Below are 72089 nucleotides of genomic sequence, written 5' to 3' on the forward strand. Positions count from 1 at the left end.
GGAATGTAACCCCGACATTAAGCGAGGCCTTACTGTATTGATAGACAATGCACCAAGCACCCAGAAAGTTTACAGTTTAGCCATCCAGGTGTAGAGGTGGTGTTCCTACCCCCTAACACCACTGCTCCTATCCAGCCTCTCGATCAGGGTGTAATACATACCTTCAAGGAATATTATACATGCCACTCTTTTGGTCATATCCTTAGTGCCATGGATGAAGACCCTGACCTTGATGTTAGCAAGTGTCGGAAGGAGTACAGCATTGTGGACTGCATTACCAACATCAGTGAAGCATTCAATGAACTCAAACCAGAGACAGTGAATGCTTGTTAGCGCACCGTACGGCCTGAGTGTGTGAATAACTACAAGGAAATGTTTAAAGACCTCAATGCTAAGAGAAAACAACTACCATTCACCATGTTTTTTCAAGAAAGAACCAGCTACTACCGCTGCCACTCCACCCCGGTCCGGCTAATTACCCAAATGTACCCAAATGTAGCCGCAATGAAGTCAAATAATGGTCCTACATGAATAAATCGGACTGCTAATCACTTCTCAACTAGTATTTGGTGTCAGAAAGTCACAAAAAATTGGAAAACTTACTTTAATCTGAGTTAATAGATCGCGTGCATGTACCGAGGGAGCGAGGAATTACCCAAATGTAGCCAAATGTAGCCGTAATGAATTCAAATGATGGTCGTACAAGCGTAATTCAGGCTGTGAATCACTTCTCGATTATTATTTGGTGTCATAAAGTCAAAAAAAAATTGGTAAACTTAATCTAATCTGAGTTGTGTTAGGTTAGGTTAGGTTAGGTACATGCACTTGATCTATTAACTCGGATTAAATTAAGTTTACCAATTTTTTGTGACTTCGTGACACCAAATACTAGTCGAGGTTAGGTTAGGTTAGGTTAGGTTAGGTACATGCACTCGATCTATTAACTCGGATTAAATTAAGTTTACCAATTTTTTGTGACTTCGTGACACCAAATACTAGTCGAGGTTAGGTTAGGTTAGGTTAGGTTACGCCCCGGGGACCCCCGGCATATTGAACAGAAAGTACTTATTTTGATATCTGGCACCAATGAAAACAACTTTGTTGAAGCTTCAGTGTAAATTTACATTTTTTGTAGACGTGAGAGTACACTCGGACCGAGCGAAAACAAACAGCAGACAACAACACAAGCAGGCAACATAGAATTTTTTTTAGGAATACAGTAGAACAGTAATGGCAAATATTAATTTCTTCGCGTATAAAGCACGTAGATGTCATTTTACTGTCACATGATCAGTTTTTCAAGAGTTTTACCCTGCAATTTTCTTCTTCATTCATACCCTACCCACTACAGGTGATTTATGATCATAGAGAAAAACAAAAAATAAAGAAGTAAATACAGCTCCTCCCTGACTTACGACCTACTCGACTTACGACCACCCGCACTTACGACCTGCCTCAGTCATACCAAAATTTTGTCAAATTACGTATTTTTTAGTTCCAATGTCAGAGTCAGTACACAGACAAAATTTTCATTTGAAATTCACTTTAAAATGGCTGGCAAACTTAAAAGTGAGTTTTGTGGTGTTGAGAAGAAAAAGAGACACCCATTTTAGATTTTCTAAGTATTATTTAAGCATTTTCGACTTACGACCTGGATTTGGGTCCCTAACCCCGTCGTAAGTCGAGGAGGAGCTGTACTTACAAAAAAAATAAATAAATAAATAACTTTTATTACTTACTATCATCCAAAGAGCATCTGTGGAAAACATGAATGAAATCAAACAACTCCTCCTGGTGTTAGCCATATGCTCCAGTGGTGTATTACCAAATATACAACTGAACTACAAGTACTACTGTAAAAGGTAGCTGTATCTGATTCTAACAGGAATGAACCACTGAGTGATGTACAATATATCACTCTTACTAAAATGAGACCTTGTTCATCATCATCATCAATGTTTTACTTTTACTTTTTATCCTCTTCACCACTGATAGGCTAGTCAGCTGCTTGGGCGATCGGTCACGTCTCTGTTATGCCCTGTTGGCAAATACTGGGCATGCACTGGCTCCTGAATGTCACTGAACCTGCTCCAGTGCTTATCAAGTCTGGTCTTGAAAGACCTCACACTCAGTGCCGTCACAACACTCTCTGACAGATTATTCCAAGAGTTCACAACTCTCACTCCAAAAAAGTTACCCCTCACAGTTTTCTGGGCTTGCGGCTTCTTCAACTTTGAGCTATGACCTCTTTGAGATGTTTATACACCTCAATTACGTCCCCCCTTGCCCGCCTGTAGTATAAGCTAGGCAATTTCAGGTGCTCTAATCTCTCAGGGTAACTGAGGTGCCGAAGTACAAGCACCGGTCTGGTGGCCCTCCTTTGGACATTTTCCATACCTGTGCAGGTTAATCAATATTGCATGATGGCAGCTGTTGGGTAAAATCAGAATGTGATGTCCCCCAACCATGCTCACCACCACAAACCCAGGGCACCAGTCCAGAAAATGGACCAGAAACTAAGAGATGACTATAGCTCTGGTGACCCACTTGTCACATGCACAGAGGACATGATTTGCATGAAGCTTCCTAACTTCAGTGTCTATGAATCCATGCATCCAATTGTTTGTTGCATTTACGAATTGTGCTCTGGCTGCATCACAAAATTACACATGTGAATCCAATGTTTGATTTTGATGAGATAAAATGTCATTTCTGTCTAATTCCTGCATAAAATTTTGAAGGTAAAATTCTTATGAAATATGGGATATACTATAAAAGATAAGTCTTAAACTCAATTAATAAAATAATTTTTAAAAGAACATATCATAGCTCAAGTCATATTATTTTTACAGGAATAGAACCAAAAAATGGTGACATTAAATGATACTTCCTAAACTTTATTTAAAAACTGACATTATAATACTTCTTCCATTTTTTTTAACCAGATTCATTGTAATCATATAATAAAAACTGATATATATATAATAAAAATTCAGATACAGTATACAGTGATGAGGAACATAACTTATCACTAATTCTTGAGAACCCTAAAGTAAGTTGATTACCCAAAGCCTATCTTTTCTAGCTTTAATGAAACTGGGACTTCTCTCCTACTCTTAGATAGAGAAATAACTCAGCAGAACTAATTATGAAGTTTCAGGCTGAAACTTTCAGCTCCAAAACACCAAAATAAAGTTAAAATTTTTAGCGTATGTCACTTTTACACACAGTTATAATGATATGCCCTAACGTAATTTATCTAAATTTCATAGGGTTTGCAATTAATTATTCTCTTAGCTTTAGCTTCGAGAAAAATATATATATACAAAAGTTTCAAAGCAGTAGGTGTCAGTACTTGTTTCCTACCACCTGACACCGTTTACATTTATTTCGAATACAATACTTACTACTACGAATGGCCAGGGATTATTTATAGTGCTTAAATCATTACACCAACAGTCAAAGCATTACTGTTAGAGTGTGGCTCTTCTGTCAACAAGTGCTAGGGATATAGGGAGTAATAGCACAGGAAGCACTGTGGTCCTCCAGCAGGGCTCACTATCACTGTTCTCCTCTTGTTTACATCCTCCCTGCACCATAGAAAACCTCTCATGCCTAACCTTAATATTATCAATAGTTTATTTCGTATTTCACTGACGACCTAGTATTTCTTATAATGTATTACTGTACGTTAACCCTCACCGGGCTCGTTCTTATCACGTAAAATATTTAATCTTTGAAAGTCATTATACTATAAGCTGGTTCAAATTTGACGACTGTTTCACAATTACTGTTGGACTAGCAGTTTGCTTCAATTATGTACTTATAATTTTACTTTATCCTCTTCGTCATTGGTCAGATCTCTCGTCAGTTCGATGGTCGAATGGGTAGATCATTTCTGTTTCGCAATGTTGGCATGGGCAAGAGTAACTCACATGAAAGAATGAAGGTTTAATAGCAGTTAGAAGGGAAATTCGAGGGAACGTCCTGGTGTAAATTAGATACTTACTTCATGACTATTGACCGCAAACAGTGTGTGGTAATTAATGGCAAGCAATCGTCATTTATGTCCGTGACGAGTTGGATATCCCAGGGTAGTTTGTGGTGATGAATGGCAAGGAATCGTAAAGTGTACCCGTGGCAAGTGGGGTGCCGCATCTGGCAGGGCAGTACAGTATATATTGGGACCGTTGTTGTTCGTTACTTTATAAATGATATGCCAGACTTCCTCTTTTTACTTTATCTTTTCCGCCACTGATTAGCCTGTAGTGGATTTCTCCCCTACAAACGCTGTTTGTCGCTGAGTAGCCGACCCCACCAATTCCCCAGTGTATGCCTAGTGGTCTAGGTCAACCAGCGCCGCCATACATCACGGAGCGGGGGTCAACTACTAAGCCACGCCTACCCCCCGCTATTTAAAACCTGACCTCGTTGTGACCTGTCTCTTTCTACTTACACCAACCAGCCAGCAACACCTCCTCCTCCTCCGCCTGCCTGGCGGTCCTCGCTCCCGCCGGCGAGCATGGCGACCCACAAGCTGTCCTCCTGTGAGCATCCTCACCAACCAGCTCTCTCTACATCACGCTTGTAACCATGCTGCCTTCCCAGCACCAAGCTGCATTGTGCATCCAATACAACATGTATACAGAGAGCACATTGTGAGTTTCCTTTCTCCATCCCATCCTGAGTGTGAAACAAACAACTTGAACCCCCACAAGCCTGTTATCCGTTTGGCGGTTGGTTACGTCTGTCACTCACTGTTAACAAGTACTGTACAGGTACTATATATACTAGGCATGCACTGGCTCAAGTCTCCAGAATGCATCCAGGACCTTGCTCGCATTTGGTGCCATGACAAAATTCTCTGGCAGTACATTCCAAGATTTCACAATTCTCACTCCAAGAAAAGTTTGTCCTGATATTTTTCTGAACTTGTTGTTTCTTTAATCTGAGGCGGACTGTGAGGAGCTGCAGAAGGATCTCAGTGAGCTCCAAGAATGGTCGAAGAAATGGCTGCTGAGATTCAATGTCACGAAGTGTAAGAGGATGCACCTGGGGTGTACCAACGATAAGGAGGCGTATCATAATCCCGACGGTCCTTCCCTCGTAACGATCTTCAAGAGTGAAGTGCTTCCCCATCTGGAGTACTGTCACCCCGTCTGGCAGATTGTTCCTAGAGTTCTTAGTGGTGTGACAAAACCGAGTGTGAGCCAGTACTGTACTTGCCAACGATGCATACCAGAGACATGACCGAGCACCAAAGCCGCTAACGAGTTGATCAGTGGCGAAAAGGATAAAGGTAAAAAAGTAAAAAGTAAAGTTACAAGGGGTGGACCATCTGAATATCTTAACCTTCTTATAAGACCTACTAGCTGTTTCTTCACTCCGTTGGGACATATGATACACCTCCTTACTGTCGGTACGCACCTAGGTGCATCTTCTTGCACTTGATGACATTGAATCTAAACAGCCATTCTTTTGACCACACCTGAAGCTGACAGAGATCTTGCTATAGGTCTTCACAGTTCGTCTGGTTCTTAATTTCACTGAATAACTTGGCTTCGTCTACGAACTCTTGTACGTACAGATGGGTATGGAGGCTCTGACTGTTAATACAATCTCTATTTGAGGCAGTTGCTCATGTATGTACAGAACGTCTTAGTTGTATTAGTGTTGTTCTTTCCAGTCGAAGTAGTAGGGACTGGGGGCGTCCCGTTAATGTTTCTTGGTCTTGCCATTAAAATTTTGTCGATTGGTAGTAATTTCGTAGGTGTCGTCTGCCTGGCAAGAACTGCTGGTTATCTTCACCTTAGCTTTAGCCATCTGGGCATATGAGACTCCCTGTGTAGGGGCTTGGGTTTCTTCCACAAGTTTTTTTGCCTCCCTATAGCCAAGTCTTCGTAGTGCAACATCTATGCAGATCTCCTACTCCTTCTTACAGACCTCACAGGTCCGGTCAGAAGCAGTATGATCTGCCTTGCAGTTGTTACACTTCAAGGTAGCAGATGTACTTTCTTCCTCGTGCACACTGTTATGGGCGCAATGCACACATACTGCAGGGTTCCTGCAGTACTTTGTGTTGTCCAAACTGCTGGCACTTACAAATCTAATCACAATATCTTTTTCGCTGAAATACTGAAATTCGGGGCTGGTTGCAACCCTTTTGCAGGTAATGAGGAAGTTAGGTACATAGACCTCTATTTCATATGTATGAAAGAATTAAAGTTTCATGACCTCTTTAATCTGACTACAGTTCATCAGCTCGACCTGAAGTTCACCGTTCCTCAGGCTCCGGACTTTCGCCACGTCCCCAATGGCGACCCTCATACATTTATTTATAATAAATCCGTTACTGCCGTCAAAGGAGTCTTGGCCATTCCTCTGGTACCTACGGATTCGGGTGATGTCAGGTCTTACCTGATAGTCTTCCGTTTGTCGATCTGTTAGTGGCCTAGGCAATTTCATGCCTTGTACACCTCTTCGTGATGAGGCACTACCTTGGTCATTTCGGTCCAGGTTTTCCCCTTTCCCATTACGAGGGGAGGGGGGTGGGGTTTTATTACCCCCACATGGGGCTGATCCTAGGGTGGTGAGGACCACCCCCTAATAGTAATTGGACAAGCTAGGGAAAACAGGAGTTGGTGTTCATTTGTGTGTGTGTGTTGTGTGTGAACTTCAGTGCTTTATTCTGTATGACTTGTAATTTTTTTATGTTGGTTGGTGGTGCTAACTGGAGTCCGTTGAATGCGTATGTTAACGGGGCATATTAGTTGATTGTTTGCGTGCCCTTTTATCTCCGTGAAGTGCACTGTGGGAAATGGTCTGCGTTTGGTTCAGCAGCTGTCTGCACACGGTTGGTCCGATAGCTCATCAGAGCGCTAGAATCAAGAACTGGCCTATGGTTAGCTAAATGGTGATGCCTAATCAGCGCATGGACCAGAAAAAAGTGCATGCTCGTGTGATTTTGTAGGATGTCCCCCTACAATTCCATCCCCCCCTCCTTCGCAACTCCAGGATGGTCGCAGGGATCTGAAGCTTTCTGGTGGCTGTCATAGACAAAGGAGGTATAGTGGGCTGGGGTGTGAATCTTGTGGCTGATATGGGTGTCGACGCCCTGAAAGGAAAAGATAATGTGTCCTCAGGACGAGGAGAGGAAATAGTAGGAGGTAACCAGATGTCTTGTGGATGCGGTGAAGTTGATGTTGATGGAGAGAGGCTAGGGAATGAGAGATGTCTGAGAACGGGGGAGGGGGATGATGCTGGGTCCACTTGGGATCTCACTGGGCAAGATGGCTGGCTTATAGCAGTCAATGTTGATGGCGTCATGTCTGCTGAAGCGGTCAATGGTCAGGGATTTTATTGAACAGGATTCAATTGGGAAAGGGCCATTGTAAGGGAGCTGGAGTGGGGTCTAGTGGGTGTCACACCTGACAAGAACTTGTTCAGTGTCTAGGGGAACTGTGGAAATGTTGTTGGGGTGGCAATATGATTGGCAAGGAGGAGTGGCCTTGAATGATGCGACTAACTGCCATAATGCTTGAAGTAAGTCATGGTGGGCAACAGGGGTGATACAGTCAGGCTCCTGAGTGAGCAAAAAAATTCCAGGGAGGCAAAGGGGTTCTTCAAGGGTGAGTTCCGCCGGGCTGCAGTGGAGGTCTTCCTTGCGCATGGCCTGAATGCCGAGGAGTACCAGAGGGAGGTCATCCACCCAGCGGTAAGGATGGGGTTAAGGCTTGATAGAGTCCTTCAGCTGGTGATAAAAGCATTCCACCATACCATTTGATGGGGGTGGCAGACCATGGTGTGATGACGGAAGGCACTAAGGAACTGTAGATCTAGCCAGAAATGCAACTTGAACTGTGCCACGCAATCTGTAATGACGGTTGTCGAGGGTCCAAAACGTGAAACCCAACCAGAAAGGAATGTCAGGGTGGTGGTTTTGGCAGTGATACCAGGCAAAGGGATGGCTTCTGCCCATCTTGTGAAGTGTTCAATGCAGGTGAAGAGGTAGGTCTGTCCTCAGAAGGTGGGAAGGGGGCCAACGATGACCAAATATAACACCTTGAAGCGGCCCCATGGTAGTGGGAATATCTCCACTGGAGCACGATTGTGCTGGTGGATCTTAGAGGATTGACAAGCCAGGCATTGGGCAGCCCATGTTTGGGAGTCTGATTTGATGCCAGGCCAGACGATGTGTTGAATGAGAAGACATTGAGAGGCTTGCATGCGTGTGTGTGTTGAATCCATGAAAGTGGTCGAAAATGGTATGGCAGAGGGAGCACGAGACGAATGATCTGGGCCGACTACAGGAGATGTCTCACCACAACTTGATGTTTGTACCAGGGATGGGCAGTTTCTGGAGGACAAGACCGGTGGGCAATGTCTTGAAGGAGGCGAGGTCTTCATCATCTTGCTGGGTGGCAGAAAAATGATTGTAGTCGAAACACCATGAGAGTGTGTCAGCGATTTCGTTGTGTTACCCCTTGATGTGTCCGACATCACTGGTAAATTCCGGGATGTAAGCCAGGTGCTGGAGGACTCTTGGGGAGTGTGACTTTGAATTCAAGGAGAAGGTGTAGGTGAGTGGCTTGTGGTTAGTGAATATGGCGAACTGGCAGGCCTTCAGGAAGTGCCGGAAATGCTTGACCACGAGGTATGTAGCCAACAGCTCAAGATCAAAGGTACTGTATTTGAGGGGGGATGGTTGGAGTTGTTGTGAGTAGAAGGAGATGCACATGAGGTCTCCACTGACCTCCTCTTATAAGATGGTAGATGAAGCATCTGTAGTGAGGACAGTCTTAGCATCTGGGGCAGGGTGGGAGAGTAGGGTGAGGTTTGCAATGTGGTCTTTTGTGAAGGAGAATGCTGTTGTTGCCTCCAAGGACCAGGTGAGAGGCTGGCAGGATGACTTTGGAACGCCTCTGAGGAGATCATGGGGATGGGCGAGAATATCAGCAACCTGGGTGATGAAGCCGTGGTATTAGTTGACTATTTCCAAGAATTCCCAGTTTCTTTGCAGTCATTTATTTCGGAAAATCTTGTATGGCTGTCAACTTCTGCAGGATTTGTTGTATGCTATCAGACAAGATTCTGTGGCGGAGGAAATAAAGGGATGAATCTTGATGTTGTGCTCCTGAAGGCAGTGATGTAGGTGGCACAGATGGCAGTGGTGTTTGGCGCAGGTACGAGAAGCAATTAGGATGTTTTCTATGTAGATGGTGACGAAATCCATTGTCACATAGGATGTGGTCTATGTATCTCTGGAAGGTTTGAGTGGCATTTCATTGACCAAAAGACATATACTGTACTGTAAGGGAGGGGGGTTGTTGAATTATTTACTTCTCTTTTACTGTCTTTTTAATATATACTGTATATAAAAGGGGTATTATGTAGGTTTTGTTATTATTTCTATTTCTTTCTATCTCATTAATTAATAATTCATATGTGTAAGAGGAGTTATTTTTATCCTTTATATAATTTTATATTTTCCATTTCTTTTTTCCATTATTACATTCCATTACATTCCATTTTCGATCTTGGAACTGGAAAACTTAAAACTTATCTCATGTTCTTACACAAAAGACAATGAAGATGTGCTACAGTATCATAGTTATTTTCACTTTGTTCTACTCAAATTCTTTTACTAAACATTATATTGATAGCTCCTCTATGAAATATATTACTGTAAACTGTGTGTGATAACTCTGCCACAAGGGCCACAAGATGAAATTGTATCAGTTATTTTGATTTTAATACAGTATAAGATCACCATTTATTATTTGATTTATCAAAAAGATTCTTTGCTTTTAACTCTCAAAAAATCAATTTCAGTAAATAACAACTTTATGGTTGTCATGGTTGAAACGATCAGTAGATCTTGATCAACGTTTTGACCTCCCTGGTCTAATGCATTAATATCTTGTTGATATTTAATTTAATTTGTAAGAAAAAGATACATATAAAATGACTGATATATTGGACTGAAGGAAAATATACCCCAAAAGATGAATAAATCTAAGTAATAAGTCATGCAAAGTTCAATTGGATATTCTAATGATGGCGTGGATCGCAATGTTTTAGGTGGATTGTCTTGTACAAAATGATGGTATAAGATATAATGAAAACCATAGTACAGAAAAGCTTTAATAACCACATCTGGTGGCATATGTACAACTGAGACAAGATAATGAAACATGGGATCAATCTCACACATGATGTTGTAGACATAACGTATGTAGCAAAGTCATATGTGGGTGAATTTAAAGTAATACTGTGTTAAGATTTGCTCCATATGCATATCCACCTGGGACATATATATACTTACCAGCATCCTTTCATGAAATAAATGATTAGTCTTGAATAAATTAAAAATGAGAAAGCATTCAACATGTTAAACTCTTTACTTATTAAGATCAATAACAACAATAACATACAGTACTACACTCTTAAGATACAGGTCTTCATAGCCTATGTTCATTTTTGCAAGGCCTATTAGAAAGTCCATCAACATGGCCCGGTCCATGTAGTTCAATAAAAGCTTCCAAATGTCGAGGAACTTGACCCTTATATGAGATTCCATTAATTTTTACCACTTTGGCTGCTAGACATTTGAGACTTAATTTTTTCTGAGTTCTGAGAATTATCTCCGCCACACCTGTGAAAAGAAATAAAATAATAATAAAGTAGAATAAGTAAACTACTATCCAGCCAGATAGGTTGCATACTGGTTATCTACAGGGTATCAGGGTCATCTCTATTTAATGTGTTGCCTATTGTGAAATCTCATTAATTCAAGCCAACAAGGGAAAGGGTAAAATAACATAAAAAATTAAGTGTACAAAACAGGTCAGTGTAAGGATCAGTACCTCACTACAGTAATATAACTTAACCTTTTACAGACAGCAATTGCAACTTTCTATCATAACTGCTGACTGGGTGAATATCAAATATTAAAAGAAAAAAGTAAAAGCATTTGAATTTTATCATTTTGAACAGTGGGAAAAATTAAGAAACTTACTTAATAAATGAGATATGAAGCACTGAAATTGTGCTTCAAAATTATTATTAAAAATGAATGCAGTCTCCAATTTATGAAAATACAGTTCCTGAAAACCCTAAGTTTAAAAAGAAAAGATAAAGAAATATACCCTGTATAGGAAAAATTAGTACTTGTGTATATTCCCTTGATGTGTTTGCCCTCAGGACAATTATGTATTTTACCTGTACAGTATTGTATATATGTGTGTCTACAAACACACATATATTTACAATACAGATAAAGGAAATTACTGTCTCTAGAACAAACGGCTCCCTATCCCAGCCGCAAAAATGCCGGCAACTTTAAAACTACTCAGACATTCTTGGGTACATCCAGAGTGTCAACCATGAATAATAGAGGACTGCGAAATAAAAATCTGCGAGATTTGGGGGGGGGCCCTGTATACTAATATCTCCGTTAGCCGAAGTAAATGTATTATGAGGTGGTCAGCTACTAAGCTTTAAATGCGTCACAGTGTAAACACCCACAACAGTAGCCGCCACACATCTGTGAGTCGGCTGAGCTGGGTGATTGCCTGAACTATATCGTGAGCTGGATGTGTGGGAAGTATGTGTGTGGAAGAACTTATTCTTTGTACATAAAATAATATAAATTGTACCAGTAAATGTGAGGAATAAAAAAAAAAAAAAAAATACTGCATTGCCATCTAGCAGGAGATGGTGAAAGAGCAGAGCAGTGAGTGAAGAAATGCCAGCTGTAGTTCTCTCCCTTCCACCCTCAGCGCTTGCTTCTACACACATAATAATTAATTCCCTTTATGTTTTTGACCTTATGATAATTATTTTATAATTTTTGGGGGCACTTACTGTGTGTGGAGTGCATTTAAACTGAAACAGGCATAGCCAGCCAAGTCGCCAGATGCGCTGTTGACAGGTATATACAGTATTTGAAACAAGTGACGTATTATCAAAACTTCTTCCTGTATTTGTTAGCGACATATATGTGAAGTGACATATATCGTTAAGAAGTATAATGAGCACCCCTGTACTACATCATGAAAAATTTTAATATGAAAGATAACATACCAGTAGTTGCAGAGTCAAAAGGTGTGGCTCCCATCTGGTTGACTGTGTCCATGTGTGCACCATTTTCTATAAGTGCCATAATAATATTGTGCAGTGTTAGGAAGTCACTGAAACGGTAAAATATGTAAATATTAAAAGCAGAGAAAGGGCAAAATCCATAGTACAGTAATTTTGAAAGTATACATTCATACAAATACACAAAGTCTCCTTCAAATTCTTCTGCAAATTAATGTATAATTTCAGTGAAGGAAAAATATACATGTATACAATACTCTTTGGTTTCTCCTTGATATTGAGTCCAAGAACATTTATGAATAAAGAACATAGTCCAATCGCAATATAAAAAGAAATGTAATTCAATACAAAGTAAGGGGTCAGGGACCAGAACACCTAAAAATTTACTAAAGAATGATTAAAAAATTTATATATATAATAACACAAGTAAAATATGTACTGTATTCACGTATAAAAAAAGGGGGGGGGGAGGGAGGGGTTTCACGAAGAATAAAAAAATGTCCTCAAGTTGATTACTGTACAGTATTAACATGCATAGCGTCATCCAGTATTACTGCTGATTCTATAGGTAACTGGGTTAGTCTGTGATGTATTCATACAGTCTTGTGCTACTGTATTCTATTATTTTATTAGTGCTCATTATTTTTCCATAGTGTATCAGAAATAAACCTTTCCAGACTTGTTTGGTGACTTTTGGAGGGCCTCTAGTCACAGCCTCATAATTTATATTGAATTATGTGCGTTTTTATGTAGCAACTAGCAGAAACAGGCCATGGTAGGACGCCACCCTCCGGGAGGCTCCACATTGTCTCACTGTTCAGTCCCCAAAACTTCTTCTTCCATCAATAGTTCATTAACGGTGTATGTTAGTTCCACCATGTTTTTCACTACAACGGTACAGCAAAGAATATTTTTTTTAGCATTAAACTGTTATCATTTTATTGTCTAATCATCACTACATATAACACACCCATCATCACTAAATATAACATCATCCATCATCACTACATATAACACCATCCATCATCACTACATATAACACCATCCATCATCACTACATATAACACCACCCATCATCACTACATATAACACCACTCATCATCACTATATATAACACCATCCATCATCACTACATATAATACCATCCATCATCACTACATATAACACCATCCATCATCACTACATATAACACCATCCATCATCACTACATATAACACCACCCATCTTCACTACCTATAACACCATCCATCACTACATATAACACCATCCATCACTACATATAACACCATCCATCATCACTACATATAACACCATCCATCATCACTACATATAACACCACCCATCATCACTACATATAACACCATCCATCATCACTACAGATCGGTAAAGTAGTTTCCGAGATTCTCGTGCGGACACACAAACAAACAAACAAACACACACAAACAGACATACTTCTTTCTTTTATATAGATAAGATAGATGTATTGTATGTATGTATGTATGTAGTGTGTATCTACAGTATGTATGCATGTGAACATTTTATGACTTTTAGAAGTGATAAGTATCTTATTACTAAGAGTTAAGCCTTACCATGAGTATGAAACTTGAGTAAGTGGGTGTGGTTAACGCTATAGAATTGTGGGGAAGGATTTGTGAACTTAGAGCTCTCTTATAACTTCCACTGAATACCTAACACTTATGCTATCTGTTTAAGTCAGGTTCATTAAGCCTGCAGTGGATGAGTTTGTCATTAACTACTGTATGTTCTAATTGGTACCACCAGGTAAAACACAAATATTTCTCATAGAACGAGTTTGCCATTTCAGAATATCAAGAAACTATTTATTTAAAATCATAATTACAAAGAATAAAGTGAAATCACCTGATGGGTTTCTGGTATGGAACGATGAGATGAAGTGGTGTGTTGCGGTTATTATCCATACTGTTGACATCAGCTCCACACGCTATCAATAACTTGGTTGTTGTTGCACAAGGAAATCTGAAAAATAATATGTAAATTATCAATAATTTTTTTAAACTCTTTTAACTGCTATCATTTTCTTCAGATGATTACACGAAATTGCACCATCATCATCTTAAGACAATTGGCATTTGGTGCCATGAATTTAAAGTTGTGCACCCAAAACCCTATCAAGAATGAAAAGTCGATGATTGGTAGACACTCTACAGTGAGACCCAAGGCTGGTGAAGCCTCAGTATCAACTTGCTGTCATCATCTTTGAATGAATTGGAATTCTTTATGCCTCCTGACCCTCCTTCCCCCTCCTGTCCTCAATGGTCCCTCACCCACACCTATGATGCCATAGCCTGGCTCACAACCTACTTTGCACCAATACAACCATGTTGTTTGTCATCACAACCACCTCTTGCATCACATAAACAACCAGCATTCAGTAGTTGCCAGTTACTCTCCACCTCATTTCACAAACTCATGACTCACCACCCAAGATGAGTATATAGTTTATATGGCCTCTAAATTTTATATTTTCTCTTTCAGTTAAAAATAATATTTTTTGTTAATGTAACTTTCCTATGTCTTTTTTTGGGGTGGTATATGGGATAACATCAATTTCCCAAATGCCGCCGTTGTTGGGGTTAACAAAATTCTTAAAACCAATCAACAATACAAAATAATAATAATAATAATAATAATATCCCAAGGTAAAAAGATCAACACAGATTGTGCCTGGCTCCGACATGATCCACCAGAAAGGTGGTTCAGTGTTCTATAATTCTATAATCCTTTTGAGACATACCATAATGGCCATGGCTAAATAAATTTAGATTGTGTAATGAGTTTAATTGCTGCCTATAGTATGGGGAAGGAGTCTCTCCCCCCACCCCTCTTATCTCTCTTATCAAGAAACTGGACTCCCACTACCCATTCTTGATCAAATTGCATTAAGTTCCAATTAAAAGTAGGACAGAGTTCAAACTCTGCTTAATGACTTTTATGGCATTTATGTTTGGTGAACCTATGTATTTGGCCAACCTACACATTCTGAAATGATTTTGCATTATAGAGATGATCCCTCAATGCCATGAGGAGAGCCTAGAGCAAATGAGAATGTTTATTTGCTGCCTGATCCTTTACCTCTACAGCACCCATATTATACAATCAGTTGCTTATATCCATGAAGCAGCTGACTTCTGTGGAGGTCTTTGAGAAACACTTAGACCTTTCCTTTTTTTAAAGCTTATAATCCTGAGGAGGGTACAGCGATGGATAATCACAGGATTTAGGAAGGTGTTACAACTTAAGGATATACGAATGATAGAAGTTGACTTGCAATTTTTTGTGATTTTTATTTTTTTATTTTTTTATTTCAAGTGCTCGTGAATTCTTTAGAAGAACTGGCCCTTTTGAGAAACAAAAGACCAGCTGTTATTATTATACTATGAGGTTTGAGACAAAGAGCAGTGCATCAGAGGCCTCTGAAGATGTAGAAATGGTGGTAGTGTAGAATGAAGTTTAGTAGATTTTGTACATAAATTGACAGAGGAGGAAGGAGTTACATTAAAGTTTACCAGTGCCTTTGTAAGGCCACTACAGCATTTCATCAACCAAAGTGGTCTACGATCAACAAAGTATGCAAATGTTCGATTCTTCTAACTGGTGTTGTACCGGATGTACCACCCATAACCAATATCTACTTATGTTTATATTACCTTAAAAAATGTGATGAATCAGAACTAAATATTTTCAATCAAAAGAAGAATGTCAAGTTTTAAATGAAAACATCCAAAGCCAGTAACAAATGTTTACCCAAAGTAAGTGGTTACCATTTTTAAATCAATTACGTGCATGAGCAGAAGTTACTGCTATGGTTGTTTCAAGTGGTTTCATGAACCTTCCTCAGGCAACTAAAGATAAATAATCAATCAACTCTGACAAGTATGTAAGATTGTGAGATATAACTTGCTAAATGTTTTGAATAAATATTACTTTAGGTATGGCCACAGACAGAATTATAAATTTTGTATTTTATATAAATAAGTGTCTTACCTGCATATATGATTTGTGTGGAAGTCATCAACAGGAGTTTCTGGGTTGACGGCCAAGTGCAACAGAGTTTGTCCACTACGCGTCCTTGCTTCAACTCTAACAAGGCTAAAAAGAGGGAAATCAAATTTACTATCTCATATAATATTTTGGACTCTTGGCCAAGATATAGTATTGCAGTTATAACTTACACCTTTCTTCAACAAGACATTTAACAATGATGGGGCACTTTGCAGCAGTGTAAGAAAATCCAATCATAATGTACTCATTCCCTGGTCTCTGCTGCATTTCCTGGTGTTATTGAACAACCAAACCCAGAGTAGATCATTTGATTCCCTTATGTCCTACTGATGAACAATAGAAAATAAAATACTATCTCAAAAGGGAATATTATGTCACTTTACTGATCCAAAAATGGGATACTCTGTGTTGCTCCCAAACCACATTCATAACGAATTATCCTAAAGTCCAGAACTGAATTCCAAATGATTATTCACTCAATGGCATATTCATCATTTCAATCCAGAGTGCTTCATATGTTCAACAGTTTGCCTAATGCAGGGTGAGTAAGGTTAGGGAAACAGTAGCACGCACGCACACACACTCTCTACCATTATAAAAAATATTTTTGTTGATCTGGTACTTCATCTTTAGCTCACTTGTATTTAATGTGCAAGAGTTTATGACACCCCTGCTTTCAAAGTCATCTCTGTTGTCATGTCATTGTTGTTGACAAAGGATTAAACTTTTAAATCATTTATGTTTTGACAACCCCTCACCTACTTTATACTGTACTGTATTTGGTGTAAAACATCACTGTGTGCTACAGGTGAATTACTTGCAGTATCTTTAGGCAACTGTTATATAAACTTACTTATATACTGTGTGATGAACTTGGGACTCTTTCTCTACAGACTGATGCAGATGCTGGAGAGATGGTCTCGCTGAATCTCCTTCTCCACCTCGAATTCCAAACCCTACGATTGCAATGCCTCCATTAAGAGCTACAATGCCATTGTTGCCCACAACACCACCATTTCCAACGCCAACAGGCTGAGACGTCGAACGACCCTTTGCTACACACATTGCAATCATAATCAGATATAAAGCAGTGATCATGTTGCTTTCCATTTCATCCTGTTGAGAAAGAGAAAACATAATGCTTGAAAAACTTAAATATTTATACCCACCTCAAAATATTAGTTATTACAGCATGAAATCCAGAAGTAATAATCTTGTTCTCTTTCAACAAGTCTATGTATTCAAGTATCTTTAAGAAGCCAACATCCCAACATATTCAATTTACTTCATCTTAAGAATTTGATTTTCCTCATTTCACAGCATCAATTATATCAATGGTTCTCACAAGAGTAAAATAGAAAGCCCTTTTTTTTCTATGGAGCACATAGCCAAGAGGCTCTCTTAGTTTTGGTCAACTTATATGGGACCTTTGAGACTTGAAACAGGACCCTTCAACATCGATCAAGGTTCATCTGTTAATCCTTTTGGATATACTGTACTGATTACTCTTCCCTTTCCCTGATACAACCCACCAAGAATGAGGCAGTCTACACAATTAGGACTCACAGTGCCAAGGTTACTAGTCTGCCATCTATGAACCTAAGTGAATTCAGGTTGGGCCAACCTTTTCCATTTCAATTCCACCTAATCACGAACCCCAGGGAGGAGGGAGGGTTTCCAAGTCATCTGGTTATGGCTTAAGGGCTCATGATTTGGCCAGTTGACTCCAGTAATACTAAGCCAACTACTGTACACCATGTGAGAAAAGGAGAAAGTACTGTACTGTACTACAAAAGATTAAAAACTGGAAAACCAAACATCCCCAAATGAGAACTGACCAATTATATACTCTTCCCTAGATGTAAAGAAGGATGTAATCCTAAAAAAATTGTTTACAGAGACTTCATTTTGGGTAAACCTAGTTTTTCCATAACAAATGGGAAGTTATACTCCTGACCTCTTTCCCCATACCCAATATTCTTACTAAAGCAAAAAGTAAAATCTTAATTTTAGGAAAACAAAAATATTCTATGCAATATGTGCTTCTACACTTTCTGCACCTTCTCACTGATGATGCAGAGTTTAGTGCTACGGACTCCTGATTCTGGTCCTCCTTCCATACTGCCAAGAAATTTTTTTTAATCTTTTTTGTCAATATGTTTCTCATGCTACTTGTTACCTTCAATAACAGCAAAGCTGACTGAGCCTTTAATTTTGCCAGCATGCCTGAAATGAGTATATGCTATCAAATGAATTGCTTAAGATCATACCATGTGTGTGCCAAGCTGACAAGGCAAACACCACACAGTGTACAATTACAGTGCCCTGAATACTTGTACCACTTCTTCAAAAACACTATTTACCCGACCAATTCAATACCAATTATTGTCCAGAAAAGAAAGTAAATCTGGAAACACTGGCCTAATGATGTACTATAATCCAAAATCACCTAATGATTAATATGGCCTATGTGGTAGTACATATCTTTGTGAAAATTTAAAAAGTCTATGTTCTGGATTTTAAACATATCTTAAGCTTTATATTTCTTACTTATAAAAATAGATGAAACTGTAACTTAACCCTCTTGTGCATGCAATAAAGTCTATTAACTTTAAAACAAAATAACTTTAAATCAAACAACAAAGGTCAAAAACTGAAAATACAAAAATATGGCCTTGGAGTTACATAAATGAGAGACGTAAGATGTTATGCAACATACTGTACAAAGCACTTGTTGGTAACAAAGCGCAATAGCATCATTCATCGCAGTTTACATAAAAAATTTACTGGGTAATTTTATTTCTTACCTTAACTGTCTCTACATCATCCTTAGGTCCAGGACACTGAATCTTTTCTTGATTTCTCTTGAGCTCCAGAACAGTCGCACCTAAAACCTCATGCACAGCATCAAACTCCAGCTGGACCCCAACATGTAACATTTGTGAAAAAACCTGAAACAAAATGTATGGATCTGCATTATATACATAAAAAAAAAAGAGAGGGGAAAGACATACAGTATTCAAACATGGGAAATGTGTTTTATTATTCCATTAACTGAAGTTGAAGTGGAAAAACAAGAAAGATCCCAGAAGCTACAGCAGTTCAAACCTCTTCCATTACAGTAAAAAGAATGATAGCATGATACTGTATATAATGTGTAATGAGGGGAAAAAGAAGGAAGAAATGCTATGGTATGGACACTTTTCTTTTAATCGGGAAAAGGATATGGTTAAAGATAACAACCTGTGTTAATATGTGCAAGATGTCTAAGCACAGTTAAATTCACATTTACATCAACAGCTTTCTGCTAAGTAACAACAAAAAATTTAAGACAAATTTTGCATAGCAGGCATGATATGGCTTAAATTTATTTTGTATATTAATCAGTAATTTCACAAAAGCTGTTGTTTACACTGAACACGGTTTTTAAGTATACATCAGATAAATAGTAGGTACAAGTCACAAAGAAATACGCACAGGTAATGCAATTAAAGCAGGAAACAATATGGTATCCAAATTTTAAGTTTAATTTTCTGATTCTTATCTTTAATATATCACTATCATTTATCAGTTTACTAGCCATTCAGGCGGTTGGTCTGTTCTTTGTTATGACCTTCATTGTCCAGTGTTAATACAGGAAGAACTGGAATACAGCAATCCCTTGCAATTCGTGGGGGGTTAGGTTTTGGAAATGCACACGAATCCTAAAACCGTGAATACCAATAATAAAAGAGAATACAGAATACTGTATATGGGGTCCCAATATATGAGCATACAATACTGTACATATAGTAACCAAAGATGCAAAATCAGGGAGGATAAGTAAAGACAGTCCAAAAGCATTTTAGAATGGAAGACCGTTGACACCAACCCTAAAGTATGAGGATGACACTTTGATTGATTGATTGAATTTTGTACTAGGTACAAGAAATACTGTACCATTCTGACTTGCCCCTAACCCAGTACAGTATTATAATACAGTACAGGTATCCCTCACTATACAAATGGGTTACGTGCCTGAAAAATCATTTGTTAAGTGAATTTCTGTATAGCGAATAAAAGAACATATGGGAAAAATAGGGCCCGGTTCCCAAATGACACGTAAACCACAATATCATACCTCAAAACATGAAATCAGTTCCCAAACAACAACAAAATCTACCTAACTAATGATAAAGAGCACACAATTACTGTAATATACTACCTACTACATTATAACTGTTAATAAAATACTATTCAACGAAAATATGCAGCTAAAACCATTAAGGGAAACAAAGATTAATGCAGCTGCCATTTGCATAGACCCAGGCTGCGTCGTGTGTGGCCACCTTCAAGTCTCACAATAGCAACTCACCCTGGCTGGGGACGTTCCCCCTTCCGACCCCTAGCAACACTCCCCCTCCCACTCTCACACACAAAGAAATGTTTATTCCCTTTATGTTTTTGACTTAAAAGATAGTTATTTCTTTGACTTTTGTGTACATTAAGTATTGTATGTAGGATTGAGTGTCCAAGTAACTGGGAAAAAAAAAGACAAGCTTATAAACCCGAAATCATCCTACTAACTCTCGCTGGCACATGAAGAAATGTTTATTCCCTTTATGTTTGTGACCTTATGATAAAATGTATATACAGTAAATATATACTGTATATGACACCCTGGATGTACCCAAGCATGTCTGCGGGTAAATTTAAAGTTGGCGGCATTTTCACGGCTGGGACAGGGAGCTCGTGAGTTTCATGGAGTCCCGCAAGGTGTCTCTCTTGTCCCAGGTGGCTGGGCCATGTGCGCTCACTCCACCTCAGTCCGGATTAATCATTTGTCCATTTCACGCGTGTGCTACTCTGATCTCTTAACAACTGTGCTCCTCATGCTTGTGATGACTCCCAAAGCCCTCAACCACCTTCTTCCAGCTGCAGGAAGGTGCCCAAACAAGTGAACAGAGAAAAGAAGGTCAGGTATTTCTCCCATATGTATGCCTAGCTACGTCTGGCAATGGGGGTGGGTAAGGGGAGTGAGTGACTGCTAGTTAGCGCATCATCTGCAGTTGTAACTCTCCTCACTCCCTGCCATATTTCATTGGATTTACAATTATTATTAGTGTTTACTGATAGAAGAGTGATTAATCATGTCATTGTAGCTAGGTTAGCCTATAATTGTAACCATCAGGTTACTGGGCCAAGCTGTGGGGTGTTATGGTTTTTTACAACTCGTATTTTTGGGAAGATACACATAATTTTTATTTTTTATTTTTACTGATACATGCACACACCATCCTAAATACATATTGTTAAAAAAGTAAAAGAAATAATTGTCCTAAGGGCAAACACGTAACGGGAGGAAAGCACAGAGTGTAGCTGGTGGGGAGTGTTGCTAGGGAATCAGTGTTCCAGCTGATCTTCGCTATGATGGTGGAGCAGGGAGTGTATGCAAATAGCAACTGTGTTAAACTTTCATTTGGCTTATTATATATATATATATATATATATATATATATATATATATATATATATATATATATATATATATATATATATATATATATATATATATATATATATATATATATATATATATATATATATATATATATATATATATATATATATATATATATATATATATATATATATATACACACAGTAAAACCTTGATTAACAGCCGATCCCGGGCCCCTAATTTTTTTTTTTACGGGGATTAGCCCACCTGGGCACAAGTCACTGACCCACATCGGGGCCTGGGGGGCGATAATGTAATATTAATGATAATAATGATAATGATAATGATGATAATAATAATAATAATAATAATAATAATAATAATAATAATAATAATAATAATAAAGAACCATAAAGAAATGCAAAATTGAAAAAAAAAATCAAGAGTGAGAAACAATATACCTATATGTATGTTGTGTTTTCAATAGTAAGAGAAATAATTGAGACCCTGCAATTGTGTGTAAATGAGGCAGAAAGTCAGTTCAGCAACCTGGGACTTGGTCACAATTTTCATGATGCCATACCTGTATGTTCTTTGACTTTTCCATTTTTTATTCACGGTTTCTGTGCTGGTTCATATTTATTTACTAAAGTGGTTACTGTTTTAAAGCAAATTCTATTGAAATATGAATGGCAAATGAACAAAAATGAATAGAGGAACTTAAATGAGGTAGGTTAAGGATAGGTACTTTGAAAATGTATGTTTTATTTCCGTAGACTTTATTTACTATTAATCGACCTTTCGGATTATCCGTCGGCCCTTTCCCCCCATATGTGGGCGGTTAATCGAGGTTTTACTGTGTATGTATGTGTACACACATATATATATATATATATATATATATATATATATATATATATATATATATATATATATATATATATATATATATATATATATATATATATATATATTATATATATATATATATATACATACACAGTATTACCCCGCCTAACGCGGTTTCACTTAACGCGTTTTATCATATACGCGGTGCCTCGCCAGAGCTGAACTTTCACTTAACACGGATTTTTTCCTCATATACGCGGTGAGTGTCGAGTGTCCGGCTCGAGATGCTATTTTTAGATTTGCCCCACCCTGCCTGACTGCCTGTTTTAGCTCATAAAATTCATACAAATTACCCGGCCAGAATATAATTTACATTGCTGGAATTCTTATAATTTGGTGATCATTTTGAATATAAACATCATATTTTTGCATTAGACATACAAATTTTAGATAAAAATTTTTCTCAAATTAACTATGTTATCTTTTGTGCAAAATATATGACATTTATCTTCAAAATATTCCTGGTCTTACAAGGAATCCAGCAATGTCAATTATATTATCCTAACTTTAGTTTGAGGTATTATTTATTAAAATTTAGTGGTTATCCCACACATCTCCTTGGGACGGTTGGTGGGGGGTGGGGGTGAGGGAGGGACCGACCGACCATCTGTTACCCCGTGAAGAATTATTATTATTTTTTATTAACTGAAGATATTTGTTTTAGCTCATAAAATTCATACAAATTACCCGGTCTGAATATAATTTACATTGCTGGAATTCTTATAATTTGATGATCATTTTGAATATAAACATCATATTTTTGCATTAGACATACAAATTTTAGATAAAAATTTTTCTCAAATTAACTATGTTATCTTTTGTGCAAAATATATGACATTTATATTCAAAATATTCCTGGTCTTACAAGGAATCCAGCAATGTCAATTATATTATCCTAACTTTAATCTGAGGTATTATTTAATACTAAATGTTAAAAACCCTGGAAGGGAGGATTGGTGGGGGGTGGGGGGGAGGGTTGGGACTGACCACGCGGTTGGAAGAGGGGGGGAGGCAAGGTGGGGTACTTTGATTGACAGATAGTGTTGTGAAGATTATTTTTTTTTTTATTAACTGAAGATATTTGTTTTAGCTCATAAAATTCATACAAATTACCCGGTCAGAATATAATTTACATTGCTGGAATTCTTATAATTTGGTGATCATTTTGAATATAAACATCATATATTTTTCATTAAACATACAAATTTTAGATAAAATTTTTTCTCTAGGTAACTATGTTATCTTTTGTGCAAAATATATGACATTTATATTCAAAATATTCCTGGTCTTACAAGGAATCCAGCAATGTCAATTGTATTATCCTAACTTTAGTTTGAGGTATTATTTATTAAAATTTAGTGGTTTTCCCCCAAAAATTTCTCTGAGAGGGAAGAGCCAGCGAGTGTAGTGTGAGAGAGGGAGGGAGTTGAGTCCATTATTTGAATGGACATTAACTTGGCGACTGTATTTCTCTTAAGTATTAATTGTGTGCATGTACCATCATAAAATTAAGATGTTATTTTTACTACAACATAGGTATGTGCCTTCAAAAAGTGGAGTTTGGGGGTCAGGCCGGTTTCTATTGGAATTAATCCCATATGTTCTGTTGTTCACTTAACGCGGATTTCACTTAACACGGGACCCTCTGGGTTCAATTGACCGCGTTAAGTGGGGTACTAACTGTGTGTGTGTATATATATATATATATATATATATATATATATATATATATATATATATATATATATATATATATATATATATATATATATATATATATATATATATATATATATATATATATATATATATATATATATATATATATATATATATATATATATATATATACACACAGTGTTACATGCGTCAACGAAAAAAATGGCAGCGTCAGTGCAAACGGCCGAGAAATTTTATGCTGTCAGCGTCAGCGTAAACGATTTCTTAAATTGGTGCCGTTAGCGTCAGCATCAACGCGTTTTCAGTGACGTACAAATGCAGCCCCAAAACGCATATTCTCCTGTGTATGGGAGTAACATATGCAAAATTCAAAAAATATTAATTAATTTTTAATCATTTATTATGGTTTATATTATATTTTAATTATTCATTTGTTCCCCGCAAGAATACTAGCATCTCAAAATGCTTGTCGCTCATTCTGCTGCGCTTGGGCCTCAAGACTTCCTTGCCCATGGAGAACATGCGCTCCAAGGCAGCACTAGAGGGGATGGGGGTGTTGTATTTGATGAACAACTCCATCATGGCCTTGTCGGTCGTCTTTATAACCCAGATTCATGGTTAAATTCCCCAGCACAGTATTAATAAACAACCACCTAATTCTTTTTTACTATCATATTTAACATTACCAACTCAGACACTTGCATGTGAACATTTACATGGAATAATACCACTGATCTATATTTGCAGTTACCTCTACACTGCTTGTCATAAAGATCATGTATCTGATATAATTACCTGAGCAAATCTTAGAAGGTCCTTCATGACACACACTTTATTAAGTTGTTTTAATCTTAAGGCGTGCATCCACAGCTGTAGACATCTGTCAAAACGGGCATTGTCAGCAAACACAGCTCCTCTAAATATTACAGGATGGGGAACCTGAAATAAATTAAAAAATTACAATCACGGATACAAAATTTATCTAAAAGTAATATCATGCTGGTTCTCAGTTTATGCAGTAAGACCCCTCTAAGTGGATAATCCCCATAAGTCAGACAAGCTCTGGCTTAGGGTTGTCGGGTGGGGTGGCAGTTGGGTGAGGCATTAGTTCCCTCATGGATGTTGTTAGTTGTGACCACTGCTCCACCATCCACTCTATGTTTTGTTCATATTCAGTGCTTCCCTAGTGTATTGTTTTGGCTTCTAAAGTAAGTAATGGCAAAACACACCACTGAGAACCACTGGAAGAAAAGGTATGGTGCTCAGAAGAGAAACTGAATGTGACAGAATCAATGCTGGGGTTTCCATAAACATTATCTGTGAGGAGTTTAGGTTGAAGCAGAGTTCCTTTTGCAACATCAGCTTGATTTAAGTGCATACTAATAATAAATGTACAGTAGTTAAATAGAAAGCGTAATTAAATAAAAGTGTGAATATAAGTACTGTAAGTGTAATACCCCTTATTGTCCTTGACTTCAAGATTTGTCTGCTACAAGTAAATGCAGTGTAAATGTATCCTGTTAACTTTAATTTTGTTTTTTTTTGGAAGGGACTTATTGGCAAAATGATCTTTCAAAAAGCACCTATGGGGGGAGGTTATGCATAAGTTAGAATTCATAATTCTAAATAACTTGGACAGCCTTGAGCCCCATATACAGTAGCTCGACTCAGAGGGGGTCTTATTAATGTGTTCTGAATTAATTGGTCCCCAACTCATGTGAAAGCCTAAATTTTTTCTTAAATGAGAACATCCTCCCAGGGGTGGATCCAGGAATATCAAAGCGGGTGGGGGGGTCCAAGAAGTTGTGGGTGGGGGAACATGGCGAGCATAGCGAGCCCACCCAGATGAGGCGGGGTGCAGTCAGCCCCCCTTACAATTTTTTTTTAACATTATCCAATATCATGGGTATTTTGAAGCCATGTGCACTTGATATTAGGAGATATTCTGAGGTTAATAGTAATTACTTTTTGCTAAACCAAGATGCCTGAATATAATACTGCATTAAAGAAAAAGTATTGAAATTTTCTGAGGAAAATGGGGGATCTAGACACCCCCCCCCACTCCATGTCATCACCAATAGAAGACCTAGCTCCCCTGAAGAGAAATTGTCCATGGACTTTTGAGTTCCTGAGAGTTGGTACTTTTGCATTACTTCCTATTTACTACAATGCTTGGGCATTAGTATGTTTGTTGATAACATGTTGACCACAGACAAGCTTTCCAAGAAATTATTAGATTTGTCAATACAGTAGAATCTCGATAAATTAGACTAATTGGGGGCAGACCCCAGCCCAAAAAAGCGAATATATGAGGGAGGGCAGGGTGTGGAGAGATAACACTGCTTACCTGAACTGTTTAAAGAAAATAAGTTGTTGTTATGTTATTACTGCACTTCAACAACTAAGGTTTTTAAGCGTATAACATGGTTAGTAAAAGAATATTACACCAACAAGAAAACAAAATATGAAACAGAACTCTCTGGGTTGAAAATCAGACATATAAGTCTGATTGTCAGCAATTGTTGTCACCGAGATGATTGTTATTTACTGTAAAGTGCTATATGCAAGTAACCACAGAATTTGACTTAAGAATAAAAAGAAAACTGTATACGTACAGGTAGTCCCTGACTTACGACCGACTCGACTTACGTCCACCCGCACTTACGACCGCCTCAGTCGTACCAAAATGTGGTCAAATTATGTATTTTTGAGTCCCAAAGTCATTACACGGACAAAATTTTCATCTGTAATTCATTTTAAAATGGCTGGCAAGCTTAAAAGTGAGTGTTTTGTGGTGCTGAGAAGAAAACGAGATCCAAATTTTCGATTTTCTATGTGTTATTTAAGCATTTCCGACTTACGACCATTTCGACTTACGACCTGGATGTCGGTCCCTAACCCCGTCGTAAGTCGGAGAGTACCTGTACTGTACAGTACTATAAAGATAAAAATAAGAACAAATAAGTGTAGGAGTATATTGTATGTGGAGGACGAATGTTTATCTGGCAGCAGCTGGCAGAGGGGAAGGGCAAGGCCACCTAGATAGAGAAGGCCTGGATCTCCCTCACAAATCTGATGATGACGTCACAACTGAAGGCCGACAGCGCCAGTCGCCTAAACACTTTGTGAGAGAGTGGAGGAACTTATCGGTCTGCTTTTATTCTTGTCAGTTATCTTTTTCTGGACTGGATTTCATCAAAGGTGTAGTAAGGGTAGAGATGATCTTAGATATGAATTCGTTAATTTAGAGTATAGTTAAATGATGAATATAATTCAGCGCATGTTTTTCGTTTTCTGCTATTGTTAGCTTTTGGTAGTTCGCAAACAGTGATATATTGCATAGATTTATATATATCAAATTCCAAATGTATATAAATGGTTTCAAAGAAATTACACCGGTTTAAGTAAGTACTAGTATTTGTTTTCGTTGAGTATGTCAAGTCAGCCAAAGATGCACCAACCCCACCCTGGGTCTCGTGCTCGCAATTTTACCTGGCAATACTTGGTAAAATAAGGCTGTATGTAAAGGTGATTGGTGGATCTGTTTTTGGCTGTATCATGTCAGGATAATTATTAAACAAACCAAAGGTAGAATTTTTATAAAAATAAATTATTCATTGTTATTTAAAGTCATTTTAACAATTACAGTAAAAGTCCAAAAATCCGGATGCCGGAAATCCGGACCACCCGAGAATCCGGACTTTTCAAAACTTAAACTCTATTTTTTTTTTAGCTGGCTTTTGTGTGTATGTGTGCATGCGTGAGCGCCACAGCTGCACAGCGACAACAAGCGACCACGCGGTCACCACTTTAAAATGAGCAATCAAACTGTGACAACATATGTAATTTTGAGTCCTACTCTTTCCACTTACAGAGTACTGTATAAGCCCATAATAATGGCTCCTAAAGTAGATAAACTTCATTTTGTGAAGAGAAAAAAGAACACGTTGAAATTGAGTGACAAACTTGAAATAATTAAGAAACTAGAACGTGGTGTGAGCAATACTGTTCTAATGGAAACATACGACATTGGAAAGTCTACAATTTATGATATAAAAAAGGCAAAGAATAAAATTTTAGAATTCACAGCTTTATCTTTAAAACTGCTCTTTTAGATAAATGAAGCATGCTATATTTGCTAATGAATAAACTATCAAAATGTACCTGTTCGTCTCTTCTTTATTTCTCCTGAAATTTGAATTTTAAAAGTACTGCCTGAGAATCCAGAAAATCCGAAAATCCGGACCGACCCAATCCCCAAGCAGTCCGGATTTTTGGACTTCTACTGTAGTGTGATACCAAAACAGCTATCACAACCTCATAATTTTTTTTTACATACTGTATTTACAAGCATTTTCCTACAGTTCTCTTGGGTGACCAAAATCAAGTGCAAATATGGACTTCCCTTTATATGCTAACATTTATTCTCTCTAGCTGCTACATCAGCTAAGAATAAATAATTGCCTCAGTTTGGTTGCAAAATCACTAGATTCTAAATAACTTACAGTAGAATACAATCTCGCTCTTGTACTACAATAAAACCTCAGATATACGGAATGCATGGAGAATTAAGAGTGCCTGATAATAATTTTTTCCGGATGCTTGAGAGTTAATCTCATAAACATGTATTTCAAACTCAAGAACATTGCCATAGTAAATATCATAAAAGGACAGTAAATTGTTATAAAAGGAATATAAGGACATAGCAAATATATTATAAGAGGAATAAAAGGACATAGTAAATATATTCTTCCATCAACACATGACAACTGTCGCTCTTTTCCAGTCACTTACATATATCCATCTTCTGCTCTAGAGTAAGCAAAATGAGTTTGCACTTAGCTGTAGCTCCTCTCTTAGGCATGCTGGATGGATAAGACAATGACAGCGGTTACACCGGCATAAACATTCATGTAAGCGGAACTGTAATAGCGGCGCTCAGTGTGTCTGGCCTACATGCAGGACGCACACAGCACCTCTCATGGCTAAAAATGGAACCACGGGCAAAGTGGTGCCAAATTCAAACCGATTTTCTTGATTTTTTAAATGTGATTAAACATTACTTATTGGAAATTGCCCCCACCAAAAATATGTTGGTTGCTTGAGAGTTCTGGATAGTTAAATGCCGAATATCTGAGGTTATACTGTATATCTAGAAAAACTTCTGAACATATAATTACCTCGGGATTATGGGGTCCAAGAATACGCTCTCTGATGGCTAAACTTTCCATGTGAAGAGTTCCAGAAATATGTCTAATGCTTTCTAGTTCTCTTACTGTTCTACATTCAATACGACTCTCGTAGGCAGCCACAAACTCTACTTTGGGTTTATCTGTGAAAAAAAAAGTGCAGGTAAGTCAATGCAGAAAATAAAATGATACACTGAACATCATTTTACTGCTTTTGAACTACAGTATCTTCTAACTGTGGCTCATCATAAAAGGAGGACGATTAACACTGCAAGATGACAAGAAGTCAATTTTCTCTGAATTTTTACAATGGAATATATAGCATGTTGAATTATCATACTGTAAATAATTCATGTATCAAATATTGTTTTCAATTGATAAAACTGGCAGACATAGAGGATTGATCCTGATATCCCTTTTTCTTGCAGAGCCCATAGCCAGATGGCTCTTAACAGGAGCTCTACAAGCCCTATGACTGATTCCCTAGTGTCTACCAGGGTCAATCTATTAATTAGTATCTAACTGATCACTCCTCCTCCCTCTTCTTCTCAACCGGCCTAAAATAAGGGAACATGTGCAAAAGTTACCTTCACATTTCCAGACAGAATGGAGGAAGGAGGCTAAATGTCTGCTCTGAGCTGGTGTCTGATCAATCAGTGACTTCCATATTAGGATACTAGTTCCACCCTCTAATAATCTTTGAGAATCTGAATGCATTCATTGAAACAATAATTTCAGCGGACAAAACATGAACCACAGAGAAGATGGGAGGGCTACCTGAGCTGTCTAGTTACAGCCTCCAACAGAAAAATAAATTTCAAGATTAATCCTCCATTTCTGGCTTAATGCTCTTCAATAGGTGGCCATCTAAAAATCAAGGAATGAGGTGCTACAAAAACTTCAGGACTGGAAATAGACAACCTACTAATACCCCTTGAGAGAGTTGTCCTAACTACTAACATGTCAGTAATGGAGAAAGAAAAATACCAAATGTTCACTATGAAGAACTAAAAAAAAAGAATCCAACCATTCAACTTCCATTACTCCTGTTTGCAGCAAAGTAAAACATTTGTTCTTTATTGTTATTTTTTTTTATATAAAGACAGAAAAAATGAACAACAAAGTTGGGAAATAATTGCACTGGTGTTTTTATTCACCATGACACTGAGCATTGATGTTACATGATACGAAATCACTTGCATCATCTGTCCTGGCTCGAGTCAGCAGTGAGACTGTTACACTGCATTATGTTTTGAACCTCTTGCCTATTTTATTTTGTCACAGGCTTCATTATTTCACTAGACTCATCTTCATTAAACTTGTTTTCAGGGCTGTTTTCCTAATCAATAGACAGAAGAATATTAACAATGTATGAGTCAATAACACATTGGAGCCACTGACCCCTAGGCCAGATGACAAACACCTTATTTTTACAGCTTTACAAGCTTCAATGAAAATGATTGGCTACCATATTGGATTGAAATAAAGTGCAGGTAATTTTAAATTTGAAAGAATATGTTAGGATGTAACCACATGATACCAGAACACATATGGTTAAAAAGAAATGACATAATATAACTGACACCTACAAGTATGCTATAAGCAAATAAACTTACTCAAGTAAATCTGAATCTGTAACTAATATAAATAAAGATTTTACTAGACCAGTGTCTTCAACTGTACCAACTTAATGAAATGTCTACTCTGAGACTTCTTACAAGTTGAATGGCAAAGATGAACCCAGGCAACTTTGTTGGTGGGAAAAAACAAAAATGGTGGAAAACCCTACCTTTAGACAGAGCATTTACTTGAATGACCAAAGTTCAAGCAATGTGCATATTAGCCCCATTTAACAATTAAACCAGAGGTAATTAACTGTCAGAACCCCCAAAATGAATTTCATATGCCCTGCGATCAAGCATAAAGGAGCACAGAATAACACCTAGATTGGGACTAGTACATGCAAATCTGACTTACCCCATGGCAGGATTACAGGTTTAAAATATTAAAATAGAATGTTCCTGACAAAACCTTTCAGAAAACCCTTAAGGGAACATTAAATTTCTCTCAGCAGCCCTAGTCTACACCCTGCATCTGCAAAAATTAAAGCTTGATTGATTGGTTTTATTTGGAATTTATCATGTGTACTGTATTATAATATACACTATGGGTATGAAAAACAAATCCAAGCACTCATCATATAGTTCAGTACTGTACATATAATAGAAAATTGAGGACAACACCAAAAAAATCAAAAGAATTATTTCCACTGTGGTCCTCAATGGAACCCTTTCATAAATCAGAGAATGCCTACATTTAAAATTTTGCTTGTAGTGTACTGTATATTCCTAGGATTGCTTGTATTTTTTTTTCATTATTTTACAGTACAGTACTATGCTGTGCAATTATTATAGATATTGCCTCAGTTTTCACACTGTTCACTTTGTTCCCAATCTCGCCTGGTTTCTCTTAAGTAAAAAATTATTAGTGTACTGTACAGAACTGTACTGTATATATTCATTTATCATGTTTATTTTATTGGCTTAAAATTATTGTGTAGACAAAAAAAAATGTAGCATTTGTTTTTGTGAGAAACTGTACTGTGCATCTTAATGTTGTCAAAGCAGCAGATGATACAACAGCTGACTCCAACACCAACTTTTTCAACACTTCGGCCCATGCTATTTAGCAGATATGAATAGAGAAGATGATGAAATATTACAATAGCATTTTGTTTTCCATTTACAGTACTGTACAACTTCAGAATAAATAAGGAAAATCTGAGTATTTAGAAGACTAGGTGTGCCTGTCATAGCATCATCAGTATTGTTTCCACTGTCTTCAATCCACTGAATGAATGTAACAACAGCAGTTGGTGAATATTTTCAGAGGAAATACTGCACCACAAACTAAAATTATTTCATAAATTACTACTTTCATTATACAGCAATCACATCCTGTACACTACATATTGGTAGCTTCTTAATACTAATACTTCTAATCAGTGGCATATTTAAGTTTCTGGAAACTTATCCATTGGTGTAAACAGAGGGCGAACGCAGCGAGCCCATGCAGCCCATTTTGAAATTTGACCAATTTCAGGGACTTTTTGAGGCCACCTGCAATAAATAATGGACGTATTTTATGGCCAATATTAGTACAGTACAGTACAGTACTACATATTTATGGACTTAAAAATCCCGAGGTACACAGATACAATCATTCCCATCATTCAACAAGAGGAAAATATGCAGGACGTATTATTCCACTTGGCAACTCCTTGACAGGAACAGCACTCTCTCACACACAAACACACACTGATCCAGGACCAGCACACATACTATTCTCTATATTGGCATCTGTGGTTCCAGTGAGGGGAAGCTTAAGTATAATTACCTCTAGCCTTGTGAAGGAAAAAATAAATACACTAATATTATGCAACCTGCACAGTGCAGAAATATTGCTTTGTCAGAAATTTCTGTTCTGCTGGAGGCTTCCCCCCTAAAAAAGTCCAAAATTTATTTTTAAGTACTTACATCCTCGTGTACTGGTTGTGATGGGTTCAACGAGTTGACGGCAGTAGCAAAAGGGGGAGAACCATGGCCATATGGCCCCCCCTTCATATATGCCACTGCTACTACCACTAATAATGCTGTAATAATGTTGCTCTAGAAAGAACTGCACCACCTCCACTATACCGTACTTCCTATTTTGTTCTTATCACCTGGTCTAATAAAATAAAAACAATAATCTTTATATTAAAATATAAAAAAATATATAGGGTACTGCATACAGTATACATGTACAGTACTATACACCACAAAAGAAAAAGCACACCGGAACTTACATAAGGTAATCGCATTACTATTCCCTCCAGTACCGGTACATCCCATTAAAATATTTTTCAATATACGTAGTTTGTAAATAACTATTTTCAATACAAAACCACCGGATACAGTAATAAAATTAAATATAAATCAATACACTATTGGTAATTGGAGCGATATGTTCGTCTTACTCACGAGACCATGTGACCCAGACAGACGTGAGTAAGTCTTACTATTTACTGAAGAACTACAGTACATGTTCTGGATTCACTATACAGTACAAGTATTATTATTATTATTAAGCTACAAATAAGATGTGTACAGTATAATATAGATTTATATTTAAGTACTGTATCTTAATATCTGATGTCTTTTTTATTGAAAAAGTTTTAAAGTGTTCAGATATACGGTAAGGTACTAACCCCTTTACTACTGGACGCCACTTTTAATATATTATTTGACTAACGCCAGACAATTTTATTTGGCACAGAGACCCCTCATACCTTTGGGGTATTCATTGTAGGTAGGTCAATGGTGGAAACTCGCTCCCATTAACAGATTTTTCTGACTTGGTCTGCTAATTATTGAACAAAAAGATGTCGTGTTATTAGGATTTTTTTTTACAGATGTTAAAATCCCAAGCAGCTAAAATATAACACCTTCATGTGGCGTATATAAACCCTGAGGGTACAGTTGTGTCGCAACTTATGCGAGGGGTAGGGAGTGTTACGTTCCGAAGAGGGAGCGTAAAGGCAAAAAAGTGTGTACTTTTGTCAACATTACCCTTGAAAATCCCTTAAATCACAAATAAAGTACAAGGTTATATATATATACCTGTTGTGTAATGTGGCTTAGAAATAAAGAAAATATAATATAATACAGTGATATCCCCGTTAGCTGGAGCAATTGATGCCGAGCACTTCTGGGAATGACAGATTTCCAGGTAACGAGACGACTCTCTCGAAGCCGGAAAAAGATCACCCCATCCCCGGAATTATTCCAGGTAATGGAAAATTTTTCTCTGAATCTCCAGAAATTGTGCCCCTCGGAAAATCGTTCCCAAAGCCGGAATTTTCCGGAAAATTCTGCCTTTGGGTACGATTTCCAAGAAAATTTCAATTCCGGGAATCGGAGAGTTCCGGGTTTGAGGGATTCCAGCTAACGGAGATATTACTGTACTATAAAATAAGAAAAATTAAGAGCATGGGTGTATGGGTGTGTGTGTGTGTGTGTTGGGGGAGAGAAGAGGATCTAGTGGGGAGGTGACGGGGGGAAGGAGAGGACCAGGTGGGGAGATGAGAGTGGAAGGAGAGAACCAGGTAGGGAGGTGAGGGGGAGAGGAGATGAAAGAAAAATGGGAAGAAATCAGGGGAAGAAGGAGTTGGGAAGGAGATGGGGAGAAAAGAGGGGAAATAGAGGAGAGAGGGGGAGGGTGAGGAGAAGGGTAGAGGGGAATGGGGGAGATGGAGAAGTGGGGGGAGATATATGGGAATAAGAGAGAGGTAGAGAGAAGGGACAAAAGGTGGAGGAGGAGGAAGAAGGGAGGTCAAGGGAGTGGAGAGGGATGAGGAGGAAATGGGAAGAGTAGGTGAAAGGGTAGGGGGACGAGGAGGGGGAAGGGGAAGATGAGTAGATAGAGGGGAATGGGGAAGAGAGTGAGAGGTACCCATACAGCGGCAATTTAAATGTCTTTACTGCTCCCCGACCCGCCTTATGGAGTGAGGGAGGGCGAGTGTAATGCAGATTGCCATTGTTACATATGATGAAGCTTAAAGTTGTGGAAAAATCATTTCAATACTCTCAGGTGACTTAGAAATAAGAAAATATAATATGAAACTATAAAATAAGTAGAGCAAGAGCATGGGTATGTATTTTGTGCGGAAAGTGATCATAAGTGTGGAAGCAGTGGGCAGTTTGTTAAGAGTACATCTGGTGACTCAGCTGGTTAGGCCTATTACAGTTTAAATGCGCACCACACAACCACCTCTGCTGTAAGCTTCATTTATCCTCCTTGCCACTGACTGTCAAGTTGATTTCAGCAGAGAACACTTAGAAAAACTAATGAAAGCACAAAAAAATAAATAAAAAAAATTATACAAGAGTGCACACACACACATACATACATGAGCATTCTCTCTCAAACACACATGCACCTACACACAAATACGCCTCCCCACATACACAGATACACAGTCGCTCAGAAAGTACTAATAGTGTGACTACAAGCAAGCAGAAATTGCCTGGCTCAGGTGTTCAAACACAGGGTTGTGTGTGTGTGTGTGTGGTGTTTGACGTTTCTCCCTCGGGGCTCCCTCTCCCACGCCCTCTCACTTTCTCCTATGCTTTCCCACTCTCTCTTCCTCGCCCATACTTTCCCATCCCCTCTCTTGTTTTTTCATGCTCTTTTCCACTTTTTCACCCTCTCCCACTCTCACTCTATCCTACACACTCTTGTCCTCCCTCTTATAAACTCCACTGCTCTCCCTCCCCTCCCCACACTTTCCTATCCTCTCCTCTCCTACACACTGCATCACAGCTCAGCTGGGATGTGCTACCTCTGCCGACCAACCCTTAGCACCAGTAAGGGTTAGTCGGCAGAAGCACACAACACAACCCCCCCCCTCCCCTGCTCAGTACACGTGGCAACTGAGGCTAAGAGGGGCGCGGGTGGAAGTAACTCCCCCAGCCATACGCTCCTACATTCATTGCATCTTTATTTTCCTAAGCCAAGTGCACCTAAGTTAAATGCACATAAGATGCCACATGACTATATTTAGACTAAAAATTACAGTAGGTTTAGTTTTCTGAGGTTACTAGATGGAAATCCCCTACCCACTTGAATTTTCCACCTTGCAATATATACGTACACTACAGATTCCAGCCCAACCCCAATTAGTATGGATTAGAGGGAGTTTTGCTGTAACTTGATTCTTATTTTATCTACTGTGTGAAGATGTAATCCCCAGTTACATATTTCTTGGAATTATTTATCTCTCACCTTTTCATTATTTTAATAACTTCCCATTTTGCCTCCCATAACCAGCAAGATACAGTAATAGAGTGTTATTACAGAGTACACTCCTTTCTCTACCCTTTCTAGTAATCAGTGGTACCGTATGTTTTGAGAGCACAAGTGTAGAGAACCAGCAAACTATTCTGTTGCATGCTTTACTGCTTCCTATTTTGACACGTAATTTATCATCTGCAAATCTTCAGGAAAATAGAACCAGTATTTCATCTCCATCTCTAAGTAAAAATTATAATCTAACTTCTATATCACACTCTAAATATATATATTTTTTTTTTCACAATTTTTTTAAACTGTTATGAAAATTCCTCATTTCACACTACAATACTTATCTGATTTAAAAAATAACATTACATACAAAGGACTGAAGAAATTCAGTACTTACAAACAATGGAATTTGGATCACTGTATCTTTCTTTCATTCCCTTCATCATGTACTTGAAGGCAAGTTCAATGTTATAATTGTCTTTGTCACTAGCAAAGGATGCTCCCAAAAGCTCCAGTGCATCAACTTTTTCTTCTCTTGTCACATCTGGCCTTGATATTAAATATTCTACTACATCACTTCGTGTTCTTTCTGCTGCAGCTATAAGAGGAGTCATTCCATGTTCATTTGTTGTTATTTTTGCTCCGTGAGCCAAAAGTTCTTGCACAATCTTAACATGACCGCACTCTGCTGCAAAGTGAAGGGCTGTTGCTCCGCAGTGAGCTTTTTCATCGGGATATGCACCAAGTTCTAAGAGAAACTGTACAACATCTACATGACCCTTATATGCTGCAATCATAAGGCAAGTATTGTTGTACTTATTTGTTATATGAATATTAGCACTGTGATCAGTCAAGTACTTGACAATATCCAGGCGACCATCAAAACATGCTGCTCGTAGGGGGGTGGAATTAGTCTTTGTCGGGTGATTAACATTTGCTCCAGCACGGACTAGCATTTTCACTACTCCCAAGTGACCTGCTCCTGCAAAGGGTTAAAACCAATTACAATATATACTAAAAAAAGGTATCATTATCTAAATGTTATTCTGTGACAAATATTATCTATAATAGAATGACAAATTGAATTAAGTAGCTAAATACTTCACTTTAAAACTGAAAAGGACCTTAGATATCTAACTGTTGGGGAGTAATAGTAAAATAAGGTGCATATAATGGAGAATATCCAAATGAAGACACCAAAAATTCTGCAGTCAAGGAAAGTTTAGTGAATACGATTAGAACTAAGTACTGTACAGTAAATGGAGTATGTTGTTGCATCATTGAAAAATTCAACAAAGAGTGAATCTACATTCAGTAAATAGTTTTTGTTATCATAATTACTGCAACTAAATTAGGGAGGTAAGGTCCCATGAAATTTTTTTTGTGATTCTTGAAGCAATTAAATACATCTCTAGTGGAATTGAAAATCTTCTCTTGTGATCCTTCACCCTCTTTGGCATTCAAACTGTCAAAATTTTTATGTGGTGAACCACATATAAACTTAGCATGGTCTTAATTTGCCACAGATCAATGAAAATCAAGAAAAGTTGATCAACATTTTTCATAATAGAACTAAAATGTAATGGTGTAACACTATGAGCTATACACTTTATCTTCTCTGCATTCCCACAAATCATCTGCAATGTTGCAGATGTCAGTCCTAGATCAATGCCAATATTCACCACACTTGCCTCAGTATCAAGGAGACATAAAACTTTCAGTTCAGTTCCAAGGATAATTGTTTTCCTTTGCTCCTTAGTGGCAGGCACTTTTTCGTTCATTTGGTGAATGGTTTTAAAACATGATGGTAGAGAAGAAAAACACAAATTACAATCAAGGGTCACGAGTTAAATACACAACAGCACTAACACAATTACTGTACTGTACTGTACCAGGCAAACACTGAGAAAAGGAGCAAGCACTTCAGGTAAGTATCCCTTCTGCTGTGAGCCATCTCACGACTGTACAGTGTGCTTAACAAATGATATTACAGTACATGTACTGTACAGGGATGCACCATTTAGTGATCGTTCAGTTAGCGATAATTCAGTTTAGCAATTAAAACTTCCAACACCCATGGTTATTTAACAATCTGCAACTGTTCGGTTTAGCGATCTTCAACTTACTGGGAAAATTCAAGATTGAAGTTAAAAAAAATGGGGATTCTGTGCTCCAAGTGGGCATCTCTACTGGGAGGGCATTATGGGTGTATAAGGGCAGGGGTGGGCATGATGAGAACATGACGAGCGGTAGCGTAAAGGTAGGGATGGTAGAGAAGGATTCACGACGTAGCGGCGAGACACGGGTGGGAGGGAGGGAGCCCTGTCTGCCTCTACTACCATAACTGTCTTACCCGATAGCATATGTCAAGTGAAGACGCCTAAAAATTGCATCAGTGAATAATATCTACATCGTTGTGTGCAATAAATAGTAAAATAAGTGTAGAATTGTGTAAATGTAAGTTATTTTATACTGTATAAGTGATGTCTGAAACTCACCGTGGCATGTTTGCCGTGTGAGGCCTTAGCTAATTGCATTCCATTTAGAATTGCCACATGTAACTAAATAAAAAAAAGATTGAATTCCATTTTCCGATTCACCGACCAATCCAGTATTATATACTGTACAGTAAATCCTCGATAACTCAAAGTTTTACATAACTCGGCATGGATATGGTCTCGGTATGTATTAGTATAACTCGGGAAATGCCGAGATATGTAAAATTATCTGGGAAAATCTCGGCATATCTGGCCACCTGCATCAGCTACCATGCCTCCGTGTCACCTACCATGTCTCTGTGTCACCTACCATGTCTCTGTGTCACCTACCATACATCTGTGTTTCTTACTATGATGCTTTATTCTCCGCCTGCAGTGCTGGTAAGTGTTACTTTTTTTACACTTAGTAATTACAGTACATGTACACATATACGGGTCGATAATTTTATATTGTTGTATTTTTGTAGGAGAGGGGAAGTGCCTCGATAAGTCAGACTTTGAGATAACTCGGCAAGGCCAGAGCCCCATATGTGCCGAGTTATCGAGGGTTTACTGTAATCACGAGTTTAATATTACAGCAAGGTGGAAATAACAAAATTAAGTGGCGTAAAATAAATGCATTGTGATACTGCATATCTCCCGGCCCACTCAGAGATTGTGACAATGTTGAATTTTCAAGCCCGACCTAAACCACTTGGAAAGGGAGACGCTATATAAGATACTACCTATGAATCAGCCAACCTGAATTTTAGAAATGATTTAAAAAATCATTATGTAGCTTTTGCAGCAAATAACAGGATTTTTTTTTTTGTAACCAGAGGGGGTACATATCTAGGCTTATTATAAAGAAATCACGTATTGTAAGGGTATGCTACCGACACTCCACCTATGAACCCAGGCCGATATTACACTAGTGTTTACCCTGTATATTATCGATCGCTGTGCATCGTTCCTATTGCTGTGCATCGCTGTTATTGTTGTGACTTTGGCGTGTTATTGAATACTGTATGGACTGTTCATTACCCTGTACTGTTGTGATATTGCTCCTCCCTCCCCACTCTGCTCTTGTCAGCTAACAGGTGGACCAGGTAAGAACTGTTTACTGTATTCCCTTTATGTTTTCGACCTTATGATAATTATTATTTTCATTTTTTTGCAAATTCTGTATGAGCGAATGTGTGTAAATGTAACAGAGTACAATAAAATGAAGACAATGACATATATCTATTCCCTGTATAGCAGAACAAGCATGACTTTAAGTGACTTAAAGCGAGTCATGTACATGTATACTATGTATTTTAATAGATTGGTTACATAATTACAGAACAACAAGTTTAAATCAGCATAAAAATGAAAACTTACTGTAACTACATATTACAAATACTGAGGAAAATTCCAACATTTAAAGATGATATACAAATATAAAGATCAGTGAAACTGGCAAAGAAAAAGGGTAACATTGAATCATCAGAAAACATGTTTGGCAACTGTGTTAACAACAATGTCGTGAACAAGGTGCCTAGCATGTTAGCGAAATGTTCTCAAAACTCTATATTATTCGAATACTGTACATACAAATGAATCGCTTCATGAGACAACTCATATTTCTATCATAAAGAAATATCTGGTAAGCAGAGCAGGCATACCAACACTTCAGCATACCCGGGTTATCTAAACATTTCACCCTGTGTTCCAGAATGAAAAGTACGGAAAGTGGTGCAGACGACATTTTCATCAGCTGATCTACTGTCTCTGATATTCATTCATAAAATCAAAATATTCAATGGTTCTCTAAGAAATAAAACATGAGAGATATATTTAATGTTCTTACACTAAAGGTGAAGAGGACATACTACAGTACCATAGGTGCCAACCAGTGAGGAATAGAATAATGTGAACAGTTCTTAAGACACCACATTTTCTCACTTTAACACTAATTCCATCATTTAATAATGCTAACAAATTATAACTCTCCCCAAGTCTGAACAACTGCTTCCTGCTGCAGTTGTTCACACTCAAGGTGTTTTATTTGAGTGGCAGTGTAGTGCTGGGTGGTGGTTTGTTAGGAGACGCTGCTCCACTCTGCATGTGACCATGCACCATGGGTTGCTTAATCAGTGCAATGTTTAACTGTGAGTGTTCATACTCAAGCTGTGGATATTGAGTACTGTACAGTAATTGTATACTGTACTGAACGTACCAAAAACTTTTATTTACTAATGTACAGTGTATATTTAATACTGGAATGTTATTTATTTATTGCAGTACTGTAGTTCTGTAAATGATTAGTACTCTACATGTTTTTATGCATTCATTTCAGATGAACCAACAAATATTACCCAACTTGACCGGATTGGAACCTAACCCCCGCTTATCAAATTGATTTATGAGAAAAATTGAGGCATGATTCATATAATTGATAAACGTATGGACTTCTAGGAACAGAACCCATACGAATAACAAGCACTCCCTGTAAATAGACTATTATACAACTAGAGAAGCAAAAATTTACTATTATTGTACTTCGCAAAATTTTGTTTTATATTCAACTAATATTCTGTGCAACAAAAGAAATCAGGGATTTTGACACAACTAAATGCCTCACTTCTATTCATGTTGGACACTAGAAAAAGTATACTGTGTTGATAAGTGACAAGTATAAATATTTTACTCTACAGGGTACTTTAAGTCAGTCATAAAGTTAGATGTCCTTCTACAGTAACAATTATGAAAAACAAAACTGATTCATCAAACCTTGCTCATCATCACCGTTTTATGGCCATTTTCTGCACTTGTAAAACATACGACTCAAGGTAGCTGAAAATCTTTAACTAGGTGGACAGATGGGCAGATAATCACAGGTACGAAAGATAAGGCAAGCAAATAATGCCTCCTGCCATATGTGGTGAGGGCATAAAAAGTACATTTAAATTTTACCATACAGCATGTTGTTAAGGTAGGCGGGTAATCTTTGACTACCTCAGGGAGTTGTGACCCTGCCTTGCCAGCTAAGTGGATGCTTGGAAGTCCTTCAATGCCCAGTTCCCACTCTGTAAAAGTGGGTTGGCGATAGAAAGGGCATCCAACCGTAAAACTTGATTAAAATTTGCTTGATGGCAACCAGGACACCATGCTATAAGATAATAATGTGTAGCTAACCCACACAAGTGTGAAAAATGACTAGAAAACAGTGATGATGATGACTGTTTATGAAACATTCACAAGGGAACCATGGGTAGAATCATATACAGTACAGTACAGTACAGTAATTCATACAGAAGATTCAAAATACACATTTTCTCAGATTGATATCTAGCATTCACTTTTATGTATTCTCAAATATTTATACCTGCACAATACTATCATAAGCACATACCTTATCATTATGATTCTAGCATGCTGGAGTACTTACCAGCTGCACACCACAAAGGACTTGCACCTTCAATGACATATCCATCAAACTTTACTGTTCCCTCTTGTTCCAAATCTGGTTTAAACTTTATTAGTGTACGGACAGCCTTTTCATGACCATTGCGTGCAGCTATGATGAGTGGAGTGCATTTCTGGCCATCCTCTTCTACAACCTGTCAAAGGAAAGTTTATTTAATTACATTGATTTTCATATTAATTCAAACTTCCTGTTGCAGGGAAAAAAAAATAAACATGAGATTTCCCGTCCAGTTTCTCAGGTACCTTAACACTGAAAATTTCACTAGGGAGATTATATGGTGTATTACTACCATAGAGTTTTATGTTACTTTCTGGCACTGAATGTGTTGTATACAGTACAGTGAACACTCACTTTACGCGGTTAATTCAACCCACGGCGGCCCGCGTAAAGTGAACAACATAACATATGGGATTAATTGAAATAGAGACCGGGCCGACCCCCAAACTCCACTTTTTCAGACACAATACCTACATTGTAGTAAAAATAACTTCTTAATTTTATGATGGTATGCACACACAATCAATAATTAAGAGAAATATCAATAATATTAGGTTTTTTAACACTTACATTAGTAGAAAAGATGGCTGGGCACACGGGGATGGGGGGTTGGTTCCGAGGCAGAGGGCAGATTATTGGCCCTCACCTGTATCACTTGTATCAATTGTATCACTATCCACCACAGAGGCTTGCAGGGCCTCTTTGTCAAACCCCTCAAAGTCCATATCCTCACTATCATTATCACTATCACTGACTTGGGCTGGCTGTGGTGGGTGGCGGGTGAAGAACTCGGTAATGTTTTGATGACTGGGCGACCTTGTGCGCACCCTGCTTGCGCCGCTTACACAACATGGCGGATGGCGGGAGAGATGGCGGGAGGTTTGGATCCAAAAATGGCGCGGCTCGCCAGCTGCTCTCCGCGTAAAGGGGTACACGCACCGCGGAATGTGAGCATTCCGGTTTCGGCAGGGTACCGTGTAAACGTGGAAACGCGTAATGTGGGACCGCGTAAAGCGAGGGTTGACTGTATACCCGGTACTTGATAAATGATGATTTAACCAGTTTGTGGTCAAATACGTACATCGATGTACCTAAGTGACTTTCTCTTCTTTTTTCGCTTCCCTAGGCCCCGTTGTGGGTCGATGATCTGTGCTTGGGTGGACTATTCTCAGAAAGAAGAAAAAAAAAAAAAAAACTTACGGCGGCACCTGAAATGGCTTGGGAGGGTTAATGTAGGTCAAATATGGCACACGGCAACCTCTCAAAACACAGCGTGGGTGTGAGGCCTCTTTTTTGTGTAGAACTCGGTATTGTGTATGAGTACTGTAGTAAGATGGATTGAGATTCGTCGTTGCCAGTTCATAATGTAAACAATGTTAATGTAAAGCAATAAACTTGTGACTGATACACCCATCACTGTTATGAATGAATTAAACAACTACAAGTAATAAAGGTAATCAAATTGAGTGAGGGGAATATCAAAGATATAATTCCATGGGTAGAAAACACGACTCAATGTGGCATCACAGTACAGTATATTACGCTGCAGTCACAAGACCATGCAAGCCAAGCCTCCAGCATCAACGTCTCAGTGCAGGAGCTTCAAAATAGTGAGTACAGTACAGCCAAAATGAATGTTATCCTCAGGTTTTATACACCAAACTGCAACTTCCCCGAAACAAAAATTACTCACATTTAGCCGACCAGGGGTTGATATTTAACAATCCATAACACGACCACTAATGGATTAATGATTTCCATTAAATTCCAACATCTACCCGGTATCTAAGTTACTGGTTATGCAGTACTTTGCCATAACTAATCAATAATTGTTAAGATAGGGTTCAGATATGGGCATACAGTTGCACTAACATTTTACTTGGGGTAAGGTTCCACACTGATTTACAATTTGCATGGACATATGAGTCATTCACTCACAATTACACCACAATATAAGTAACAGTTAGGTGGTAACACAAGGCCAGAGACAACTTTATTAAGTCTCTCTGACCTTGTGTTTCCTTTACCACAACACACCACTGTCTAAATGAAACCTACTCAAATATCAGTTAACATTGTAAGGAGCAAGTTTGTCAACCTGGGGACCCCACATTCACTACTTTGGGTTGGTTCACCATGGCCTTAATTCTTCCACTGATACATTCACTTCACTGGGGAATATAAACACTTCGGTTCACTAGGCCAGCCTGGATTTGCTCTCATAGCAAGCAGGCCTTCACAGGTGATTTTTTTATACATGGGAAATAATTAACTTACTTATCAATAATCAGCTCTGGAAGAAGGTGCACATGATGTTACGAGAGAGCTGTTTAAGCACGCCATTCACTTAAAATTAAGGAGCAGGTCGTAATTAGTCCATTGTCTCGGGCCCACTTATTTAAGTTTCATGGTCCCAGATGTGATATACGATGAAACAACAGAACATTATCCCACCTGGCCTCATAGTTGGCTCCATACCTGTTCTTGTATGAACTGCACAATATAACTCCAGGTATGATAAGTTTTAGATAAGTAGTGTATTATATTAAAAATATTTGGCAACAATATCAACCACTTCCCATTTAACATTTTGAATTCCTCTCAAAATGAGGGCTTGATCTTGAAAACTAATTTCATAAAAGATCCAATGAGGAGTAACCAGTAACTCTGCATATACTGTACAATTTTGGGGGTTTTCCCAGTAAACCCCTAGACCTTGGAAACTAATGGTAATCTGAAGTCTTTATTCCCTTGACAACCATCACTCAATATGATTGATATTAGATCATGGTTTGTCCTAAGACACAGGAGTGTGGTGGGTCATAATCAATATTCCCTGTAAGCTGTGCACCTGCATGGCCATGCAACAATCAATCAACAGCTACACACTTAATTTTTCCAACCACATATATTAGCACTCTTGGGGTTTTCATATGCAAATTTGGATATGATCTAAATTATCGCTTTAGGGTTTTCATACACTAATTTGCATATGAATTAAAAAATTACAATAAAACAGTTTTATGTTTGCATATGAATGCTAGATACGCAAGACACACATTTGGCAATATCAGCGTGATCTGGCACCCATGTAGACTGCCTCATAAGTTATGTGAGTGACCACGCCAGTCACCCTTTGTGGTTCAACAGCACAGGATGTAACTTTAACCTACATTTTTATTGTTAGGCCTTTGGATTGCTCACACAACAAATGGGAAATGAGACCACCACTAAACTATGCTTCATTTTATCAGAAATAAACCACTGAATATTGCCAAACATTGGTCTGTTCCTGTTAACATCAAACTTAATTCAGTGGGTTTTTAAATTTGCCACTTCCTTGTCTGCTTCAGAGCAGATGTTTTCTCCAAATGATTTTGTAAACTGAATATCTAATTGAAAAATCATGTTTAGGAGATTAAATTTTTTTGTCATCAAAAGGTTTCATTATATTCATAAATAAAGGTATTAGAATAAACGAGTGTTATAAACCTGAACAAACGGGTGATATAAACACAAAGACACTTGCTACAGACCAACCTCACAAATTCGCATCTCAACGGTCCATTGTTCCCAGAATCTGTGTATTATTTTAGTTAACCAGTTACCATGCTCCAGCAGTTTATGCTCTTTTTTATATAACATACTGTAAATGAATCAAATTTAATATATCTTCTCATCTCTACACAGGCACAATACTGTAATTTTTGTGAAATTTAAATAGATAGCTACAATATTGCAATCATTATGACAGTTTAATAAAATCAATACCTGTACAGAATAATATTAATAGCTTAGATTTAACGCCACAAAGCACACTTTTACTGAAAATTCTTGATATACACAATGATTATAAGCCAATAATCAATATAATAAGTGAAATATAACAATAAAATTATACACGTATGTACTGTACTGTACTTATGATACTGTATACCAGGTGAGATATAAAACAAAGTTATGTAAATATTATGAAATGTTAAGCCAACATCTATAATAAATATATTACTGTTGTAATACAGTACAGTATGATGCACTAATTCCCATTCTTTAAGTGGAGATACATTTATGAACGATAAATTATATAATGTAGCAGTATCTCATAGCTACTTCCTCAAATTCCCAGTCTAGACGAATGTTAACAACGGCGCTTGTGATTTTACGCCAGTAAATACAAAAGATAAATCTTTAGAATCACCCATTCCAGAGAAGCTAACAATTTACAATAGCACCTGTTATTATGAGCCACTTTAGGAAAAAGCTATATCAGAGAAAATTAGTTTTTTACCTTTAGGATATCAATAAGCTTGGAGGAATTACAATGATAAAGTTTGGAAAAGGTCAACCACAGAACTCTATATTGATTTGCATATAGGGAGATAGGAGCAACAAAAAATATATACTTTCCTCTACAGTACTTATACAGGTGTTGTTTTTGTCAAAAATTTATATTCCCCCTTTTTTAACCTTTGATTTTACTAAAAAAAAAATATATATATATATATTTTCATCACACAGTGTGCAGGGCTTTGAAGTAAAGGGAAATTATGGGGTAAAAACACGCAAAAAAACTGAAGAAACCAAACATAAAAAAATCTAACTTAACGCAACCTAACTATTACAGAAAATATAAAAAGTACAAAACAGTGCAATATTTAAGATTATATGTCTTGGTTAAGGTGCCCAGTTAGGAAACTTTTCAATAAAAGAGAAATTCTTCAATATATCAACAACATCCTAAATATGGTGTTAGAAATTAATTTTTGCCAAACAAAATGATTAATAACCTAACCTAACGACTCTTAAATATCAGTATACAAGTCTAACCTAACCTAACATATGAATGGAGGAAACTGCAGCGGGCCTATTGGCCCATACTGGGCAGTCCCATTTACACCCAACCCCTATTGCTCATATAAGCATCCAACCTATGTTTGAAGCTATCCAGCGTATTCGAGTTAATGATGATATTTGGTAACTTGTTCCATTCAACCACTACTCTGTTTCCAAACCAGTGTTTACCTATTTCGCGCCTAAATCTAAATTTGTCTAACTTAAAACCATTGTTACGAGTTCACTCCTGGTTGGATAGTTTGAGTACCTTTGTAATGTCCCCTTTGTTTATTATAAGAACTTTATCTATATCAACCTTTGTTGATTCCTTTCACCCACTTAAATACTTCTATCACATCTCTCTGCACTCTTCGTCTCTCTAGGGAATGCAAGTTTAGTTTCTTTTACCTATCTTGATAGGGAAGGTTTCTAAGTCCCGGAATCATTTTCGCCATTCTTCGCTGCACCGACTCCAGTGAATTGATATCCATTCTATAATAAGGGCACCAGAACTGAACAGTATAATCGAGGTGCACCCTGACTAGCGCAAGATATAGTTGCAATAAGACCTCTGCACTCTTATTATTTACACTTCTAAATATAAAACCTAATACTCTGTTTGCCTTATTTCGAACATTAACGCAATGTTTTCTAGGCCGTAGGTCCGGGCTTACAAGTACCCTTAAGTCTCTTTCACAAGTTGACTTCTCTAGGTTGATGTTGTTAAGACTGTATACATTGACAGTATTTGTTCTTCTAATATTAACTACACTGCACTTGCTGGTGTTGAATTTCATTTGCCATTTTTCTGACCACTCCTGCAGTTCCATTAGGTTAGGTTAGGTCAGGTCAGGTCAGAGAAATCAGAAGGACCTAACCTCCTATATGTAAAACCAACCTAACCCAACAAGTCAAAAGTAAAAACAAGGGACCTAGAGAACCAAACCTGAAATCAAAGTCAGAAAAATTCGAAAAATATAAATTTCTGACTAAAACGATACAAGTTTTGGTAGCCAGCGAATCCGGATATAGGTTAGTCGACTGGGTCCATGCAGTAGGTTAGGATAGGTTAGGTTTGGTTATGTTGCATTTGAGAAGCAATGCTGTGACTGATTTTTAATAGTTAGGTTAGGTTGAAATTATGTTTTTGATCTTTTCCAAATATTAACAATTACAATTTTCTTACTTTTTATTTTTCCAAGTTTTTCGTTATAAGGATGAACTTTGTCTGACCCGAAACCTTGGTGCGCTGCAATTCTCAAAAGTTAAATTCAAACATTAAAAACAAACTGTATATACACCAATGCTTCCATTCCATACATGAGACAAAGTTCATGTTGGTGGTACAGTAGTAATGTGTTTATCTCTCACCAGTATGTCCTGGGTTCGAGTCCTAACTCAAGGCAGATGTAAAAGGGTGTTATCTAGGGTGACCCAACCAAACTTTGCAGGTTTCCTTCAGGTACTTCAGGTTTCTTCCTGTACTAACACAACAATAAAGTTCAAAACAAAGTAATAAAGATCAGACCAACCGCCTAAATTGCTAGTAAGCTGATAAGTGGTGAAATAATATATGGTAAAATACACTCCAACTGGAATAGTGTCGTTAAATAAAAATCCTAAAGTGTTTTCTACCACAACTCATAATACATCATATATGGGAGTTTCGATAAAAAATTCTCGAAGATTAACTCAGAAGAAATGAAGGTCAATTTAGGATAATAGCCACGTTTAGAATTCCGTTATTTTATTGTTTGCAACCACATTACCTAACAAAAATAAGACTAAATTTCTTCTATGACACTTTCTGTACTCAGGAGAAATAACAGAGATATGGCGAGCTAAAAAATCGAAACCTAACTACTATCATAAATTAACCGAAAAGAAAACTATTAACTAAATCTACTCATTAATAATATTCACCAAAATAATAGAAAAAACCGTCCTTAGTTAGATAAAAAAAAAGAGTAACTTACCTGACCCAACAGATCATCACACTCTTGAGGAGGCTTGACAGATAAATGAGCATAAAGAGATATAGAGAGACCCAACTTTGCAGCATGGTACACCCTTTTCTTCATAGACTCCATTCCAGAGGTCATTGCGCATGGTAAATGGTTTATGTCGCAAACGGGGTCACAGTCGACGTTTCTTCCTCCTAACAGCTGCCAGACCAAAACAACCACAGTATCTGGTACACAAACTGGGATATAACAAATGAGCTTCGCTAATATTGTATCCAAGCGTCTTGCCCTGAACACAATACTTTCAATGATATCTTGTACTTTTATCATGTACTACCCCAGTACCTTTGTGATTAAAACACTCTCGTTTAATAATAAAAATAAAAAATAACTTCCAGATCACAGTGAGTAGGACTGCCACGGTAAAGTGATGGTACAGCTTTGAAGTATTGTTTTCGATACCACAGCTTGAGCTGGTAAACTTTTCCATAGATCTAACCCTCTGTGTGAAGAAATATTTCCTATGTTCGTTCTGCATAATAACGTAGCGAGCTTAATGATATGGGTAAATTATGATTTGTCCTCTCGTGTTAGATGTACGTGACATCACAAAGAAATGGCCCGGGTTCACGTTTTTCATCCCTTTCAAGATTTTGAACGTGTTTATGAGATCTGCTATATTGTGTTTTGTCACGGTCTGGAGGGTTGTCTTAGTCTACTTGGATAATCTAGAACTAGATGACGTAATTCCGGAATCATATGTGCTCTGTTGCACATTTCCTGGGGATGTTGGGTCTTTCTGGAGGTTGAGTTTCCACGCTTGTAGTGTACAGAATACAATAATCCTGACTGGGATATATACGTGAGAGTTATGAAGTTGGAAGGATCATTTTCCTATGTTTTCTTTATTTTCCAAGGCATTTGAATTTGTTAGTGTATCTCACGAATAGGTGGAGTGGAGTGGAAACTTCTTATGACCGCAAGCAGTGTGTGGTGATTAACGACACGAAAACGCTACAGCTACCCTGAGGGATTGGAGCGCCTGAACTTGCCTAGCTTATACTACAGACGGGCAAGGGGTGACCTAATTGAGGTGTATAAGCATCTCAAGAGGCACTACTCAGTCGAGTGTCCTTACTTGGAGCTGGCGGACGCTCGCCCCACAAGGGGTTGTAGTGGATTTCTCCCCTACAAACGCTGTTTGTCGCTGAGTAGCCGACCCCACCAATTCCCCAGTGGTCTAGGTCAACCAGCGCCGCCATACATCACGGAGCGGGGGTCAACTACTAAGCCACGCCTACCCCCCGCTATTTAAGACCTGACCTCGTGGTGACCTGTCTCTTTCTACCTACACCAACCAGTCAGCAACACACCTCCTCCTCCGCCTGCCTGGCGGTCCTCGCTCCCGCCGGTGAGCATGGCGACCCACAAGCTGGTCCTCCTCTGAGCATCCTCACCAACCAGCTCTCTCTACATCACGCTTGTAACCATGCTGCCTTCCCAGCACCAAGCTGCATTGTACATCCAATACAACATGTATATAGAGAGCACATTGTGAGTTTCCTTTCTCCATCCCATCCTGAGTGTGAACCAAACACCTTGAACCCCACAGGGTCACAGCTCAAGATTGAAGAAGTACAAGTCCAGAAAACTGTGAGGGTAAACTTTTTTGGAGTGAGAGTTGTGAACTCTTGGAACAATCTACCAGAAAGTGTTGTGACGGCACCGAGTGTGAGCTCTTTCAAGACAAGACTTGAGCAACACTGGAGCAGGTTCAGGTACATTCAGGAGCCGGTGCATGCCCAGTACTTGCCAACAGTGCGTAACCGAGACGTGACCGATCGCCCAAGCGGCTAACGAGCCGATCAGTGGTGAAGAGGATAAAAGTAAAAAGAAACAGCTTATGTTTGTGCGTTGGTAATTCGTTAAAGGAAAAAGAAACGCAAACAAAATGTACTGGGTTAATCCAATTACAAGCAACGGCTGATTAAAGGACAAGTTTACAAAATGTATGAAAATTTAAGGGCCGGCCCAATTTTTTTTTTATTTACTATATAATGAGCGACAACAGTTTCGATGAACTCTTGTTCCTCGTTGGGCCTTCAATAACATAAAAAATACCAAATGGAGGAATAGCACCCCCTTAGGGAAGGCTATCTGTCACTATAAGGTGAGAAAATGAGTGAGAGTCGGCCGACAGTTCGCCACAATATAGTGCGCTCGCACACGTTGAAATCTGCATGCACAAGCGAGTTGGCCAACTATACCATTGCGCACAAGTTGGAGCATGTCAAACTTTTCAGTCGCCCAACTATTGAATTGCATGTGTGGTGCGCGCTCCCATTTGGCTCAATGATTCTCACTTATGCAATTAAACTGTTGGCCAACTAAAAAATTCATGTGCGCAGGGGGCCTAATGCATTGGCTGGGTTGGTACTCATGTATGTCCAAAGAGATATTTAAACCAGTTCCGCTGAAATTGTGTAAGACTACAAGGCATCAAGCCAGAGATTTTACTCCCAAATATCGTGGCTTACCTAGATGGAAATAAAATGAAACTCCATGAGAATTTTTTACCTAGTATTATGCCACTCATTGGTCACTCGAAATCTGAGGAGTCACGTGTTACTTTTGTCGATATTTGAAGTGTTTCACATATTTATATTTAATAAATATTCGTGGACATACAGTACTGTAGTTGTAAGAAAAATGAAACTAGTCAAAGTTATAATTTGTTTATGCTGATTGGTTGAAACATGCAAATATACATGGATGTAAGATGTAATAACTTTCTAATACACAATACGTTTTCTGACACTTTTAATAGGAGCGCAGTTTGACCTATTTCAGCCTTCCTAAGACCAAAATGTATGCGATCCCTGAATATATGAAGGTCCTCGTCATAAAATACGGCTCTTTTTACAGCCTATTTGACACAAGCGTTTATTTGACAAATCAATGGAAATCCGTATGAGAGGCTAGTTTCCACACACGATCACCAAACATGTGCACATCTCATATATTTTCTGAGAAGTCCTAATTTCGAACCTTGATAAGAGTACATGGTATCAATAAAGGGCAATTTATGGTGAAGCAGATATATAAATCTGTATGTGGAAAATCTGATTATTAATGGAGCTTCTCTAATTCGTTGGAGTACAAGACAGGACGTTCCAAATTATATTACGTTCATTAATTATTGCAATTCCAAAAATCCTTTGTACGACTTATCTTTATTTTATCCGTTTTATTTTTTATTGGTTTAATCTTTCAGGGATAAGATTGTAAGTATTATATTTATAGGCTAGATTAATTTGCATTTATTAGTTAGTTCGATAGCATGTATTCAGGAAAGTATTCTTACTATAATTAAATAATTCTGCCGGGGTAGTATGCGCCCACATTCCTCCAACATGGGTTGTGCTAAGGCCACCCAAAACTCAAAGAGCCTGAACTTAGGTTTGATGACATCACAGACAGAGGCCTGCCTGGTGCCCGCCCCTTGTTTTTTATATTTAGTAATTTGGGTAATTATTTACTTCACAACCGCTGATTTTTCATAGAAAACGAATTTAAAACAGGGCATTTTTCGCTGTGTGAACACTGTCGTAGTTATGGCAAATGTGTTAAAAGTTTTTTTTTTAAGTTCAAGTTAAGTGAACTTAACCTAATCTTATCTAAACATAACCTGATCTAACCTTAAACTAAACTGAACTAACCTCAACCTAACGTAGCATAACTTAATGCCTGCCGTGGGCAAACTTTAACTGTTAGCCGTAATTTGGAGTATTGCATTCTGACATGATAACTACAAAGTATAGTGAATATTTGTTATACTCCATATGGAAGAGCTTTCGTATTGAGTGCTAAATCTCAGTCTTTATTATTATATATTTTTTTTACCTTCCTAGGCTTTGTAGTTCTCAGCTTGGCCACCAGGGAGCCTTCTGTTTCTTGGCTAGCTAGCTGGGGGAAATTCATGGAAATACAGCTCAGCTCTTTCAGCTTCTCTCTACTCTTCGAACACCTGTAAGAGAATACTAATATAAAGGTTCAATCTGAATTGGACATAAAGATCTTGCAAATTAGGTTTAGATAATAAATAAAAATGCTTCCTCAGTGGCATTTTTATATATTTGAACATAAAAAGAAAGTGGGCATGTGTTTTTATTTTCAAGTGCCTTTAAATTTTTTCCTTACTACTTTCCGACACAATTTTACTACTTTCTCCGACCATAGTAATACCGGTATGAATAAAAGTAATAAAATACAAATTTACTTTGAAAATGCTATATTATACTATAAATTATATATGGCATGGTAGAATATATATATATATATATATATATATATATATATATATATATATATATATATATATATATATATATTTATATTTATATATTGTTACGAACCCCTTTCGCCGCTTCCCAGCTTCCACCACTGGTTACCATTGGTCAGGTCGTATATACATAAGTACTAGATATCAGATGACTGTATTGAAATTATTGTCAGTTTTGTATTTAAGAAAGTCATTAATCATTTGAGAGGAACCTGTCAACTGTATGGGTAGAAATTACGGCAGGAAGAGAAAAAATAATTATGGGAGTGATTTACAGGCCCCCAAGTCTTGGGAAAGAAGCAGCTCAGCCCATATGGCAGGAAATGAGTAGGGCAGCAAAATATAACAACCTGTGCAATATGGGGGATTTCAACTTCAGAAATATTGACTGGGACAACATTGTAGGTGACTATGAATCTGAAGACTTCCTAGTCAGGCCGCACTTCGATTATGCGGTTGAGTTCTGGTGCCCTTATTATAGAATGGATATCAATTCACTAGAGTCGGTGCAGCAAAGAATGACGAAAATGATTCCGGGACTTAAAAACCCTCCATATCAGGATAGGTTAAAGAAACTAAACTTGCATTCCCTAGAAAGACGAAGAGTGCGGGGAGATATGATAGAAGTATATTAGTGGGTGAAAGGAATCAATAAATGGGATATAGATAAAGTTCTTATAATATCCGAGCAGGATAGGACTCGGAGGAACGGATTTAAGTTGGATAAGTTTAGGTTTAGGAGGGAGATAGGAAGGAACTGGTTCACAAATAGGGTGGTGGACGAGTGGAACAAGCTTAGCAACTTTGTAGTAAGTGCTGGAAAGCTGGAAAGTTTCAAAAGGAGGCTGGATAGATTCATGGATGATAGAGAGTGGTAGTAACTCTCGACAGGAGCTGCCATGCACAGGCCAACAGGCCTATTGCAGACTTCTTATTTTCTTATGTTCTTATCTGCTCACCACCCTGAAATACAACGGCTGGGCATGAATGAGTCTGTGGGATGATTTGCTGAATCTGCAAAGTGCGAATGCCATCCTACACACTGTTGCAATTTAATTATTGCATTGCAAACTCAAACACTGTTTAGATTGTAAGCGTTAACCTTAAGAAATTGATGTGACCCCATGACACTGATTCTTATAGCCCAATGTGTACTACAACTGACTTAAATGAATATGTATGCAAGTTCTTGTTGAGGCATCACGGCGTATATAACAGATGTACGAGAGACGAACTGTCACTTCTTGACTCTTCTTCCTCATCTATCGGGTTCATACCGTATCGCACACCGCCATATTATCAGTGTTCAGGTTTTAAAGTAGTTGAACGTCTTATGTGCCAAATGATTGTGTAACATAACTGGGTGCTTTCTGTGTTGAATGATCCATTCGTTCTCTTGCCAGACGTGTTTTGTGACATTTTTGTATATGATTTTAGTCACTTCTTGACTCTTCTTCCTTGTCTATCAGGCACTGAATGTGGTATTGCCACTGCCGAGTATCGGCAGCCGCCTGCAGGCAAGATGTCCGATGCAGGATGTCTTTAATTCCTCGAGATTAAGACCAGAGTGCATCACGAGCCCTGCGGCGGCACAAGAGTGTAGCCGAGTGGCATTTGTTTTGAATACCAGGTGTACTGATCCTGACTGTATGTGGATGAATTATTGGGAATATAATTGTCCCAGGTTGAGTATTGAGACCATACGTCTAACGATCACCAGGATTATTGTTTGTGAAGTATGTGTGTGAACCAGCTGTACTCACAGCTGAGATGTGCTGGTATATGTTTCCCTGTTAATCAAGTAATAGCATGGTGCTCTACTAGGTAGTAGGTACTACCACCTGGGAAGATATTGGAAGTATAATGTACTGTCTAATGGTAGACCCTGCTGCCATATGGCATTACGAAAATTGTGACCAAGTCCCAGGTTGCTGATCTGACTTTCTGCCTCATTTACACACAATTGTAGTCTCAATTGTTTCTTTTACTTTGACAACAAAACATACATATAGAGTTTCTCACTATGATATTTTTTTTTACATTTTTGTATTTATTTATGGTTCTTTATTATTATTATTACTATTATTATTATATTTTTTTTAATTGTTATGTTTATTTATTTTATCAATTAATATTATTATTATTGCCCCCCCCCTCCCACCAGGTCTCCAATGTGGGTCAGTGACCTGTGCCCGGGTGGGCTAATGCCCATAAAAAAGTAATACCATCATTCTGTGCTATTGGCAAGTGTTGAGAGAGACTCTCACTCTAGTATCACTGTTGTGTAATAATACGGTAAGGAGGTATACAGTAACTATTGAATGTTGTAACTGATAATTGAAGATCTATTTTTGCTACTTATACAGTACAATCTATTGGTCAGTTCTGTTTTAACTAAGTATTTCAGTAAAGTAATCAGTAATTGAACCTAATTTTGGTTGTTGTGAGTAAAGGTTCAAATTGTCACAGTATTCAGATTTGATTTTAATAAATATTGATTCAGTAGAATGTGTATCACCACTCATTCCTTCAAACAATTGCCATCCCTGAAAATACCCTTGATAACATACGTGCCTAACCTCTCGTGTCTACCAAGCTACCACTTTAATTGAGAAGTTCATTGTGGATGTTAAATAAAAAAAAAGCCTGGGTGGTGGCAGCTCTAAGATATATATATATACTTATTTATATATATATATATATATATATATATATATATATATATATATATATATATATATATATATATATTATATATATATATATATATATATATATATATATATATATATATATATATATATATATATATATATATATATTAATATTTTTTTTTTTTTTTAAGGGGAAAAGCCCACCCGGGAACAGATTAACCCACAGAATGGAATATTACTTAGTAACTCTGAGAATGTAAGTAAATAAGAGGAAATAAATAAATAAGTAAGAGACACAAAGACATACAGTAAATACTTTGAGAAAATGAATTAGATGTTAAAGAAAAGAAAAACTTAGAAACAAGAATAAAATAAATATAACCAAGAAGATTATAAAGAAAAGAATAAAGTGACAACCCAAACTTTGAAAGTTTGCCCTCTTACACTGTACATGCCCAGCACTTGCCAACAGTGTGTAACAGAGACGTGGCCGACCGCTCAAGTGGTTAACGAGCTGATCAGTGGCGAAGAGGATAAAAAAAAAGTCACGTGGGTTTGTTTATAAATATTTGGGTCTGACACTGTCATGTGCAGTGGACTTGCTAAGGTTAATAAATCGAGTTAATAGCTTTCATATTATGATAGATTACGTCTAATAACCTAAAATATAATTAACAGAGACATAATATACAGTACATCCGTGTTAGAAATGTTGGTGGTACACCGAGCAGTGGTAAGGTGTGATCCAGTGTGACGCTTCCAATTACAGGCTTCCTCCTGCACTAACACTGAACATTAAAGTTCATAACAAAGTAATAAAATAAGGGACCAACCCTCTGAAGGGCTAGTAAAATGATAAATGGTGAATTAAACCCTCATATCTGAGGGTTGGCGCCCACATCCTTCCCCTCTAAACGTTTTTGGGGGTGTTTTTACCAATCCTATAAGATTTTACATTTCTTTGGTGACACAGTTTTTAATTCCATCCATCCATCCCAGTCTCTGTCTACCCTCAACTTTGTTCATTAATATTTCTGTTATTATACCCATCCCTAATTATATGACCGAAATATCTTTCTCGTATTGGGGGTAAATGTAGTATTTCTCTTGATATTTTTTACTATTCTTTGTACTTTCTTATTTTCTTTCCAGTCTGTGTTACTTTATTTCCACATTTCAAAGGCCTCTAACCTTTTTATGCTTTGTGGTGAATGTTATAAACTCGATTATGCAGCACATATGGAGACGCGGTTTTTCATAGGCCATTGACACACTCTTTTTTCATTCACTGCCTTGTTTTCTTTTTCATGACCTCCTTTCATATTCCTTCGGCGTGGTAAACGAGGAATGCTTCGAGTACGAAAGTGGGAAGGACAGGGAAGCTCCCCGTCTGCCTTGTCTCAGACAACGCAAACCTCCTCAACTTCAGCCGTGCTGCAAATGACGTCAGTACTGTTGGGCCTATCACACTGTCCTTTTATCACTCTGCATACACACACACACAACATCTGTGAGGGAACTACTACACCACATGAGGTCCCTCCTAACACCATCTGGGAGGGAGTTACTACACTACGTGTGTGCTGTTCAACACCTACTTTAATCTGTATGTTCACTGTATGTTGCTTTACCTTTCTCTAATGAAGGCTTTTGTTAAACCACCAATGTATGTAATAAGTCATTTATGTCCAATGCATATTTTCAGCCTTCGGGCTGCAGAAATATTTCAATAAACCGTTAATTATTATTATTATTATTATTATTATTATTATTATTATTATTATTATTATTATTATTATTATTATTATTATTATTATTATTATTATTATTATTAATATTATTATTATGATACACAAGGTACAATAGATCAAGTGGCAGATGAAGGATGAGTATTACCAGAGTACACTTGCATTCATCCTCAAGGTTTCGTGAGTTTATTATGATAAGAGTCAGCTGTTTCCTAGAACTGTCCCTTCCCGAATATCCCATTTTACTCAGGAAGTTACTGGTGGTGTTGGCTGTCATGTCATATCTAGGACTGCTAACTGCATTTCACTTATTTAAGTAAAGAATCATTGGCAGGATAGTGTGTTAGCCAATTGGTGTACAGGTGCTGTACACTGATGGTTCAAACATTATTACTTGCTGCTTAATGAAAGCTGCTTTCAAGAACTAGCAATTAAGTAATGCGGTAGTTGAACGTATATTTTCGCATGTTACAAATGTAAAAAGTAACGTACGAAATAAACTCTCATCCAATTTATTATCTGCCAACGTAAGAATCAAAACAAGACTGCACTTCAATAACTGTAGCAAAGATTTCACAGTTAGTCAGGAGATGCTGAACTTGTTTAATGACAATGTTTGTGCAACATCTGCAAGTTTTGATGAAATCAACAGACCATCAACTTCAGATGCGCAATAAGATGACAACAACGATGATTTTGATGTTATAATCGGAGTGCTATTTTAGCAAATGACGAGTGTTTAAGTGTTTAAATTTGTTTTGAATACTCTGGAGCAATTCCCAATAAGTATTATATCTACTGTATTAGATAATTTCAAAATATTCTAGTAGAATATATATATATATATATATATATATATATATATATATATATATATATATATATATATATATATATATATATATACATATATATATATATATTTCATGTAAATCCACAATGAAAACGTGGATAAGATAAATCTTGATAATCATTGTTGGTTTTACATGATATATATATATATATATATATATATATATATATATATATATATATATATATATATATATATATATATATATATATATATATATATATATATATATATATATATATATATATATATATATATATATATATATATATATTGATATTTATAACATTGTATCGAGTTATGATTTGTCCTTTTAGTTTGGCGTTTACCTGTAAAATGAACCTGACAACCCTGAGTCGGGTGACCCTCCTACAGGTAGGCTCCACAGGTGGTCTGGCGGGGCCGACCTGTTGGTTTCATCGCCATATTCACTATCCAGAAACACCTCTTTTTAAAAGTTCTCCCACCCTGAAACCTCTCTCCTAACACTTTACAGTGCACGAGAAAACATACTATAGTTTAACAAAAGCCATATGAAAACATACATGATTATGTAATAAAGCTGGGTGGTGTAAACAAAGAGAAAACACGAATTGGTATCTTAACATGTGCGTGGGGACAAGGTTAGGTTGGGTCTTCAGTGTGAGTCAAGCAGTGGAGGAAGAAGGAACGTCGCTCCTCTCTCACCCTCACGGACTTTATTATCACCATTATTATTACTGCACTACCATTAGCCCTATGGTTCAGCTTGCTTTACTCTCGTATCTTTGGCTCTGGTAAGTAACTGAACTTTTATTTTAGATGTAAGTTTTTTTAATAGTAAAGTAAGAAGGAAAGTATATATATATATATATATATATATATATATATATATATATATATATATATATATATATATATATATATATATATATATATATATATCATGTAGATCCACAATGAAAACGTGGATAAGATAAATCTTGATAAAATCACACAGGGAAACAATGGAGCACCTTGCTTTCGTCTTTATTCCCTGTGATTTTATCAATATATATATATATATATATATATATATATATATATATATATATATATATATATATATTAGTGATAAATGTCACATCCTCATTTAGAAGAGGATGGGATGTTGCGGATTCGTAAAACTTGGGATTTTTATAGCATTTTATAATATCAATATTTATATCATACATATATATTTTATCACACACACACACACACACACACACATCAACAGTGATGAACTGGCTTATCGGGAATTCGGTCATTTTCCCGACTGGACAACTTCCGACATTTTGGTGTCATCAGTATTAAGCATGGTGCACCTGATGATTTTTACATCAGTAGATTCTACGGGGATATATTGGTAATATATTCGTAAGGTACACAATGGGGGTTAAGTTTAGACTCTTAATTCAAATACATCTTAGGTGTTCTTAGAAGGAGAGGTGGTGCGGTCTTTCTTACGGTGTCTGTGTCGGGTGAGGCCAAAGAGAAAAATTAATATTTAGATGTCAAACTGAATTGAAATCTAGATGAGAATTTACTTGAAAAGTAAGTACAGATATCAAAATTATGATATATATTCACCACTGGAATGTCCTATCAGATCAGTAATTTGAAAAATGATCCGGTGATCGAACATAATTTGGCGTGAAGCTTCAAGCCGTGATGATCTTCCACCTAGTGCACATATTTATATTTTCTTTTACTTTTTGTTTTTAATTTGATCCTCTGCGCCACTGATCGGCTCGTTAGCTGCATGGGCGGTCGGTCACGTCTCTATTAGGAACTGTTGGCAAGCACTTGCTTCAGAATGTATCTGTACTTGTGCCAGTGTTGGTCAAGTCTGGTCTTGAAAGAGCTCACACTTGGTGCCGTCACAACACTCTCTGGCAGAGTGTTCCAAGAATTTACAGTTCTCACTCCGAAAAAGTGTGCCCTCGCAATTTTCTGAACTTGTGACTTCAAACCTTATGCTGTGACCTCTAGTGCGGCGGGATTCCGCCAGCTCCAGGTATGGACACACGACTGAGATATTTTAATTTCAATTAAATCACCCCGCACGTGTCAATAGTATATGATGACAGTTGCAGGTTTTCTAATCTCTCTGGGTAACTGAGGTGCCGTAGGGCAGGCACTAGTCTGAGGGCCCTACTTTTGACATTTTCAATCAACTTTCAGTCCCTATCATATCTCGGGAATCAGTACTCCAGACGGGGAAGCACCTCACTCTTATAAGACCCACCTTATTCTCACAATGGCCCGAGAACTTCAGTTCGTTGTCCACATACTCAACCAGGTCCTTTTCACCTTTGGTCCCTATTAATGCTGCTTCTCTCTCCTGTTGGGACATGTGATACGCCTCCTTACTGTTGGTATGACCTAGGTGCATCCTCTTAAACTTTGTGACATTGAATTTTAACAGTCATTTCTTCGACCACTTTTGAAGCTGACAGAGATCTTTCTATACTTCTTCACAGTCCATTTGGTTCAATTTTTCGTGAATAACTTGGTACCGCCTCAGTTTTTTCGTCAATCTTCTTTTTTACCTTGTCCGTAACTCTGGGCCTGGGTAATGTTTCGGTCCCGTGTGTGTGTGTGTGTGTGTGTGTCCCAAAATAACATGAGAACGGGTTTGCGGATAGATTTTTGGTGCAAATCGCGTGAACATTTCTCAAGTAGGTCCATGGTGACAGTTTTCACCATGATAATCCATAAGAGATTAAAGATGTTTAAAGAAAACGATGACATGGCACAGTTTCCAGCAGTGACCACATTAATTTCGTTACAGAATCATTACTTCGATATTTGCCCTACCACTACTATGGTAACGGTTCGCGGGAAATGTTTGCCTTTGCTTGAATGAAGTTTACGATACTGTATGTTATACAGTTCTTTCAATTATCGTGTTTCTTACCAATGTTCATTATTTTTCTTTTTTAATAAAATTTTCTGCTTTCGTACTTCTTTATGTTCAACTATCTCATTTTCTTTTGTTTCATCGTCAATTTCTTTTTTTTTTGCGGCATAATTATTATTTAATTTTTTTTTTTTTTTTTTTTTGCTACCCGGTATATCGTTTGTGCATTTTTGCAGTTTTATTATTTCCCTCGATTTTTTATCTCATTTATCATCAAATTTAATTACAGAACTTTGCTAAACAGTTTCATTTTTTTTTGTTCATCAGAATTCTAGTTTGTTTTATTTGCGAATGGTCAGGTTCTGATTTTTTTGTCGTTATCAGATTTCTTATTTACTTTATCGTTACTTTCTTCGTGTTTATTTTCTTTATCATCATTTCGTCTCTACTTTTAAATTCACTCTGCCTTGATCTACTCTTAAGAGATTCTTATGTAAGATTTTTAACCTTAAGCAAGTGATGCTACAAGGATGACGGTCTCAAAGGGCGCCTAAACTACACCCAGACTATACCATTATTAATACGTATACGCTATCTGACGACTATTTGTGAGAAATAAATTAACATACGAACCTTTGAGAAATCTGAAGCATCAAAACAAAGATTTCTGTCACAATAACGCAGGAAACAGCGACGATTTTATTCTTTCAAAAAATCGTAAACCGTACAAACTCGGACTAGAGGGTTACACACACAGTGGACAGTTGATGTACAATGTGTGGTTGAAACTTATACCACTGAGTGACTTTGTTGATTATGACTAAACCAAGTACTGGAGCCTACTAGTTGTCGTTTATTTTCTCTTTGTCAATCAATCAAGAGACTTATTATTATTACAATTATTATTAACTAAGACTCCTCATAACCTGTATGTTTTAACCCACTTCCCTTTAACCGTTACACCTGGAACGTAAACAAACATCCATGTACTGTACAACAATATTGACTGGCAGAGGAAAATCTGGCTCACTTTCACACTCTTGAATTGAGTGAGAGAGAGAGAGAGAGAGAGAGAGAGAGAGAGAGAGAGAGAGGACTACAAGTTTTATAATAGAAAACTTGTGTTGACTCCTGAGCTTCCTCATACTTGCTAGAAAATGGATAATGCTGGGTTTTGTTAGTTACGGCTTTGTTATATTGTAGTGGAGTCCTCCTAAGTGTTGTTTTTTTCGTTTTATCCGTTCAGAAATTACTCTACAGTACAAATGCAGCTATAAAAATAGGTACACCACAGTAGTTCAGGTACAATAGTCTTGGCACAAGAATAGTAGTGTTATGCCGAGGCATAATTGGGGATTATAATGTTTGTAAACTAAGTATTTTGATTATTTTCTATTCCAAGCAGCAGTTATTTTGACAGCTTTAGGAAGACTTTCTTCTCTATTGATGTATTGCCGTTGTGTGGATTTTCTAGAATGTACTGTATCATTTTTGTTATGATTTACTTCTTATTGTAAGTCTTGATCAGAGTAGAATGTACTAGAACTTCCCAGACTTGTCTGGATTGTGCTATGGTGTTCTAGGATCGTCTGATGAGGCATAAAAGCTGCAGCGTGCGACGCCTAGTCAGCGCTAGGTGGATAGCCCACCTCTTATTTTCTTCCACTTTACTTCCTGTTTCATAACTTTCCTTCTATCTTTCCTCTTCTCTCCCTTCCCATGGCAAACCATTGCCATTTTATCTTCATTATCATCATCAACATCCTAGTCAGCTAGTCGACCGTTTCTGTGAAGTACAAGCCTAGTAGGACAACTGAAGATAAATGTTGTGCACGGATTGTGGAATTGTTGTGAGCAATATAAAAGTGAAAAGACTAAGGAATTGTACACTGGTAGTGTGCTGACTATACTGTATATTCGAAGTGGGGAGTCCAGCTGTGACTACGTTACCCTGTGAACAGTGTTGTGAAGAATTAGTGATCATTAAAGCAGACTACAGTACACAACTGTGTTTCAGTGACCTGGTGGAAATCTACCTGCTTGTTGTTTGCCTGTACACTGATACCGATCGTCGGGAAATTATCGGAGACTGGCGGGACAGTCAGTGGTAATTTGACGTCACTTGTGATATATCTACTGCTTCTGTACATACGACCTGGCCTCTGGTAACCAGCAGTGGACGCTGGGTAAGCAGTGAAAGGAGGGGTCGTAAGAGTAGTTTAGGTACAGGTACAGGTACAGTAGTTTAGGTACGAGAACAGTAGTTTACACAGGTACAGTAGTTTAGGTACAGCAATGTAGTACAGGTAGGGGTACAGCACTTTAGTTTAGGTAGAAATACAGACAACAAAATTAATACAGGTTACAGACACAGTATAGATCAGGAACAGGTAAGGACACCGTATTTGTTAGGTAAGGTTAGGTTAGATTAGATTAAATAAAGTTAGATTATGTTAGGTTAGGTTAGTGCTCTATTCTCTCACGATCTGTAATTGGGTAGCTTCTCGTTATACGCTTCTTCGTTACAGTCACTCATCACCACACCATCAACGCAGTTCATTAATTTGGGGGTTATTCTTCTCGTTTATCATCACCATCCGTCCTCACACACGCGCCAAGGTGCAGTAGTATACGTTTAGTGGGAAACATTATTCGTTTAGTCCATCCACGTTCCTGAATCATATTATTATACTCGTTAATCATTCGTTAAACGTGTTAGACCTGTCGTTCTCTTGTAGCACCGTAGTTTGGTAGTTAGTAGTTGTATGTTGGGAAGTGTGTGTATGTGGTCGTTATGTGTAGATCGAAAAAAAAAGCCACTACTGACACTGCCATCAAGTTCACTAAATTTATGCATTGTAACTTCCTATCCCTGGTATCAGATCACTTAACATGGTACGTGCAGTTGTGTTCAAAATTCCCTGATCACTTGGCAATATTTAGCATCTACTTGTAGGTTATTATACTGTATATGATTAGTTTACTGTACAGTATATGTAATAACGCTGCATTGCATGACATTATTTCGGAACCACAAAGTGAAAAAAAAATGATAAAAATAACAATCTGATAAAAGACGTTAAAATTGCAATCCCCTCAGGGCCCTCACTCATCTAGCCTCAAATACAGTAATTACCAGATATTGCCAAATGTCCAGGGAATTTTGTCCCCAACTGTACATCCTAATAATCTTTGGTATCAGTATCACCAAAACTATCAGGTCAAACGATCATTAAAGCTAGCTTGTGAAATTTGATCACTTCTATAGAGTCAAGTTGATCAAATAAATGACCAGCTTGATAATAATCGACCACCGTCTATGATTTACACAACCTGATAATTTCTGGCATCAAGATCATCATGCATGCTTCTAATGTTACACTGGGTCACCACCTCTGGTTATCAACATCACCAAATCTGGTACATCTCACTTAACAGCTCCTGGTTTGGTAATAATTTCCAGCGTTAAAACTCAAAATTGATTAAGTAATTAGATTATCAAGCCTTCGGGCATCAGGGACTTGGGAGGATAGGAGGGAGGGGAAGGGTAGTGTGGGTGGAAGGGAAGGGTGGAGGGGAAGGGAAGGGTGGAGGGGAAGGGAAGGGTGGAGGGGAAGGGAAGGGTGGAGGGGAAGGGTAGTGTGGGTGGAAGGGAAGGGTGGAGGGGAAGGGTAGTGTGGGTGGAAGGGAAGGGTGGAGGGGAAGGGAAGTTAGCAGACAATAATTTTACCACTAGAAACCCAAGGTCAAACATGGAGGTCACATTTTAGTTAATTTGATTGGGATTTTTTTTTTAATTCTCAATATCACCAAAACTAAAAGGTCATAGTTCAAAGGTCAAGGTCATTTTACGTGTGGCTTTGACTGTTCCTCTCACCAGACGTTTTACAATAAAAATTATGATCACATTGTTCATCTGTTTACTTATGGGCGAGTATATGTGATGATGATGATGATGATGATGATAATAATGATGATAATAATGATAATGATTTTGTTGATGATGAAAATAATGATGATGATGATTTTGTTGATAATAATAATAATAATAATAATAATAAGATTCAATACGAAGTCAAAGCTAAGTATATGAAGAAAGTACAGTTTGTAGGTATACTGTAGATGCTTCCCGCTCTTGAACACTAATTCTATCTTCCGTTGTGGTTTTAGATAGATATATAGATACTTTTATTTATGACAACATGGGAGGAAGAATATCATGGTGACTGTTGAATCGAAATATAAATAAAATGTTGAAACTAAACTAAACAATTCCCAGTACTATGTCGGGTCATTACCCTACAGTACACAGTCTTGGGTGAACGAGAAGTGGAGATAATTTTAGTCATTGTTTTTCACCGTAAATATTAAAGTCGTGTATATTTATTTTTATTTTTTTTTTCTGGTACGTATTATAATTTAAGGTGTTTAAATAATCACCTTTGAGTAACTAGTAAATGTATATATGATGTTTTCTTTACAATTTCTTGTCTGTTTTGCCATTAAATCACCGTTGAAGCACAGTGATTAGATTATAACGTCAGTAATCTAATACTTTTAATAACTAGAAGTGTAAAACTTGTCCCCTCGCTCTATGAACACGTGCAACCTACTCATGAAATGTAAATTTGGCAAGATAAATATGGTGTAGTGGACTTCTTCCCTACAACTGCGTAGCCGCAGCCACCAGCTGCTACCATCTTCCCTAGCCACCAAACTAGCGGCCCAGGCGGCGGCGTCACCAGATGCCACAGTATCCTAGCATCGGAACCAAAGACCGGCGACTTTCTCGGGTTTTCCCAACATGACTCATAGATGACTCACGGCTGCTGGGTATATAAGCTCTGTCTCTCCATTGAGATTCATTCTGGCCCATCTTCCTGAACACGCAACACCTACTCCAGCGAGCTCCACGCTGTCCAGCTTTCATTCAACCTGGAGGCCAGCAACAGGCAACATCTTCTCTAACGAAGCTCCTGCACATCTACCTCCTTCAACACGCTACTCACCGAGCGTGTCTACTGAGCAGCTCCTCACCACACGGCACCTCCATCACCAGACTGTCTATCATATAACTTATATTATATAAGAAAACCACCTTAGAGTTTCCATCCATCCTGAGTGCTAGACAACATTATACCACGTAACCCTACAATGGAACAGTGTTGAAATTGTAGCTACACGTGTGCTGTGTGTGTGTTGCTGTCCGGGAATACAAAATAGTTATAACTTCAAAATTAAACTCGGTAAATTATGAAATATATCCTATAACGGTGTTTCTATATAATATAGTCCCGCTACCCGAGTAATGATAATTAATATAGAAAATAATCGACCTATCATTCCTTACTGACTTTTGAAAAAAATAATAATAATAAGCTAGGAATAAGATGTACTTGATAGGTAGAAAAAAGGAAAAAGAACTTAGAACTTTTAAAATTATTATTCTCGTTACTTGTGAGTATTAAGTTGCCTGTTTCGGGTAGACAGTGACGACAGTGAATGGCGGGAAATCAGTGGGAAATTTTTTTTGTCAGTCGATTAATTCATCGATCGATTACTTGGTCAGTCAGTGAATACAACGCTCGCCTCCTGTTTCAGAGGTCGGTGGTTCGATTTATGGGCACTCCCAGTTCACCCAGCTGTAAATGGGTACCTAAGTTTACAACTTGGGAAAATGAAGGCAATCAAGAGCGGTACCGGCCATGCTGCCTCCTTGTGTACCAAAGGCTTAGTATACAGTGTGCTGCATCCACACTGTCCCTTATGGGCAGTCATGACTATGGGACCCAATTTTACTTACCATCTATAGTCTTGTGGTTGATGGCAGCGGTTGGTGGCCGATGGTGCGTAAAGGGGAGTGTGATCGGGCATTGAGGTTATTAATAAACTTAAGATAAAGATAATCATAATAATCTTAACACCAACTGGGACTGAGTTATCATATTACTGCTACACTTGGCCACATTTCTCTTCCACTCCGCTTCTCACCTCTGTCTCCTCCCTGACACGCAACAGCCTCCTCACCATCACCAGTGTCACTTATATTGACTTTAGCTCACCACAAACCGCTGTAACTGCACAAAAAATAGTTATAAAGCTAAATTCAATTTGTTTCAAGAGAGCAACACCAGGGAGCTGTACAGTACGTTGATTGGTTCAAAAACAATGTGTCGCGCGCGGAGATTGGCCGTTTTATCACATTCCTCAAGGTAAACTCACAGCTCGACTGGCCGCCAGGCAATTTCGGCGATCGACACATACGCATTTATTAGACTTCCGACCATACTTACAGGTTTTTGGCCGTGGTGGTGTTTAGCATGTTCTTCCTGGTATATCATCTGTATGTTTTTGTAATTAGGTCCCTAGCCACCAGCACGAGAGAGAGAGAGAGAGAGAGAGAGATGGAAGATGACTCTGAGCAACAAAACAGAGAAGGAAACAATACGCGTTGTAGCAGGATAGTAAACATGACATCTGCTGCCTGCTCCATCTACCTCATTCCTGTGGCTGTTAACTTTTCGACAAATTAAGTGAGTTGTAGGACGATTATTTTTTTTCCCACTACAAAAATAAAATCATCCTTAGCAGTATATTATGTGTGTGTGTGTGTGTGTGTGTGTGTGTGTGTGTGTATGTGTTTGTGTGTGTGTGTGTGTGTGTGTGTGTGTGGAGATACAACGCTCACTGTCTTAGGTAATCACAGTGATCCAGCTGAGGAAGTGAAACCGGTCGAGTTCAGTGCCAACCATACCAACTACATGTGTACCAGAGGCTTAGTATACAGTTACCAGCAGCCACACTACCACTCAGGGGTAGCCAGGCTTAAGGTACCAACGTACATTTAGATAAACATGCTTAGGTACAGTGCATACTATTTTTTTTCCTCCTGCCAGCAACACATTTCCTTATTGAATTCTTTAATGGTAAGATTTTCAATGAATTCTGCACTTTCAGTGACCTGCTATAAAACATTTTAATTATTTCTCTTTCTCTCTTTTTAAGACTCACTGTTCAAGTGTCTCTTCAGCTCACTCATTTAAGACTGTCTTAATGTTCAAACGTCTCTCTCTCTCTCTCTCTCTCTCTTTCTCCTTCAAAACTACTCACTATTTAAGCGTCTCTCTCTTTCTCTCTCTTCTTTAAGGCTATTTCACTGTTTAAACATCTCTCTCTCTCTCTCTCTCTTCTTTAAGGCTATTTCACTGTTTAAACATCTCTCTCTCTCTTCTTTAAGGCTATTTCACTGTTTAAACATCTCTCTCTTTCTCCTCTTTAAGGCTATTTCACTGTTTAAACATCTCTCTCTTTCGCTCTCTTCTTTAAGGCTATTTCACTGTTCAAACGTCTCTCTCTCTCTCTCTCTCTCTCTCTCTCTTCTTCAAATCTCCTCACTATTTTAGCATCTCTCTCTTTCTCTCTCTCTTTATGAAATTTTCCTTGTGTAATATGAAGATTCAATTACAGATAGAGGACGGAAAACGAGATATAATTAATTATTTGCTAGAGCACATGATGAGTTGAATTAATTGAACTGAACTGACAATGTGATGCTTAAGACTTAATTTTATATTTATTATTTAAAACGTAAAGATAAACAGAAGAATATATGAACAGTTATTGTCTTAATTATAATATACTGGCGAACATTAATAAAATACGAATTGAGAAGAGACAATATCAAACTAGTATATGATAAAAGATTGACAAACAGATGAGAAAGAAAGAGAGAAAGAAGGAGAATAATACGGAAAAGGTTAATAGAATAAGGAAGGACGGATTACCGAGAGGTGAGTTGACAAAAAACACGAGAAAAAGAGGAGGAAAGAGAGGAAATGAATAACAGTCGACGCAGGAGAAATATGAATGATAGGAAGACTTACAAGACGAATGGAAAAACAAAATCAAGTAAGAGCGATATATACTGTAGAGAGAGAGAGAGAGAGAGAGAGAGAGAGAGAGAGAGAGAGAGAGAGAGAGAATAAAATAATGCAGACTACAGATTCTTCGGAAGCGTATAGGGAAGACTAAAGCGATAAATAATAATATACTACGTAATAATATAATATGGAATAAATAGGAATGAGAAACACGAGAGTAAAAGTAGAAAATACCGATAAAAATAAATTAGAAAATTATTAATACTGTCTGTTCGCATAAAAGGTTTATTTTTGTGAGTTGGGGGGAGGGAGGGGGGTTAAATTATTTTCCATTATTTCTTTTCTACTATTTTTTTTCTCAACTCTCATGTTATTCACCTCCCCCCAAACATTCTTCAACTCTTGTGTTTCCTTTGAACTTTTCTCTACAACATTTCTCTCATATCTCACGCTCTTTTGAATTCACATCGAGTAATGAGAAAAGATTGTGAGGTTGTTGGCTGTGGAGTTGTTGGCTGTGATGCTTTGTAGGGCTGTTTGCTGAGAGGCTGTGGAGCTGTGAGTTGTTTGCTGAGAGGCTGTGGAGCTGTGAGTTGTTTGCTGAGAGGCTGTGGAGCTGTGAGTTGTGTGCTGTGAGGTTGCGGTGATAACAAAAACAAGAGATGTAAACAGAGAAAGAGGAAAGTTGACCAAAGAAAACGAGGATTGTGGGAAGTTCAATAAAGAAAATGGGAAATAACAGGAGGAAAATGGGAAACGGGGATGAAAGTAAAAGAAAACAGAAAAGGGGGAAAAGAAACGATAACAAAGATAAAGAGACATTGACACAGAGAATGGGGGAAAAGATAAACAAAATGGAGATGAGAAAGAGAACTAGAGATATGAGAAAGAAATCGGGAGATTGGAAAAAATGGGAAACAGGAGAAAGAAAATGGAAATAGGAGACAAAAATAGGAATTAGGAGACAAAATAGGAGATAGGAGACAAAAAATAGGAAATATATCAATTACTTATAATTTAAGATAACAAATAAACAAATCATATGGTGGTCGGCTACACACTGGACTGCTTAAGAGGTGATGAAATAACCGCAGCTTGTACGGAAATTCCATAGTACAAAGTTGTCGCCAGGGCAGAGTAGAAATCGTTTTTTCTTCATCAGTAAGTGACAGTGACAGTGTTAAGGAGCTGCTAACACAGCCAAATTTAGTTAATTTTAGTTGAGCTTAATGCAGTTTAGTATTAGCCGGGGAAATTAGGAACTATTTAAATGTAGCTTACGTCAGGAATAATTTGTTCTGCGTCGGTGAATTAGGTCAGTGATGGAGTGACGCATAGAGCAACTCAGCGTGTGTCCACCTTTGTGCTGCAGCCATAAGTGAGTCAGATCTGTTCCACATCTCCTATACAGAGATTTTTATCCCTCATAATTTTCACTTATTGGCAGACTAAGTGTAAATACTATTCTTGTTACAAGTTTAAAAACTTTGGTTGTTGACATGCAGTAATAACATGATAACGACAACACATCTCCAGTTTCAAGGAAAAAATATTTGGTAGAACTTTGAATCTTCATCTACCTGTCGCGGCATAAATGAATCAGAACCGTCATCACATCCCAGGGTACGATGAACGATGCCTGAGGGGATGGGGTTGTACGTACTAGTGCCTTGTGTGTGTGTGTGTGTGTGTGTGTGCGTGTGTGTATGTGTGTGTGTGTGTTTTTGAGAACATGTGTATTTATATATATGTATGTTGGAATGTACAGGAGTACGTACGCCAGTGTGTAAAATATCGTGAGTGTTTAAAGGTGGTGAACCGCCTGTAGCAGGAAGCTGGCTCTCTACCTGACAATGACAGGGGGAGAACATTGATTTAAAGCTATCAGAAAAGGGGTATTAATGGCCTCTTGAAAGGTGAAAACTAATTGAAAAAAAGATTAATTATATCTTAAAAAGAACGAAAACTAGCACACGAAAGACGAATGCTATGTGTAAAATGGTTCGAGTTTCTAGAAAATAGATTAGAAACTATTAGAAAGGGGTTATAAACTACCTGACGAGGGGAAGAACTTACTGTAGAAGGAGGGAACAAAAATATTAAGAAAAAGGATGAGAACCACTGGAAAAGGGTGGAAGCTACCTGGAAAAAGGGAAGACCTTCACGCCGAAGCAGAGAGCCACCTACCACAGAAGAAAGAGGCGGCTGTTAAGGTGAAAATATAAAGTTAAGAGGGTTGACTTGGGCACTGTTTAAGAGGGTGCAGTGTGGCGTATTAAAGGTGAACCCTACACACACTCACAGACACACACCCGCCACTACGTTAAACCAGCACCTCCATAAGCTCAAGTCATCTGAAATGCCCCCGATTTCACTCTGCTTCCTTGTTACTACTGCCAGCGCTGTTACTATTTGTGCTGTTGCTTGTGACTATCTTCATTCCTATTGCTGCTGTTATTATTATTATCATGTTGTTGTTACTGTCGTTGTCTGTGTCTGGTGAAGTTGATGCTTGTGTTGTACAGTAGTGCTACTACTTGTACGTCTTTTTTTCCTATTACTGTATCACTAATACTACTACTACTACCCATTTTTGCAGCTTACTCCCAAGGAAATTCTTAATATATACACAATATTTTGCATTATACCACAGAGGCATAACCTTTGACACCGTCTCATTATATATCGATATTCCATCAGATTACTTCGACAGGCTTGCAGATATTACACCGACAGATCACCAAAATACAGTGGTATGAATATGGATGTCTTACGGTATTCGAACCCATAGAGCTCTCAAAC

The 72089-nt window shown here is 37.7% G+C and overlaps 3 protein-coding genes across 7 annotated transcripts in view; 1 reads left to right on the forward strand and 2 right to left on the reverse strand.

Moving 5' to 3' along the window:
* The window catches only part of LOC121872594 (phosphatidylinositol 4-phosphate 3-kinase C2 domain-containing subunit alpha-like), a 73368-nt gene extending 69794 nt beyond the window's left edge, over nt 1-3574 (reverse strand). For 2 of the 3 annotated variants that reach the window (XM_042375442.1, XM_042375440.1), the window contains exon 1: nt 3408-3574. The gene's annotated coding sequence lies outside the window, so the exon portion shown is untranslated. Of the gene's footprint in view, nt 1-1739; nt 1757-3407 lie in introns of all 3 variants that reach the window. The other variant, XM_042375441.1, reaches the window with a different exon arrangement.
* A 6556-nt stretch (nt 3575-10130) lies between these two features.
* LOC121872595 (protein fem-1 homolog B-like) lies at nt 10131-49188 on the reverse strand. Of its 3 annotated transcripts, none has more exons than XM_042375444.1 (11): nt 48960-49188; nt 42115-42286; nt 36602-37186; nt 29353-29504; nt 24968-25111; nt 18951-19094; nt 16997-17259; nt 16126-16230; nt 13981-14097; nt 12085-12191; nt 10131-10654 (listed from the first exon to the last, which is right to left on the reverse strand). In XM_042375444.1, exons 1-11 carry the CDS (start codon nt 49083-49085, stop codon nt 10461-10463), a joined length of 2109 nt encoding a protein of 702 aa, XP_042231378.1. In that variant the 5' UTR covers nt 49086-49188; the 3' UTR covers nt 10131-10460. The 3 variants fall into 3 exon arrangements, with proteins under 3 accessions (XP_042231378.1, XP_042231379.1, XP_042231380.1); XM_042375445.1 differs by lacking the exon at nt 48960-49188 and adding an exon at nt 41640-41752 and having other exon boundaries at nt 42115-42256; XM_042375446.1 differs by lacking the exon at nt 36602-37186 and having other exon boundaries at nt 48960-49185.
* A 10002-nt stretch (nt 49189-59190) lies between these two features.
* Nucleotides 59191-72089, forward strand: part of LOC121872597 (cyclin-dependent kinase 12-like) — a 112880-nt gene continuing 99981 nt past the window's right edge. Inside the window, exon 1 of the mRNA XM_042375447.1 lies at nt 59191-59320. The gene's annotated coding sequence lies outside the window, so the exon portion shown is untranslated. The remainder of the gene's footprint in view (nt 59321-72089) is intronic.

The sequence above is a fragment of the Homarus americanus genome, unplaced genomic scaffold, assembly GCF_018991925.1.
Source record: "Homarus americanus isolate GMGI-L3 unplaced genomic scaffold, GMGI_Hamer_2.0 scaffold39155, whole genome shotgun sequence".
Classification (NCBI taxonomy): Eukaryota; Metazoa; Arthropoda; class Malacostraca; order Decapoda; family Nephropidae; genus Homarus; species Homarus americanus.

Bases quoted from the DNA above. Each gene is read 5' to 3' on its own strand.
- LOC121872595 (XM_042375444.1), bottom strand. From the start codon at position 49,085: ATGACCTCTGGAATGGAGTCTATGAAGAAAAGGGTGTACCATGCTGCA. The intron at 14,098-16,125 runs GTAAGACACTTA...ATTATTTTTCAG, and splicing joins CACACAAATCATATATGCAG to ATTTCCTTGTGCAACAACAA. The intron at 10,655-12,084 runs GTATGTTATCTT...TTCTTTTCACAG, and splicing joins TTTTGACTCTGCAACTACTG to GTGTGGCGGAGATAATTCTC.